Here is a 60,764-nt window from a genome sequence, read left to right on the forward strand (position 1 = left end):
TGGGACTGTGAGTCAAAAGGTGGGTTTACACGGTCGAACGGTTCGACATACAAATGTTTGAAGTGATGTTCGAATGTGTAAACGGGGTATTCGGTTTCGAACACGGTTCGACATACAAATGTTTGAAGTGATGTTCGAATGTGTGAATGGGGGTATTTGGTTTCGAACACGGTTCGACATACAAATGTTTGAAGTGATGTTTGAATGTGTGAACGGGGTATTCGGTTTCGAACACAGTTCGACATACAAATGTTTGAAGTGATGTTCGAATGTGTAAACGGGGTATTCGGTTGTCGAACACATTCGACAAAGGGTTGGAAGAAAGTCTGTTCCCGTCTAACATTCGTGGGCGGGGCTTCATTGTCCATAAACCTTATGCATTTGTGGCTGACTCCACCTTTTCGAACCGTTTGACAAGCAGGTTCGTCAACCGGGTTCGATCGTGTAAACCCCCCTTCAGCTGTTTACTAGGGAGGTTACTGCTGTGTCGGTTGCACTTGCCTGGCTGACGTTCTGGTGCTTGCCTCTTCAGATGGTATTGGAACTGAAACCAGACACCTTTAACCATTAGGCCGGGAGCACACTAGCGACTCTGTGGCACCACAAAGCCACAGCATCGTGTGGCGGGGATGTGGTCTCCCATAGGTTTCCATTGTTTTCAAGTTTTGCCGCGCAAACTAGCGACTGTGGCAAGTGATTGTGGCTCTCTGTCACACATCCCCGCCACAGGCGAGGTGTGGCTTTGAAAACAATGGAAACCTATGGGAGACCACATCCCCGCCCACGATGCTGTGGCTTTGAGGCGCCACAGAGTCGCTAGTGTGCTCCCGGCCTTAAGGTGGTTGTATTTTGACAGATGCTACCTCTGGGTTCTCCTTTATTTTTAATAAGAAAGAAAAATCTTAAGATATGTATAAGTGACAACAGAGGCCAATAAAACACATGAGTGGGTCATATCAGATTGTAGGCTGAACCCTGCTCTTGGAAATGCATGTTTATTATTATTATTATTATTATTATTATTATATTATTATTATTACTATCCAAGCTACAACCCTAGTTGGAAAAGCAAGATGCTATAAGCCCAGGGGCTCCAACAGGGAAAAGTAGCTCAGTGAGGAAAGGAAATAAGGAAATAAATAAATGAAGAGAACAAATTAACAATAAATCATTCTAAAAAAAGTAACAACGTCAAAACAGACATGTCATATATAAACTATTAACAACATCAAAAACAAATATGTCATAAATAAACTATAAAAAGACTCGTGTCGCCTGGTCAACAATAAAGCATTTGCTCCAACTTTGAACTTTTGAAGTTCTACTGATTCAACTACCCGATTAGGAAGATCATTCCACAACTTGGTAACAGCTGGGCATAAGAAATATTATGAGGAAAAGGGAAAAAAAATCAGTTCTTATCTAGATAGTTCTGCTTCCAGTGCACTTAATATATGAAGAAACCTGTTGAAGAACTGAACACAAAAATTAGTAAGAAAAGTTTGAAACCACTGTGTCAGACTCGAGGCGTTGAACGACATGACTGTTTTTGTTTTATGATCTTGTGTAGAAACTTCAAATGAAGTGCAAGAATCAACTTCACCTATAAAGATAACATCACTTACAAGTTGTTACCTGGATGGAATATGCGACTTTGAAAAACTGAACACAGAAATTAATAAGAAAAATTTGAAACCACAGCGTCAGACTCGAGGCGTTGAACGACACGACTGTTATTGTTTTATGATCAGATCTTATGTAGAAACTTCAAATGAAGTGCAAGAATCAACTTCATCTATAAAGATAACATCACTTACAAGTTGTTACCTGGATGGAATATGCGACTTTGAAAAACTGAACACAGAAATTAATAAGAAAAGTTTGAAACCACTGTGTCAGACTCGAGGCGTTGAACGACATAACTGTTATTGTTTTATGATCAGATCTTATGTAGAAACTTCAAATGAAGTGCAAGAATCAACTTCATCTATAAAGATAACATCACTTACAAGTTGTTACCTGGATGGAATATGCGACTTTGAAAAACTGAACACAGAAATTAATAAGAAAAGTTTGAAACCACTGTGTCAGACTCGAGGCGTTGAACGACATAACTGTTATTGTTTTATGATCAGATCTTATGTAGAAACTTCAAATGAAGTGCAAGAATCAACTTCATCTATAAAGATAACATCACTTACAAGTTGTTACCTGGATGGAATATGCGACTTTGAAAAACTGAACACAGAAATTAATAAGAAAAGTTTGAAACCACTGTGTCAGACTCGAGGCGAACGACATAACTGTTATTGTTTTATGATCAGATCTTATGTAGAAACTTCAAATGGAGTGCAAGAATCAACTTCATCTATAAAGATAACATCACTTACAAGTTGTTACTTGGATGGAGTATGCGACTTTCAATTTGTTTTTACACTATCTGTATTTAGGATTACAAGACCAATTTTTCTCCAACTTCAGAGTCCATCAGTGGGCATTGCAAATGCATTGATTGATTAATTGATTTAAAGTTTTCAGGCATCCTGACATCTAAGGTCATTGACGCCGGTAACATTTAATTTATGTATACAAAAATAAAAGATAAAATAAAATAAAAAATAAAAGTATTCAATTAAAATCATAAAAGTTGAATGTCTTAAAAGTTAAATGGTTTTCAGAAGACCTGCTTCTGAAATAAATCTAAAAATGCCACTTGCATAGGACTCATCATTTCCAAGAATCTTGGCAAGGATGAACCTGCCACCTGCATTGAAGTTGGTAAATAGTCTATATGTACACAGTCACTTGCTGCCTGCAGAGACAATTTAGTAATTTCAATGATAAGAATAATTTTAATAATTCCGCTGAAGAAGTTGTTATTATTCTAGATCTTGCGATGGAAGTGCCACGCATACCAACTAAGCAGCGACATTATTATTATTATGATTATTACTTGCTAAGCTACAACCCTAGTTGGAAAAGCAGGATACTATAAGCCCAAGGGCTCCAACAGTTAAAATAGCCCAGTGAGGAAAGGGAACGAGGAAAAACAGAATATTTTAAGAACAGTAACAACATTTAAATAACTATTTCCGATATAAACTATAACAACTTTAACAAAACAATATGACGAGAAATAAGATAGAATAGTGTGCCCGAGTGTACATTCAAGCAAGAAAACTCTAATCCAAGACAGTGGAAGACTATGGTACAGAGGCTATGGCCCTACATAAGACAAGAGAACAATAGTTTGATTTTGGAGTGTTCTCCTAGAAGAGCTGCTTACCATAGCTAAAGAATGTCAGAACTTCACAGTCAACGGTTTTTTTTTTTTTCTTTTTTTTTTTTTTAACTATGTTCTACCAGAAATTAAAAACAAGGCTTTCAAAGGATCATTCCTTTCTCCAACATCAGTTAATTCCAAAGTTCAAAGTTGGAGCAAATGTTTTTATGTTGACCAGGTTGACATGAGTCTTTTTATAGTTTATATATGACATATCTGTTTTAGACGTTGTTACTGTTTTTAGAATGATATATTGTTAATTTATTCTCATCATTTATTCATTTCCTTATTTCCTTTCCTCACTGGGCTATTTTTCCCTGTTGGAGCCCTTGGGCTTATAGTATCTTGCTTTTCCAACTAGGGTTGTAGCTTGGCTAGTAATAATAATAATAATAATAATAATAATAATAATAATGTGATTGAAAATCTAGGTAGAAAACCTGTTGTTTATTCAGCCAGCATTTATATTCAAGATCTTATAAGGCCAACATCCCTTCACAGTGAATTAATAATGTGGGAAGCGAGGTGGAAAAGCTCCCTTTAAATGTAAACACTTACCTATAGTCAATTCTTTTTAGTGAGGCAGATTTGCACAGACTCGCAGTGGTGCCCTTTTCGCTCGGAAAAGTTTCCTGATCGCTGATTGGTTGGACAAGATAATTCTAACCAATCAGATAGCAGGAAATTTTTCCGAGCTAAAAGGGCAGCTTCTGCAGTAGCTAACTACTAACCTGTGACGTCACGATAAATGTGGGCAATGAGATAGACGAATTTGCGTGGCATAAGAATCGTCATCTTGTGAATTAAGTGATGCAAGTTCAAACTTGCAGCAAATGTTTTTATATTGAACAGGCTGACGTACGTCTTTTTATATGAAAGTTTATAGTTTATATATGAAATATCCGTTTTGATGTTGTTACTGTTGTTACTAAATTATCTTATTTTAATTGTCCATTATTTCTCATATTGTTTATTTAATTCCTTATTTCCTTTCCTCACTGGGCTACTTTTTTCCTGTTGGAAAAGCAGGATGCTATAAGCGCAAGGGCTTATAGCATCCTGCTTTTTCTTCTAGGGTTGTAGCTTAACTAGTAATAATAATAATGCGTCTTCGTTGTTTTATTATCAGTATTTTGTATCCAGAAAATCAAATTTTACTACTGTCAGCTCCTTTTTATACTCTCGTATTTGTTATGATTAGATACGGCGATATTTGCATAATAAGAGCGCAGAATACATACATACATATATATATATATATATATATATATATATATATATATATATATATATATATATATATATATATTTATTTATATATATATATATATATATATATACATATATATATATATATATATATATATATATATATATATATATATATATATATATATATTGGCCAAAAATGCATGGATAGCCTATTACGTGTTTGTATATTGAATTGTGGAAGTGATATGTAAGGAGATACTAGCTTTGATATAAAGTGAAACTACCAAAAAACTATCATCATCTTTTCACAATAGTGAATTCCTGGCTACGCCCCTGCTGTCACGAATAAATTTCCGGTTAGATTATGGCCCCAGAAATCCTAAAACTTCTGTTAAAATTATACAAGTGAATTTAAAAAAAAAAGAAAAATAGGCAAAATAACACGATATCTCAGTAGCCTACAACATTATGAAAGTAAGAAATCCACACCATATAGAAAAGAAACAGAGTAAATGAAATATTTTACAAAATGCACCAAACGATGGAAATCTGAATGTTAGATACTGCACTGCAGTTTAAATAGAAAAAGAAATCCACGTACAGTGATTAAAATGAAAAATTTTTGACCGTATAAATAGATAGCTTAGAAAGACGCAACTGAAACAATACAGTAAAGAAAAAATAAAGCACATATCTTTCACTTACTTTTACTTTTACGGGTTTATTTCTCGCCCTCCATCAGACACTAAAAGTCTGTTCAGGCGGGCCTTGGTGTGTGAAAATAATTTCTTTCCAGTTAATATTTTGCTCTGTATCTTATCAGTTATTTCGCTAGCATTTGTATTCGGGCTTAATAGTTTTTAGGTCACTATTATAACACTTTCTAAAAAGATAAGTCTTCAGGTTTTTCTTGAAAGCTGCCACATTTTTGCTATTCTTAACATCAAGTGGAAGGTCGTTGAAGAGTCTCGGTGCAGCTGAAAAAAAAAAACAACTATATATTAAATCCAGTTCAATCAACGAAATTGATTATCTCCTCGTGATTATAATTCTGCTCTAAAATAAATAAAGAGAAACGATAATCAAAACTGGCACTGTGGTCTACAAGACAAATGTTTAGGATACCATAAATCGGAGAGGCAAGTTTGATTTCAAACAAAGCTGAAAAGTAGGAGACTACATTGAACAGATCATAGGATATGTTCACAGTGGACTTGAGTAATAGTCCCGGTGGAAAATTACAAAATGGTCGGAAAATACCTTTTACTTGTTTTACTTGTTTTGGGTTTAAATCCAACCCTCCACTGAAGTCGAGTGAACTACTTCTCGGGCGGGTCCATATTAATCATCTAACGAAACATTTTCATTATAACTTATACAATTCTTTGATTGTAGCATCTTCCAAATCATATGATCTTGTGAAAAGTAATGTCTTTAGTTTCTTCTTAAATTCAATTGCTCCCTTTAGGTTCTTCATTTCAGTTGGCAATTTATTATAATGTCTAGGCGCACAGTAGCTAAAAGCCCTTTCACCAAATTTACTATTTAGTCCTTTTAGATGTAGCATCATAAAGATTGGCTTCGATATAGTCCATGAAATTACACTGCATATTGGTAATGGCTATTCATCATGATAAAAAGAAGGTATAGCATTAAGATTTATAAAATTCTCAAGGTTCGGGGAAATTCGAGGCCATATAAACTCCACTTTTTACTATTTATATGAATTTTGTTGTACTTCTTATCGAATATACATGTAATTGAGTAAGTGCGACTTATGGGATTAGTTTGTCTTTGCAAAGGCGATGCAGATGGCATATTAAGATTGCACGAACACAGATCAGTGTCAGGATAGTGACTAGTCACACGTCAAACTATCAAGAAGTTACAAAAACGTAGCTCTATTATGAAACTTGTTCTTTATATCCATACTATGAAAAAGATTATAATGTTTTTTATTCACATATAAAAATAAAAATAAGTAACGTTATTAAGCTTATTTATAAATAAAAATATAAAAAAATATAAAAAAAATAAAAATAAAAGTTTCTATAGGCTAAAATAAGGTTATTATCTATAACAGGACCGTAATTCAACCCTGATTTAATAAAGTGTGTCGTCTTACATTCCACCTATGCTAATACGCACAGCTGTACTGGAAGTTCGGTGTGAAAGTCTCTTCCTGGATCAGGAAATTAATCTATTCTTCATATTTATAATTTTATTGTCCTCAAAGGTAATTATGTGTTCAAATTCTAAGCTTAGTGTCTTGTGTGTCCAGGTTTCGAGGCTGTAAGGCTACTGTCGTAATGATGATGGTGCTCGGATACCGAGACCCTTGCGGTAAACCTACTTATTCTGGCTTATACCACTGTTATATTGAGCTGTCAACCGGCGCAATATACATAATCATACTCTAGAATTTATTGTGGTAATAAGCCAACAAAGCAGACAGTTATAAATAAATTTACACATGCATACCGTCACCAGTAACTAAGAAGGTAATACAGTAAAATAATACCCTAAGAAGTACCCCTAACCTAACGTAGGATGCAGTCCCTACGCGAGGTAGTTGTTGCACCTCTAAGGTTTGAGAGACCTGGATCCCTTTGGGCATCCTAGGATCCGTTGGTCTGAATGACTTGACCTTCGGAACAGTCATTCAGTCTTGGCTATCTCTGTAATGAGAGACTGCTTCCAATGGAGACAGGCGACTGAAGGAGCCCATGATAATTTTTTTTTATAAAACCATAGAAAGGTACAATAAAGGGTGTGTAGAAAATGAGACTGGTTTATAATTTATTTTGTAGCTTTCTGAATGTTTTCGATAATGACTTCTGGCGGAAATCCATAGTTTTTGAGTTTTGGTGGGTCGACCATCATAACTGAAAAGTTATGGCTTTACGCTGGGTACTGTTTTCAATTATGTAGGAAACACCTTAAAATACAGTTAACTTGTTTGATTGTATTGATATTTAAATTAACTTTTTTTAAACTTTGTTTCTGCCAGTCATCATCATAAAAATCAATCAAAGTAATAATAAAGGCATTGTAATCAAAACCAATTAACAGTAATCAAACAATGTTAAATCACATCAGCTGTTGTTTGCCAAGACTTCCTGACGTATAGGAAATAGGTTTTTCCATCCCATTTTTATGGATTTGTTCGTAGCCATAGATATTCATAGCAGTGTATTGTTCATTGTATTACAAATACAGTACTGTACCTCGTTACTCAATTATTATTATTATTATTACTAGCCAAGCTACAACCCTAGTTGGAAAAGCAAGATGCTAAAAGCCCAAGGGCTCCAATAGGGAAAAATAGCCCAGTGAGGAAAGGATATAAGGAAATAAATAAATGATGAGAATAAATTAACAATAAATCATTCTAAAATCAGTAACAACGTTAAAACAGATATGTCCTTTATAAACTATAAAAAGACTCGTGTCAGCCTGGTCAACATAAAAATATTTGCTCCAACTTTGAACTTTTGAAGTTCTACTGATTCAACTACCCGATTAGGAAGATCGTTCCACAACTTGGTAACAGCTGGAATAAAACTTCTAGAATACTGTGTAGTATTGAGCCTCATGATGGAGAAGGCCTGGCTATTAGAATTAACTAACTAATTAACTAATTGAGCTAATGGTTTGATATTTGCTCTGCCGTATGCTCGATTTTCTCGCGAATAAATATTTTTCCAATATTAAACTTACCCGGTGATCATATAGCTGTCAGCTCTGCTGCCCGACAGAAAAACCTAAGGACGAAATACGCCAGCGATCGCTATACAGGTGGGGGTGTACATCAACAGCGCCATCTGTCGAGCAGGTACTCAAGTACTCCATGTCAACACAGAACCAATTTTCTCTCTGTCGTGCCACCGGCAAGACCTACTAAATACGCTGTTGTTTTCTGGATTGATTTTCACGTTATTTGGTGAAGTATTCATTTCTGGTTATTAGCTATCGCTGTGCAGAAGTTATCTTCAATACTTCCTTGCATTCTTTTTTGAATTTTGGATTATTTTTTGACGACTTGGATAGATTTTGAATTCCCCCCTTTGACTAATTCAAGATGTCTGACCCTTCTCAAGTCCCCAAGTACAGGAAGTGTAGCGCTAGGGACTGTTCAAGGCGTCTTCCGAAGGCCTCTATCGATCCGCACACCATTTGTTCCAATTGTAGGGGTAAAGCCTGTCAATTGGAAGATCGATGTGAGGAATTCGTTGGGCTTTCGGAATTCGATTTTCAAGAATTCCTGAAATATGCACGTAGGCTAGAGAAGGATAGAATCAGGAGGAGTTCGTCTCGCTCAGTAGATTTTTCCTCTCCCCATGCCCCACAACCTATTCCTTCCCCTGTAGTGGTTGCACCCGACCCCCCTGCTAGCTCTCATCAACCTTCGATGGCAGATATGATGCGTGCCATCCAGGCTCTGGGTGAGAGAGTCGAGTCATTGGCGAATGACCGCAATCAACTCATGGCTGACGTCAGGGAGTTGAAAGGTAAGAGTGCAGTGGGAAGTGAAGTAAGTGTTTGTGCAGTGAAAAGTGTCAGTGTTACGCATGAGGGTGCGTCTGTTCGTGCCTGTCGTCCTCCCAGTCCGGGACCTCTTGCAAGCTCCCAAGCCCAGGGGAGAAGCAATGTCGTACGACCAAAGGGTTCGACAGGCTTTAATCAGCGGACAGACGTTCCCTCCGTGGTTTCGGACGTATCTTGCCTAGATCGTCCCACCCACAAGAAGACGAGTGAGCCCGTTCATTCCTCGTCTGCGGAAGAGGTTTCACGCCAGAAACTTTGGACCAAGGTCTCACGGCCTCTTAAACGCAAGGTCCCTTCCGAGCAAGTCCAACGGCCCAGGTGTAGCCACTGGGTCAGTTCGGACTCGCTGCAGTCCTCCGACGACTGCACACCTCCTAAGAGAGGCAAAGTGGTACCGCAACAGGCAGTAACTCCGTCTGTTGCCGCACCAGCTGCTGTAGACCCTAAGTGGTCTTTGCTACAGTCTATGCAGACTCAGTTAGCTTCCTTTATGCAGGAGTATCGTGCGGAGAAGGTTGACGCTGCACCCGTTAGCCTACAACCTACCACGGTTGTGCGCCCAGCAGACGCTGAGGCTGCCTGCTCCCTCACTCCAGCTGTGAGAGCTCCTCCACCCATGCGCAGTCGACCCTGCCAGACGCATGTTGACGTTCACCGACGCACGGAACCCTCCGTTGACGTTCGTGTGCTACCACAACAACAGGAGGGTGGAGTTAAGTTGCCGTGTTTTGACGCGGTGCGTCAGCCTCCGCAACCCACGGTGGTCTCTGCTATCCGACCGCAGTCAGGAGTAGACGCTTTGCGTCCCCACTCAACTATGGTTGTTGCCAGTTCTCAGACTGACCAACAGTTGCATGACGTTGGGTCCAGTGCAGTCACGCATGCACCCGTGCTGCCGGACTCAGCCGTCCAGCTTTTACCTACTCCTTTGCCGCTTCCTCCTCAACATTCAGACGATGGACTCTCTGATGATGACGAAGCTGCACATCTTGACGACCAACACTCGGACATCGACGAACCCAAGACCACGCCTCCCTCCTTAGACTTTAGGAAAGTGCTTGCGCTGTTCAAGGATTTATATCCGGATCAGTTTGTGTCTGCAGCACCACGCTCGCCTCCCTCTGAGTTCGCTTTAGGCATGCAGTCAGCAGCACCTGCCTTTACGAAGCTCGTACTCGCGCGCTCGTCCAAGAGAGCTTTAAGGGTACTGGGAGAGTGGTTGCAGTCCAAAAAGCAACTTGGGAAGACAACCTTCATGTTTCCCCCGGCCAAGCTTGCTTCCAGATCTAGCGTCTGGTATGCCACGGGAGAAGTTCTCGGCTTGGGAGTTCCTGCCTCTGCCCAGGGCGACTTCTCAAGTCTGGTAGACTCTCCCCGCAGGCTGGCTATGAGACGCTCCAAGATTTGCTGGACTCCTTCGGATATGGACCATCTTATGAAAGGAGTTTTCCGTGCATTCGAAGTCTTTAACTTCTTGGACTGGTGTTTGGGAGCGTTGAGCAGGAAGACCTCCCCTTCTGATAAGGAAACTTCCATGCTCATTATGTCCTGCATGGACAAAGCCATACGGGATGGTTCTAGTGAGCTTGCGGCTTCTTTCGTGTCCGGGGTCCTCAAGAAGCGGGATCACCTTTGCTCCTTCTTGTCTGCTGGAGTCACCCCATGTCAAAAGTCGGAACTTATGTTTGCTCCGCTCTCGAAGTGTCTCTTCCCTGAAGAGTTGATCAAGGAGATTGCCGCCTCCTTGATCCAGAAAGACACTCATGACCTGGTGGCGTCATCCGCACGCAAAGCCACCCCTTTGCCATCCGTGCCTAGACCCAGGATGGACACTCCAGCGTCAAGGTTCATTCCGCCCTTTCGTGGCAGAGCCTCCAGCAGAGGAGGTGCTCGTGCCGAAAGTCAACGTGGGAGCAAGAAGAAGGGTTCCAAGTCCTCTAGAAGCAGAGTCTGACTGCCACCTTCTTCAGACAGCAGTGGGAGCCAGGCTCAAGAACTACTGGCAGGCCTGGGAGAACAGGGGCGCAGACGCACAGTCTGTGAAGTTACTCAGAGAGGGGTACAGGATTCCATTCTTGCGCAAGCCCCCTCTAGCAACAACTCCCATCGACCTCTCTCCCAGGTACAGAGAGGAGGACAAGAGGCTAGCTTTACAGCAAGAGGTGTCTCTCTTACTTCAAAAGGGAGCGGTAGTCATAGTCCGGGACCATCAATCCCCGGGCTTCTACAACCGTCTCTTCTTAGTGGCGAAGAAGACAGGAGGGTGGAGACCGGTGCTAGACGTCAGTGCTCTGAATGTCTTTGTCACAAAGCAGACGTTCACCATGGAGACGACAAAGTCGGTTCTAGCATCGGTCAGGAAGGAAGACTGGATGGTCTCGTTAGACCTAAAGGACGCTTACTTTCACGTCCCCATCCACCCAGATTCCCAACCTTTTCTAAGGTTCGTTTTCGGGAAGGTTGTACCTGTATACCAGTTCCAAGCCCTGTGCTTTGGCCTAAGCACGGCACCTCTAGTTTTTACCAAACTGATGAGGAATATTGCCAAATTCCTGCATTTAGCAGACATCAGAGCCTCCCTCTATTTGGACGACTGGCTTTTAAGAGCTGCGTCAAGTCGTCGCTGTCTGGAGAATCTAAAGTGGACTCTGGATCTGACCGAGGAATTGGGTCTCCTGGTCAATATGGAAAAGTCCCAACTCGTCCCATCCCAAACTATAGTATACCTAGGAATGGAGATTCAGAGTCAAGCTTTTCGGGCTTTTCCGTCGGCCCCCAGAATCAGTCAAGCCCAAGAATGCATCCAGAACATGCTGAAGAAGGACCGATGTTCAGTCAGACAGTGGATGAGTCTGATAGGGACGCTTTCATCACTGGACCAGTTCATCGCGTTAGGGAGACTCCACCTCCGACCCCTTCAATTTCACCTAGCTGTTCACTGGAGAAAGGACAAGACGCTAGAAGCGGTCTCGGTTCCTATTTCCGAGAAGATGAAGTCTTCACTGACTTGGTGGAAGAACAACATTCTCCTCAGGGAGGGTCTGCCACTGGCTGTTCAGACCCCCGACCACCTTCTCTTCTCGGACGCATCGGACACGGGCTGGGGTGCGACATTGGACGGTCGGGAATGCTCGGGCACGTGGAATACGGATCAAAGAACGTTGCACATCAACTGCAAGGAGCTACTGGCAGTTCATCTGGCCTTGAGAAGCTTCAAGTCCCTCCTTCTAGGCAAGGTGGTGGAGGTGAACTCCGACAACACCACAGCCTGGGCGTACATCTCCAAGCAAGGAGGGACTCATTCGATGACGTTGTACGAGATCGCAAGGGACCTCCTCACCTGGTCAAGAGATCGAAACATATCCCTAGTAACGAGGTTCATTCAAGGCGACATGAATGTCATGGCAGACCGCCTCAGCCGGAAGGGTCAAATCATCCCAACAGAGTGGACCCTTCACAAGAATGTATGCAACAGACTATGGGCCTTGTGGGGTCAGCCTACCATAGATCTGTTCGCAACCTCGATGACTAAGAGGCTCCCAATTTATTGCTCACCGATTCCGGACCCAGCAGCAGTTCACATAGATGCCTTTCTTCTGGATTGGTCCCATCTAGACCTTTATGCGTTCCCCCCGTTCAAGATTGTCAACAGAGTACTGCAGAAGTTCGCCTCTCACGAAGGGACAAGGTTGACGTTGGTTGCTCCCCTCTGGCCCGCGAGAGAATGGTTCACCGAGGTACTGCAATGGCTAGTAGACGTTCCCAGAACACTTCCTCTAAGAGTGGACCTTCTGCGTCAGCCGCATGTAAAGAAGGTACACCCAAGCCTCCACGCTCTTCGTCTGACTGCCTTCAGACTATCGAAAGACTCTCGAGAGCTAGAGGCTTTTCGAAGGAGGCAGCCAGAGCGATTGCTAGAGCAAGGAGGACATCCACTCTCAAAGTCTACCAGTCGAAGTGGGAAGTCTTCCGAAGCTGGTGCAAGTCGAAATCAGTATCCTCAACCAGTACCTCTGTAACTCAGATAGCTGACTTCCTTTTATACCTAAGGAAGGAAAGATATCTTTCAGCTCCCACGATCAAGGGTTACAGAAGCATGTTGGCAGCAGTCTTCCGTCACAGAGGCTTAGATCTTTCCAACAACAAAGATCTACAGGACCTCCTTAAGTCTTTTGAGACCTCGAAGGAGCGTTGGTTGGCCACACCAGGTTGGAACTTAGACGTGGTACTAAGATTCCTTATGTCAGCAAGGTTCGAACCACTTCAATCAGCCTCTTTTAAAGATCTCACTTTGAAAACTCTTTTCCTCGTCTGCTTAGCAACAGCTAAAAGAGTCAGTGAGATACACGCCTTCAGCAGGAACATTGGATTTACATCTGAAACGGCTACATGTTCCTTACAGCTTGGTTTTTTAGCCAAAAACGAACTTCCTTCTCGTCCTTGGCCCAAATCGTTCGATATTCCAAGCCTTGCTAATTTGGTTGGAAATGAACAAGAAAGAGTACTATGCCCTGTAAGAGCTCTTAAGTACTATTTGAGACGTACTAAACCATTACGTGGACAGTCAGAAGCTTTATTGTGCGCCATTAAGAAACCTTCTTTACCTATGTCGAAGAATGCAGTTTCTTATTATATCAGACTTTTGATTCGAGAAGCTCATTCCCATCTGAATGAGGAGGACCATGCTTTGCTGAAGGTAAGGACACATGAAGTTAGAGCTGTCGCAACTTCAGTGGCCTTCAAACACAACAGATCTCTGCAGAGTGTAATGGATGCAACCTATTGGAGAAGCAAGTCAGTGTTCGCATCATTTTACCTTAAAGATGTCCAGTCTCTTTACGAGAACTGCTACACCCTGGGACCATTCGTAGCAGCGAGTGCAGTAGTGGGTGAGGGCTCAACCACTACATTCCCCTAATCCCATAACCTTTTTAATCTTTCTCTTGAAATATTGGAAAATGTTATTTTCATTAGTAAAATAAATTTTTGAATATACTTACCCGGTGATCATAAATTAAAGGACCCACCCTTCCTCCCCAATAGAGACCCAGTGGGCCGAGGAGAAAATTGGTTTTGTGTTGACATGGAGTACTTGAGTACCTGCTCGACAGATGGCGCTGTTGATGTACACCCCCACCTGTATAGCGATCGCTGGCGTATTTCGTCCTTAGGTTTTTCTGTCGAGCAGCAGAGCTGACAGCTATATGATCACCGGGTAAGTATATTCAAAAATTTATTTTACGAATGAAAATAACATATTTCACAGTCCTATGTTCTGGCAAACAAACTACAGTATGTTTCCCCACTTATGTTAGTCCCATGGGCTAGTATTTTGGTGTTACTAATTATATAAACTTAACAAATTAGTGAATTGTTGACTTGTAGCTTTGCGCTCCAGCATTTTCAGTGATCAGACTAAATATATCTAACACATGTTCCTACCCAAATCTTTTATTTATAACATGATCAATAAAATAAGAGCTATGATTATATTGTATATTCCTATACTGAAAATGAATAACAGGTTTAGAATAGAAAATGTTGGGCCTTTATTTAGTTTGAACATGTAACTTACAACAGGAGCACCCCCTATCAGTGTTTTTCGGAACTACCGGGTGGAGGGAGGCTCCTATAATATGTACTAAATGGGAGCAAAACGGGTATTTTTTTTTCATTAATGTCAGTAATTTCGTTAACAGAGGTTTCTGCCAGTAGTAAATGGTATCAAACTAGGGTAAATAAATGATACTTTAATTACTAGTGAAACTGAAGTTCGCTATGAGAAATGGACGAGTGCTGGCTGGTTTGGTATTTTTCTCACCTTCGTTGCCCTTTTCACAGATACACCCAAAATTGCTTAAAAGTCCTTCTCGGAACAAAAAGATGAACAAATTTTTGGTGTACACGGGTAAAGTCCCCTAAGACTAAGAACTCAATCATTTTCAAAATGTTAAATTGTTCAGTATTCCACATAAACTGGTCCACATTGTCAAACGAAAAACTAAAATCGTAAGTCAGAGCGACATTCCATGGCCGCGGTTCATGGAAGAAAGAATAACCTCAGGTCAGGTGTGGATCGCATGAGGTTAACAGTTTTAAAATCACGTTGCCAAAATAGGTAGGTCTATAAGCGCATGATCACAATGATAGTTCAAATGACTATGTTGGGCAATGTTTCTTCATTTTATTTATGATAACGTCGTACTGTAACTTATGTAGGATTTGGAATAAAACAAGCTAGAATTAAAAACATATAAATTATTAAACATGAAATGTATTTTGCAAAGTCATTTATGTCTTGAATCTTTTGCAGCTGTTGTTTTCATGATCATCCGTAGATGCCAGAAACAATGGAAGAGGCAACATGCGAAAGGATTATGAAGAAATTGGATTTGGTGATAAGCCAAGATCCTTTGCTGTAAGTTAGACCATTGTCAAATTAGTTCCATGGCTTCAATTGTTATTAAGTGTAATTTGTTCCTATACAGTTACAAACCTTCATCCTTTAATAGGAGTATGATTTCAGCCCGGCTGGAAACTCTGCTTTTAAAATTTATTTGTTCCGTAACCGAAATACAAACCACGCTATTTACAAAGGGTATTACTTTTAGCGTAGCTGAAATGGCGAGCCATTAGAATTTAACGAGGGTGTATTACCCCCGCGCTAGTTAGCAGGGGGGTAGGGGAGTGGTAGCTAGCTACCCCTCCTCCCCCTCACACACAGGTGAATACCCACTTTCACTTTTGGCTCGGACTGTGACAGACGTCTCTGTCTTGGTCCTCGCTTGGCAGCCATTGTCTGTTTTGTCTTTACTTAATCGCTTACTTTTCATTTACTCAATATATATGTAAACATGTTTTCATGTTTGTATATATATATTTGAGTATAGAAATAAGTAAGTTTCCTTTTCAGATGTGTGTGTGTAGTGTACGATATCTACGTGGAGGCCTCGGCAGTTAGGCCACCACGGCGTATTTTTATGGGTGGCGATCGAGTTTGACTTATGTCTTTCTCTCTATCTCTCTCTTGAGGTCGTTCACCCTTTTACTACGTGTTACTACGCCCTTGTAGCCTAGCTTCCTTTCCGTGTGGGGGTTGCTACGCCGTACGTTTGTCTCAATTAGTTATGAATCTAATTGTAGTTGTTTTTTGTTTTTCAGCTTGTAGAACGATTCCTTTCGGGGTTTTCGTTCTTTCTTTAGTGTTCATTCATTTTTAAATTACATAATTACATAGTTACATAATTATAATTGTTATAATTCTGTTTTGGTTACAGCTCTCCTTCCGCGAGTGTAAGTGGTTGTGAGGGCACGTGCCTGTTGTGTAATTCTTGTTCCTTTCCCTCGGGATTCCTCTTCGGAGCCTTCCCGGGGGAATGAATGTGTACTAATATTATTTGTTTTATTTTTTTACAGTTACCGATCTAGTTCGTTTCTGTAATATAGCAACGGTGTGAGCTGTCTGGTTGAGTCCTGGGGATTCGGCTGTTGCTGCCTCCCCCCTTGTATTTTCGTCAGGGGCGTGTCTCCTTCTACTGGTAGTACTCCCGTGACGACGGACAGCTCTCCAGTTCATTTTAGAACACTCAGGAGGCTTGCCTCCTTGGGCGGATAACTTTCCTTCCGAGGGAAGTTTTTCCTGTCCAGGCTTGAGTTTTTCTCCTTCTGGGGGTTCTTCTCTTGCCTTTTTTTCGTGCGACTATGCTCTTGGTGCTGAGCGGTCGCACCTGCAGTTTCGCTCAAGGGGCTGGGCAACTGCAGGAGCTCCTCTTCGGAGGATTGCTCCTTTTAGGTCACTGGCTGACCAGTCTCTTCCACGAAGTGTTTCTCTTTCGTTCGCGAGAGAGTACACTCATAGAGACTCCTCTTCGGAGGTTTCTTCTGTTGCTGTTGCTGTTGCTGTTGGCCTCCCTCGCCGTAAGGCCCACCGTCCGCCTCGTCGTAAGGGCCTCTCATCTCCCTATAAGGGTGCTTGAGGCGCCTTTTTGGATCTCCGTTTGCAGCCTACAACTCCTTTTTCTCGATCTTCCGCCTTGGTGCAGATGGACAGCAGTCTGATCTCGTCTTCCGACGGGCAACGGTCTTCCCGACGGACAACGGTCTTCCCGACGGACAGCGGTCTTCCGACGGACATCAGTCTCCCGGCGGACAACGATCCCTTCGGGGCAAAGGGTTGCCCCCACGGGGGTTCTTCCCTTGCGTGTCAGGGTTTCCCTGCGCGCCCTTCTGCTCATCAGCGCTCTCCTGTTCGTCAGCGCTTTCAAGATGATCTTCCCTGCGGTTCCTGTTGGTTCCTGTTACACGCCCACGTTCGCCCTCGCGATCTAGAACTTCGGTTCAGGTCGGGGTCAAGGACTCTTCTTCTTTGCGCAGGCTTCCACGCGTAGCCTTCTGCTCGTCAGTGATCATCAGCTCGTCAGCGATCATCAGCTCGCCAGCGATCATCAGCTCGCCAGCGATCATCAGCTCGCCAGCGATCATCAGCTCGCCAGCGATCATCAGCTCGCCAGCGATCATCAGCTCGCCAGCGATCATCAGCTCGTCAGCGATCATCAGCTCGCCAGCGATCTCTGGATCGCCCACGTGTGTTACAGCCGGCACGCCAACGTTCTCCAACACTTCTGAAGGAACATGGTTCGCCAGGTACTAGCTCACCTGCGCATGCTGATCGCCATCGCGCGACCCTCAACTGCGGATGCTGATCTCCATCGCGCGACCCTCAACTGCGGATGCTGATCGCCATCGCGCGACCCTCAACTGCGGATGCTGATCGCCATCGCGCGACCCTCAACTGCGGATGCTGATCGCCATCGCGCGACCCTCAACTGCGGATGCTGATCGCCATCGCGCGACCCTCACCTGCGGATGCTGATCACCATCGCGCGACCCTCAACTGCGGATGCTGATCGCCATCGCACGACCCTCAACTGCGGATGCTGATCGCCATCGTGCGACCGCACACCTGCGGATGCTGATCACCATCGCTCAACCCTGCGCATGCTGATTACCATCGCGCGACCCTCAACTGCGTATGCTGTTCGCCATCACGCGATCGCCCACCTGCAGATGCTGTTCGCCATCGCGCGACCGCCAACCTGCGCATGCTGATCGCCATCGCGCGACCCTGGCATGCTGATCACCATCCAGCGACCCTGCGCATACTGATCACCATCGCGCGACCCGGCGCATGCTGATCACTGCTCGCGATCGCTCACCTTCGCATACTGCTCGCCAACGCACGATCGCTCACCTGCGCATACTGCTCGACCATCGCGTCGGCATAACACAACGCGCCATCGCCAACCTGCGCGTTAGCGCTCACCAGCTCACCACCGATCGCTTGTTGATCCATATCGCCAGCGGTCCTCCTCGCCCACGCGACAGCGCGTTTCCTCGCCATCGCGCTAACGCTTGCGTTCGCCGCCTTGGACTCGCTCTCATCCACCTGCCCACCCTCACGACCGCTCGCCTGCGCGCCCGCTCGCCTGCGCGCCCGCTCGCCTGCGCGCCCGCTCGCCTGCGCGCCCGCTCGCCTGCGCGCCCGCTCGCCTGCGCGCCCGCTCGCCTGCGCGCCCGCTCGCCTGCGCGCCCGCTCGCCTGCGCGCCCGCTCGCCTGCGCGCCCGCTCGCCTGCGCGCCCGCTCGCCTGCGCGCCCGCGCGCCCGCTCGCCCGCGCGCCCGCTCGCCTGCGCGACCGCTCGCCCGTGCAACCGCGCGACCGCTCGCCTGCGCGCCCACACGCCCACGTGCCTGCACGTCTACGCTCATGCTCTCCAATGTTCGCCCACGCGCGAACCAACGGTTTTTTCCATCGCGCAGACGGATGGTGTTCCGTCGCGCGAACCTACAGTGTTTCTTCGCACAAATGTCGGCTTATTTCTTGCAGTATCCATTGCTCGTCTATGGGTTATCGCTCACCGACCACCAGGAATTCCCGTCGCGCGAGCTCCAGGGCAATTGCGACCACGATTCCCAATGGGGTTTTCGCAGCATGACCAGCCTGGCGAGTTCTTCTGGAGCGTATTTCCAGAACACTGCCTCACCCCGTAAACACAGAGCATGGCACTTGCAAGAATAGGAGAAACTTAAGGGAGATCTGAGCAACACTCCTCTATTCCTGAACCTGGGTTAGCCCTTCCCCGTCATTCCCTGGAAGGATTTTTGGCGGGGGGGCTTTCCGTTCGAGATTTCTCCATCGGACAAGGGGTGACTGCTTACCTCTTCCTCTGGGAGCTTACCAGGTTCTTTCCCTCCTCGGTTACGGCCCGAGGTTTGGTTCAAGGAAGTTACAGGAAGATCAAGGGTACTTTCCTCCTCTCGAGCTCAGGCACCTTGGCCTTTCGTCGTTAAGTATCTAACTTGCGGACAAGCTCGATGTTGTACCATCTGGACGCGCTGACTGAGGGCTTCCTTCGGGTGTCTCATCTGTGGAGGTCGACGACCTCAGACACCCTTCCATCCTTGAGAAGAGTTTGTTTGTGCCCAAGGACAGAGACTTAGACAGCTGCTGTGCGGAGTAAATCGACTTCCGGTTTCACTCCTCCAAGGCGCTTTCTTCCAGACTCTGCAGGGCTCCAGCGCCCTTTTCTTTCAACCACGTCGGCCTAAGTTATCGGCTACGACAACTGGGACAAGGTGTCCAATTGCAGTTTCCTCCTGTCAGGAACAGATGGCACGGGAGACTCCCCCGGGGGGGCATAGTCCTAAAAGGAGTTCACGAACTCTAGGATTGCAGGTTTTTCGCTGGGAGGAGGCTTAAGGTTACTCATCCGAATGACAGCTTCCCGATGCCCATTCCCGCACAATCTCTGTGAGTAGCCAAGGATATCGCGCCTGCCGTCTCTGTCAGCGAATTCAGTGTCTCTGAACCTCTATGCCATAGCGTCAGCAGAGTTGCCCGGTTGGGCAGAATGATCCATACCTTAGGCGAAGGTCTTCCTTAGGATCATCGACGGCTTCACCCCCGGCCCCCTCAGTCGATCCTTTCTTGTAAGGAAGGATCTGAGAGGGGATGTCCATAGTCGACCTCTCAGCCCTGATCAAGTTTGTCGAACAAACTTCGGCCAGCGTAGACCAGCAGAATCGATCAGACTGGTAACGAGGCGACAGGACTCCTTAAACCCTGGATCGGAAGGACGGGTACTTTCAGTTTCCATTCCATCCATCTTCCAGGGTGCTCGTCGAATTCAGCCTAGACTGCAAGTATTCCTGCTTATGATGCAGTGTGGCTATCCCGCCGTGGCATAGCAGGTTTGTTTCCCCAGAGAACTCTCCTTACCTTCCTCTTGGCCACTCAGGTGCAGGCTTCCGCCTCCTCTGCTGTTTGGAGGGCTGGTCAACTCCGGTAGGCTCGGGTTTCGACCTTCTTCAGCGCCGGGACAAGCTTCCGGATGCTTACCATGAGTGTGGGCTCATGGTATTTTGCTTGGAGCCTTCTCTTCCTCTGCCTCAACATCTGGAGTATCTGGCCATGATATTGAGTCAACCGCCTTACCACATTGGAAACCCCGCTTCTCGTCCGTCCAGCGAGGTTAAGCAACGTCGGTACTTGGATGGGTGACCACCTGGGGACGCCAGATTCTGTTACCACATCCTCCGAGCCTTCCTTTCGGTTGACTGTGGCAAGACTGAGAAGAGTCGCAGTACCTGTTCTCAGTCAAGCAGAGCTTTCAGCCCTACCTTGGAACGTTTCCTAGTTCTTCTTTCCTCATTGACCCGTCTATAGTCCGAACGGTCGCCTCAGGATAAGTTCCAAGTGGGGCGATCCAAGTTACGGTGGCTTCAGGCAATGTTTAACCGCACTCCCTGGCCCTATTGGACCAGCGGAACTATTAGATCTGCAATGGGTGTTGACCTATGGAGCCTCTTGATGGTAGTGGATATTCTCGTCCTTTCCCCACATTCTTGATGCGGTTCTCGGACTCGTCAAAGGAAAGGGGGGGGGGGGCATGTTCCGGTCCAGGCCTATGGTCAAGACCTGAAGGATACCTCTCCATCATTCAGGCAGGCTTAGGGGCCTTAGTCTGGCCCTCTTCAGATCCTACAGCTCCTGCCGAGTCGCCCCGTTGCGCGTCGACTTCATTCTAACCAGCAGGGGACGCATTTTCACACCTTCACATCTTGCAGTAGAGATACTGGGATGATTGAGATTCTCTCAATACCACCATCGGCTCTCTAATTCCAGGCAGGGGAATGTTTCTCTCAGACTATCCGAGCAGAGCCTCATAGAGAGAGTGTACCTAGGGGTCTTTGACCTTGAGTAACCAGCAAGTGCTGGTCTGGGGGACCTGATCGCGACAGCTTGGAACCTCAAGCTTCCGCTAGTCTTCCCCCCAGTCTCAGACCCCGAGACTCTGGCAAGATGCATTCCGGTGATGGTGGGACAACTTCGACGCCTGCGTCTTCCCTCCTTTTTGTCTGCGGACAATGGGTCTCAACAAGACCAGGTTGTCTGTCAACCTTTTAATGGGAGAGCTCCACTGGGACTATGCGCAGAACGGTTTCTGGACCCTCTGCTTCACCTGACGGAACTCCCGGGAGAGCTTCTCCCACGGCGCAGACTACTCAAGCAACCACACTGCGACATCTCTCCCGAACCGGGGCGTCGCATCGGCTTCATGCCTGGAGACACTACGCTTCCTCCTCTAGAAGAGACAACCCGCTACAGTCGCGGTACGGAGGTCGCGTCATCTGCGATAGTCATCCACAGGGGTCTCCCAGGCAAAGTGAAGAGTCTAAGGTGGTTGGTGCCGTGGGAGATATACCTCTTCCCTTGAGGCCTCTTCTCCAGCAATAACGGTCTTATTGCCTTTCGGTGGGAGGAAACTCCTTTCTGCTCTCGGCAATGAAGCCTGTCGCTCAGCCTTTCCCTGACCTTCAGGCTTAAAGGAATAACTTTTTCCTGCCCGCTGGATCTATCCTGGCTCATGCGAAGCTACGATCGTCCCTGCCCTAGTCGGAGGAAGACCTCCAACTTGGAGCATGGCTCGGACTTTTAGTCCTTTAAGAGATCTTCTCAAGACCCTTTTACGACAGGCCTCGGATTGTATTCCGCCTTGGGTCTTCTGCTCACTCTGGCCACGGCCAGTGTGTAAGCAATCTTCTTGGTCTCTTACTACTCCCCCCTTTCTAAGGAAGAGGGGAAGGCAACATTCAGGCTCGCTCCTGAGTTGTTGGCTAGACTCAGAATCTGAGGGTCCCGGCCCTTCGGTCCGATTCATTCAAGATTTCGAGTCTCCATTCTGTGTCTGATGTCCTAAGACCTTCTCTTTCTTGCCAGTAAGGAATCAAGAGGTTAGCGCTGGGAACAGCTGCAGTTTGTCCTCAGTTGCAGCCGATTTGGGAACACAAGGAGGACATGGGGGGAGAGTCACCAGTATACCTCTTCAGCCCGGACTCAAGGACATTCATCTCGACCTGTCTTCAGATCCTCCCCCGTCACGTCGCCCTACAGCACGATGTTGGATACATCGCAACGTCCCTCGCCTTCGAGTAATACTACTCTGTGACGCAGGTGCTACAAGCTGGAGTCTGGAAGCGTCTGATGACCTTCGCAGCCCGCTTCCTGCAGGGCGTGACCCACAGGAGTCTCGATACGTTTTCTATCGCTCTGTGGTGGCTACACAACAGCTGGTCTAACCTCAGGCTCCTTTTTGGACAGGTAGCAGAAGGTTGAGGGCATTGTTATCAGGTTTTAGTCTGCATGAACGAAAGAAGTATGTCTGGCCCTTACTTCTTTCTTCATCATCCCCTCTACGGGGAAGCAGCATCCTAGTCTCTGCATAGCTGACCTCGAACCTCTGCAGGTAAACCATGCTTCCTTGTGTTCCGAGTATTGAGTCAATACTGTCGCGTCCCCCATACCCTGACGAGGTGGTATTGGGAATGTCCTAACCCAGAGTTCCTTCTGGAACTCCAGGTCAACTGCCTAGGACGGGTCACACTTCTTCCTTCACACACAAGCTTACGTAGGCCACATGGTTCCTTGCGGAGCAAGGATCTTGTGAGGTGCAGGGACTCCTTTTCTCGAGTGCGACTCACTCGGATTCTGAATCCCCGGGTAAAGCCAAAGCCAGTATGGCTGGGGACTTTCCACCCTTCCTAAGGGATAAGTCACCCTTTGTAAATAGCGTGGTTTGTATTTCGGTTACGGAACAAATGACAAATTCGAAGATAATTTGTATTTTTCCTAACCATACAAACCTTAGCTATTTACACATATTTGCCCGCCAGCCCTGTCCCCCAAGACAAGTCCTACCTCTAAGTGAAAGTGAGTATTCACCTGTGTGTGAGGGGGAGGAGGGGTAGCTAGCTACCACTCCCCTACCCCCCCGCTAACTAGCGCGGGGGTAATACACCCTCGTTAAATTCTAATGGCTCGCCATTTCAGCTACGCTAAAAGTAATACCCTTTGTAAATAGCTAAGGTTTGTATGGTTAGGAAAAATACAAATTATCTTCGAATTTGTCATAACGAGGTGTCACGAGTTGCTGATGGGTAGTGAGGAAAGCCCCGGCCCCCACTGAGAAGCCACTTTGAATTCAGCTGCCAAGATGTACAGACATACTTTGGGTTTAAAAACTTGGCTTATTAATCCTTTTTCTTGCTTTGCAGTTTAATTGTGTGTGCCTGTTATGGAGATAGAGCATGTGGAATTCCAGGTAAACGTTGCAGGACTTTCATGAGTAAGCCGAATGTGGATCCTGCTCTCAAGGAGTATGCCTGTACACTGTCCTCCCCATGTTAGCAGTGTAGGTCCTCCCAGTGGCAGAAGTTTGGCAAGAAGAGGTAAAAGAAAACCAAGCTAGATTCTTTTCCTTCTGGTTAGACCATTAAGGCTAAGAACTCTTCGAACTCAGGTTTTTTATCCTTCTCCATCACCCTCCTCAAGGGGGAATACAAGGAATGAAGAAGGCAATAATCTAACCCTTGGGCAAGCTAAGAATGAGATGGCAATACCTGATTCCCGTAGAGGAACAGATATCTCTTCTGCTCTTGGCAAATCTGATAAAACGTTTTAGATGACACTATGAGCCAGGATGCCCTAAAGACATTATGGCCATCTTTAGGACTAAGACAAAACCCTTTTAGATAGAGATTCCTCAGCTCTATCCAAGGCAAAGTCTCCGTCGCTGGAGCCTGCTTCGTCTGCTGCACCTGCATTAAGCCCTTGACTCCCTTAACCCAGGATTGACTTATCAGGCAGGAATAGATAAACAGATATCTTCGTCTTCATCGGGGAAACCCATAATTCAGTCTATACTTAGAGAAACTTGGAATTATTATTGGGAGTTTGAAAATCAGGAAATGAGTGAAATTGTTACCCTAAGTCATCTCACCCAAGGGTATATTTTGACATGCAAAGGTTAAGAGAAGTGGTGCTGTGCCGAATGAGAATTGGTCACACCAGATTGACGAACAGCTTTTTGATGAGTGGAGAACATCAACCATTCTGTGAAGATTGCTTGGTGCCATTGACTGTGAAGCATATATTAACCGAGTGTCCAAGTTACTTGGCCAAGAGATTGCGCCATTTTCATACTTGCAAAGATAGTAGTGGCTTTTACATTCTATCTAAAATTTTGGGACTTGAATGCAATTTAGATTATATTTTTAAGTTTCTTATGGATGTATATTTTTTCAATAAGATTTAATCATGATTTGAAATAAGAATCATATAATACTCGTTAACTAAATTTTTTGGCATCAATGACTATTGCTGTTACGATGCCAGATAATCCAGATAATATCTAATAATTAATCAATCATCGGGGAAAGTCTCCTACCTTTGCTTGCCGTTACAAGCCGAAAAGGAGACTTTCTCTCCAAAAAGACATTATTTTCTCTCCAAAAGATCTCACTTCCCCTAAGACCTGGAGACTATGCTTCAGGAGCAGGGAGAACAAGGATCTACATCAGGGAGTTTTATCAGGTTTTGTGGAGTGTGAGGTTATTACTACAATCCAACATGTGCTTGAAACTCGTCCTTGCAGACCACCAACTATAAGTGACCTAAGAAAGGCTTGTCCCCACAAGTCCATAACCTGGGTTCCCCAGGCCACAAAGTAGCCAGGTGAGACAGATATATTGCTGTACTGTATCTCATGTTGAGAAGAGGGCACCCAATCTTGGTGGAGCAATAAGTGTTGTTTCTGTCCTTAGGAGAGCTTCATTATCTTCGGTTATCTAGACCTTGACCCTTATGCTTGTAGAGCTGAGAAGAAAGTTGGTAAGCAGAAGAAGGTACTGTATTCGTTCCCCTTCCTCTTTTTACTTTGATGCATTGGACTGGGCCACAGCCCCTTGTGGCTGTGGCTTGAGTTCCCCTGTCTACTCAGCAGCCAGTGAATGGCCTCGGGTTCGCTCATGTACAGTCCTGTGCTGGAAGACCCTTCACCTCCCCTACCTTAGATGGTGTACTACTGCTCCTTCTTTGTATGGGGGTACTGCTGTATCCTGTGTTGAGGAGATGGCATTCTTGAGGTCATGTTTGCGAGCAGCTAACATCTACAGGCCGCTGGTAAAGGGGCCTCAGCCTGTCTCAGGAACATCAAGTTCATGCTTTTTATTGGCTTCTGGCACCTTTAGGTGTTAAGGTCTCAAAATTCTGTCCCTCAATTGTTAATGGAATATGGATGTTATTTATTTATGCACCTTTTTAGAGATCCTCTTAAACACTTGTTTGTTATTAGCCTGTCTTAAAATCAATCCCCAAATTATTATGTTCTTCATTAGTCCTGTGATTACTGCAGGCCAAATTTCATCAACTCTTTGAGAGGTGGAAACCTTTTATTCTTTTCCTCCTATTTCTCCGAACCATTATTCCGTTCCTTTAACATTGTAGCTCTGGGTCACCAAAGCTTACACCTAGTTGATGACTCAGGTGTTATGTAATTTTGTTTTGGTCAGCCATAATAGCAGACACCCTAACCCTACTGCTTAGGTTAAGTTGTAATTCTTGACACTTTGTAATTACAAACTCGTTTTTCATACAATTATGCTCAGAAGGTCGCATACACAAATACCCTAGTTTACTTGTATTTTGATACAACATGCTGTCTCATTTAAATTACTATTGTGGCAATTATAAATTGCTAGGGTCTGTCTAAAACAAATGAGATTTTATTTAAACTATTTGTTTTAGCCCCCTGTGGCCGCGGGGGCATATAAAAATTAGAATAGCGCCAACGTTATCCCTGCGTGTCGTAAGAGGCGACTAAAAGGGACGGGACGAGGGGGCTGGGAACCCCCTCTCCTGTAAAAGTATCCTGTGAGACAGCAACAAAGAGATGGAGCTGGGGGGAGAGTGACTGCTCCCCGCACTCTAGTTTTGGGGTGTTTGAATGTGCGTGGATGTAGTACGATAGAGAGTAAAAGATGTGAGATTGGAAGTATGTTTAGAAGTAGAAGGATGGATGTATTGGCCTTGTGTGAGACAAAGATGAAAGGAAAGGGTGAAGTGATGTTTGGTGAAATGTCTGGGATTGAAAGGGGAAGAGCGAGAGAGGGTGTGGCTTTATTGTTGAGTGAATGGATGACAGGTAAAGTAGTGGAATGGAAGGAGATATCATCTAGGTTAATGTGGGTAAGGGTTAGGTTGGGTAGGGAATGTTGGGCGTTTGTCAGTGCGTATGGGCCAGGTAGTGAGAAAAGTGAAGAAGAGCGGAATGAGTTCTGGAGTGAATTAACTAGGTGTATAGAAGGACTGGGTAGAAGGAATTATGTGGTTGTTATGGGTGACTTAAATGCTAGAGTGGGTGCTGGAGAGGTAGAAGGTGTCATTGGGAAATATGGCGTGACAGGTGAAAATGAGAGTGGTGAGAGACTGGTAGATATGTGTGTTGAACAAGAGATGGTAATAAGTGCTAGCTTTTTTAAAAAGAAAGATAAGAATAAGTATACATGGGTAAGAGTGGCAAATGGAAGAGTAGTAGAAAGGGCATTAATGGATTATGTGTTGATAACAAAAAGAATGTTTGGAAGATTGAAAGACGTGCACGTGTTTAGGGGTATGGCTAACGGTATGTCTGATCACTTTTTGGTGGAAGGAAAATTGGTTGTAGCAAAAGAGTGGGGGAATAGAGTAGGTGGATGTAAAAGGGAGCTAGTGAGGGTTGAAGAGCTAATAAAACCGGGGGTAAAAAGTAAATATCAGGAAAGGTTGAAAATGGCATATGACGAGGTGAGAGTAAGAGAAACTGGTAATTTAGAGGAGGAGTGGAAGTTAGCAAAAGAAAATTTTGTTGGGATTGCAAGTGATGTATGTGGCAAGAAGGTTGTTGGAGGCAGCATGAGGAAGGGCAGTGAATGGTGGAATGAAGGAGTGAAGGTAAAAGTGGAAGAGAAAAAGAGGGCTTTTGAAGAATGGCTGCAGAGTAATAGTATAGAGAAGTATGAAAAATATAGAGAGAAAAAGGTGGAAGTAAAGCGCAAGGTACGTGAGACAAAGAGGGCAGCTGACCTGAGGTGGGGTCAGGGACTGGGTCAGTCATATGAAGAGAATAAGAAGAAGTTTTGGAAAGAAGTGAAGAGAGTAAGGAAGGCCGGCGCAAGAATTGAAGAGACAGTGAAAGATGGAAATGGAAGGTTGTTAAAAGGAGAGGAGGTAAGGAAAAGGTGGGCGGAATATTTTGAAAGTTTGCTGAATGTTGAGGATGATAGGGAGGCAGATATAATTGCGGTTCCAGGTGTTGAGGTGCCAGTGATGGGAGATGAGAATGAGAGAGAGATTACAATAGAGGAAGTGAGGAGAGCACTAGATGAAACGAGAGTAGGAAAAGCATCGGGTATGGATGGTGTGAAAGCTGAGATGTTGAAGGAAGGGGGTGTGACTGTACTTGAATGGTTGGTGAGATTGTTTAATGTGTGTTTTGTGTTGTCAATGGTACCAGTAGACTGGGTCTGTGCATGTATTGTACCACTATATAAGGGTAAGGGAGATGTGCATGAGTGTTGTAATTCAAGAGGTATTAGTTTGTTGAGTGTAGTTGGAAAAGTGTATGGTAGAATACTGATTAATAGGATTAAGGATAAAACAGAGAATGCAATCTTGGAAGTACAGGGTGGTTTTAGAAGAGGTAGGGGTTGTATGAATCAGATTTTTACAGTTAGGCAGATATGCGAGAAATATTTAGCAAAAGGTAAGGAGGTGTATGTTGCGTTTATGGATCTGGAGAAAGCATATGATAGAGTTGATAGGGAAGCAATGTGGAATGTGATGAGGTTATATGGAGTTGGTGGAAGGTTGTTGCAAGCAGTGAAAAGTTTCTACACAGGTAGTAAAGCATGTGTTAGAATAGGAAATGAGGTGAGCGATTGGTTTCCGGTGAGAGTGGGGCTGAGACAGGGATGTGTGATGTCGCCGTGGTTGTTTAACTTGTATGTTGATGGAGTGGTGAGAGAGGTGAATGCTAGAGTGCTTGGACGAGGATTAAAACTGGTAGGCGAGAATGATCATGAATGGGAGGTAAATCAGTTGTTGTTTGCGGATGATACTGTACTGGTAGCAGACACAGAAGAGAAGCTTGACCGACTAGTGACAGAATTTGGAAGGGTGTGTGAGAGAAGGAAGTTGAGAGTTAATGTGGGTAAAAGTAAGGTTATGAGATGTACGAGAAGGGAAGGTGGTGCAAGGTTGAATGTCATGTTGAATGGAGAGTTACTTGAGGAGGTGGATCAGTTTAAGTACTTGGGGTCTGTTGTTGCAGCAAATGGTGGAGTGGAAGCAGATGTACGTCAGAGAGTGAATGAAGGTTGCAAAGTGTTGGGGGCAGTTAAGGGAGTAGTAAAAAATAGAGGATTGGGCATGAATGTAAAGAGAGTTCTATATGAGAAAGTGATTGTACCAACTGTGATGTATGGATCGGAGTTGTGGGGAATGAAAGTGATGGAGAGACAGAAATTGAATGTGTTTGAGATGAAGTGTCTGAGGAGTATGGCTGGTGTATCTCGAGTAGATAGGGTTAGGAACGAAGTGGTGAGGGTGAGAACGGGTGTAAGAAATGAGTTAGCGGCTAGAGTGGATATGAATGTGTTGAGGTGGTTTGGCCATGTTGAGAGAATGGAAAATAGCTGTCTGCTAAAGAAGGTGATGAATGCAAGAGTTGATGGGAGAAGTACAAGAGGAAGGCCAAGGTTTGGGTGGATGGATGGTGTGAAGAAAGCTCTGGGTGATAGGAGGATAGATGTGAGAGAGGCAAGAGAGCGTGCTAGAAATAGGAATGAATGGCGAGCGATTGTGACGCAGTTCCGGTAGGCCCTGCTGCTTCCTCCGGTGCCTTAGATGACCGCGGAGGTAGCAGCAGTAGGGGACTCAGCAGTATGAAGCTTCATCTGTGGTGGAAATGTGGGAGGTTGGGCTGTGGCACCCTAGCAGTACCAGCTGAACTCGGCTGAGTCCCTGGTTAGGCTGGAGGAACGTAGAGAGTAGAGGTCCCCTTTTTGTTTTGTTTCTTGTTGTTGTCGGCTACCCCCCAAAATTGGGGGAAGTGCCTTTGGTATATGTATGTATGTATTTTTAATACAGCACATACATTTAAATAGAGCTTGCCTCCCATCCCCTCATTTCTTTTCTTTTAGTAAATCTAAACAACGTAGGGCTTGAATTTTGAACTACTGTATTACTGGAGTTACTGGTAGTCCAGGCTGCTTCACATGAAAATGTTCTTTATAGGTAAGTAAAAAGATGCTGACAACTATATAGTATAGGTGCTTGTAAATTCATTAGTTTTTACTGTATTAAGCCTATGATTTTTTTAAATATTTAACTTAGCCGGTGAATATATAGCTGCAACTCTGTTGCTCGACAGACAAAAAACTGTACAAAAAAACTCGCTAGCGATCGCTATACAGGTTGCGGGTGTGCTCATCAGCGCCAACTGTCGGCCAGATACCAAGCTCTATGTAAACAAAGACTCAATTTTCTCTCTGTCGACAAGACGTACTTTACTCGCTGTTGAAACCTGGAGTTTTTCCCATCATCTTTGGTGAAGTACTATATTCTGGTTTGAGCTTTCGCAGTGCAGGTGTTTTATCTTCATCTTAAATCTTGAACTCGTTTTGGATAGATTTAATTTTTGGTGACAAAGAGAGTATGGACTTTCTTTGACTTTTAAATGGCCGACCCTTCCCTTAGACGGAAGTGTGTTTAGGCTTTTAGTAATTATCTTATCACGTTATAAATTAATTATAGATTTTCCTCTTCGATTAACTTTCCATTTTATAAACATAAAAAATAAATTTTAATGTTTTGTTTATATGCGACCTTTCCTGAGAGTGGGCGGTCCTAACTTGGAAACCGAAGTTAATCAACGTTGAGCCCTTTAAATCGTAAATAGCTTTTAAAGAGCTAAGGATTTAAAACTTTTTAAATGAAATATTTTATGAAAGATTTTCTTTGAATAGTCTTCGTACTGTTTTCAAAGATGAACTAACGTTTAGTTTATTTATACTTCCCAGTTTGCGCTCTATCGTTACGATAGAGAGAGAGAGTATCACGGTTTCACTTTGCAGAAAGAGTAAATCGATTCTGACGTTTTGTTCATTCTTCTTTCAAAGCTTAAATGTTTTAAATTCTATTTTAAAGGAACTTTTTAATTGAAAAACCTTTCAGTTTTTTCCTTTGGTCAAATAACATGTTTTTTTGACGAAATGTAATTGGGCTCTTCTCTTAGGTGCGATATCAAGAGAGAAAGAGAGAGAGAGAAATAGAGACGGAGGGAGAGAGAGGAGAGAAAACGTTCCGTTCAAGCGGGTAACGTTGTTCTCGAGTTACTCTCGTCCCTAGTCTCTGTACGGGGAGAAAGGATAAAACGTTTTTAGTTTGTTATTCTCGTCCCCAGGCTATGTGCGGTGAGAGATTGAAAACGTAGTTTTGAATGAACTAGCGTTTAGTCTCTTCCCCAGCCACTGTATTTTTTATCTTAAAATATGTTTTCTGTTTTTTGCTGGTATTAATGAGCTTGCATTATACGACTGATTTCGCAATTACTACCTTTTGATGAGGGTAGAATTGCGTGCTTCAGGTAGAAATCAGTAAAAGTTTCGATTTCAGTGAAATAAGTGCAAAACAGAAAATCGAAGTGATAAAGTGATATTGCGCAAAGTGTTACAGTGTTGCCTCCGAGGGTTCGTCTGTTCGTGCCTGTCGTTCACCTAGTCCGGGACCTCTTGCAAGCTCCCAAACCCAGGGGAGAAGTAATGTCGAACGACTTATGGGTTCGAGAGGCCTTGATCAACGAACAGACGTTTCCCTCTATGGTATCGGGTGTATCTTACCAAGATCTCCCCTACCATAAGGCGAGAGAGACGTTTTTTCTCCTCGTCATCCGAAGGCTTTTCGCATAAGAAACCTGTAGCAAGGTTTCGAAGCCCTTAAGCGAAAGTCAGTCCTTTCAGGACAGGTCCAGCGTACTGGTTGCAACCATTAGGACAGCTCTGACCCTATGCAGTCATCGGAAAACTGCTCGCCGCCTAACAAAAGCGTAACACAGACTCCGAGAGTCTTTTTTGTTGGCAAAGTGTTGCGGTCACAGACGTTACCCTCGTCTCTTACCACAACCATTTCCGTTGATCCTTATTGGGTTGTACGGCAAGACATGCAGAATATGCTTGCCTCCCTTATGGAAGACTATTCTGCCGATTAGTCCGTTGAGTCTAGCCGTTTATCTCATCGATATCCTGGCTTTCAGCCAACCTAACGTTCCTTTGTGCTTCCTGTTGACGTTGGCGTAGCTAAGTCACGTCAGTCAGGTTGTTTAGAACCACACTCGATGCAGTCTCGTGTGGATTTTCAGCCACATTTGGACGTTAGGCCACTTGCTGATGCTCCTGTTGACGTTCAGGACATTCGCTAACAATCGGAGTTGACTTGTTTTGACGCTGTGCGTCAACCTCCGCATTCTAGAGTTGTTTTGACTGCTCAGTCTAGGCAGTCTAAGCAGTCTCGAGTGGACGCTGTGCGTCCTCACGCACCTGTTGTTGTTGACAGTTCAGTTGTTGACAGTTCACAGACTGTCAAGCAGTTACATGACGTTGCGTCCTGGTCCGCTACTAATGCACCAGTGCGTGTGGACTCTGCTTGTAAAGCATTGCCACCACGGTAGGTCTCTCCCTTGCTTGAGACTCAGCTTTTATCGGACAAGGTTCCTGTAGATGAGGAAGTTGCTGTTCCCCCTCCTACTGATATTCCCTTGAGGACTCTGTCAGACGGAGAGGAGCCTAAAGCTGCTTAGCCCTCTATGGACTTTAATTAAATCATGAGGATTTTTTTAAGGATCTTTGTCCGGATCTTTTTGTCTCTGCTGCTCCTCGTTCGCCTAAACGTCAGAGCTTACACTAGGCCTAGCTACTTCGAAGCCGTTGTTTATAAGCTAGTGCTCTCTCGCTCTCCTAGAGAGCTTTACGTTTGCTAGGCGACTGGTTTATCACCAGGAGGGGTTTGGGGAATACAGCCTTTGCTTTCCCTTCTTTTAAACTGGCTTATAGAGCGAGAGTCTGATATGACACGAGAGAAGTTCTCGGCTTGGGAGTTCAGGCCTCTGCCCAGATAGACTTCTCAAATCTCGTAGACTCTCCCTGGCGCCTGGCCAGGAGACGCTCCAAGTTTTTTACAGGTCAACTTCACAGCTGTTTTCGAGCCTTTGAAGTTTTGCTGTACAATTATGTCATGCATAAACAAGGCTTTCAGGGATGGAAAGCGGTACCGCATCAGTCGCTAACCCCGTCTGTTGCCGCACCTGCTCCCGTAGACCCTAAATGGGCTTTGCTGCAAGACATGCAGTCCAAGCTTGCGTCCTTGATAGAGGACTTTAATGCGGAGAAGGTTGCTGCTGAACCTTCTGGCCAACAACCTTCCAACCGGTCGGTTGTGCGTCCTGTTGACGCTGAGGTAACCTTCTCGCGTCTACCAGTTGAGGTGGTTCCTCCACCGATGCGACCCAGTGTGGGTTGCCAGCCGCACGTTGACGTTAAGCGACGCTCGGAGGTGGTTGTTGACATTCAGGACGTTCAACAACCATCAGAGGTGACTTGTTTTGACGCGGTGCGTCAACCTCAGCAACCCGGTATGGTGTTGACTGCACAACCCAGACGGTCTAGACAGTCTCGGGTGGACGCTGTGCTTCCTCGCGCACCCATGGTTGTTGACAGTTCACAGACTGTGCAGCAATTCCATGACGTTGCGTCCGGCTCCGTCACGCATGCACCAGTGCGACCGGACTCAGCGAGCCAGACGTTACCCACTCCGTTGCCGTTTCCTCATCAGTTTTCGGATGAGGAACTATCTGATGAGGACGTTGCTGAAAAACAAGACGATCAGCCCCCAGAATAGATCAAGCCCTGCTATCCATCCAGAAGATGCTGAAGAAGGAACGCTGCTCAGTCAGGCTGTGGATGAGTCTGGTGGGGACGCTGTCATCCCTGGAACAGTTTGTATTACTAGGAAGACTACACCTCCGTCCTCTTCAATACCATCTGGCTTTTCACTGGAAAAAGGACAAGACGCTAGAAGCGGTCTCGATCCCGATTTCCGGAAAGATAAAGTCTTGTCTGACTTGGTGGAAGGACAATATCAACCTAAGAGAGGGTCTTCCCCTGGCTGTTCAGACTCCCCACCACGTTCTCTTCTCGGACGCATCGGACTTGGGCTGGGGCGCGTCACTGGACGGTCGGGAATGCTCAGGTCTGTGGAACTCGAGTCAGAGGAGCATGCATATCTACTGCAAGGAGCTGTTGGCAGTTCATCTGGCCTTGAAAAGCTTCGAGTATCTCCTTCGAGGCAAAGTGGTGGAAGTAAACTCGGACAACACCACGGCCTTGGCGTACATCTCCAAACAAGGAGGTACCCACTCACTGACGTTGTACGAGATCGCAAGGGACCTGCTCATCTGGTCAAAAGGTCAAGACATCTCCCTAGTAACGAGGTTCATCCAAGGCGACTTGAACGTCATAGCAGATTGTCTCAGTCGGAAAGGGCAAGTAATTCCAACCGAATGGACCCTCCACAAGGATGTGTGCAAGAGACTTTGGGCCACTTGGGGTAAACCATCTATAGATCTCTTTGCAACCTCGCTGACCAAGAGGCTTCCAATCTATTGCTCTCCAGTCCCGGACCCAGCAGCAATACATATACAGTGAACCCTCGCTACTTCGCGGTTCGACAATCGCGGATTCACCACTTCGCGGGGTTTTCCCATAACCCATATATATATACATATCGCGGATTTTCCGGAAAATTCGAAAATACCGCGAAATCTGAAGACAACCAAATACGATATTTTGTTACCTGTAATTCCATTAATACTGTAATTAGTAATATCTGCTCTTACTGATTGTTCATTGCATTACATATGATATATAATTCAGCACAGAAAGAAATAAAACACGAAAAGAGAATGTGATCATACGATAATTCAGTACGTAGTAAAATTAAATCGAACATGAAACGCAAATCAGATGCAGTCATACCATATTAGAATGGTGTGTACTGTAATGGATGTGCTTCTTTTCCATGAATCTTTTGTATGTATACGTACGTAGTACAGTACTGCATCCAATAATATTCTTTGTTGCAAAAATCACATTTCGAATAAGCGTACGAGAGAGAGAGAGAGAGAGAGAGAGAGAGAGAGAGGCGTAAAATAGCGTACGTAAATTTTTATTATTATTGTTATTATTATTATTATTGTTGTTGTTGTTAATAAAATTATTATTGTTATTATTATTATCATTATTATTATTATTATTACTGTACAGTATTATTATCATTATTTATTATTATTACGGTATTGTACTTAATCTACGTACGTTCAGTATGCGCGGGGCATCTTCTATGAGTAACCAACGCATCATAGTACTGTAAGACGGGTTGTGATTGGTTCAAGCGCTGATAGATGACGAATCAGAACTCAAGTTTTGTTATCTAGCCTGTGATTGGTGTTTTGCCCGCATCTTCTACCCGCAGCATCAAAGTTCTCGCGGGGCTGGATCGTTCACTTTCTCTTTCCGCGTATCGCTGAGTAGACGTTCTTAAGTTTGTGAAGTTTAATCTGTGCTGTGTGCGACTGTTTTAAGTTGAACTTTTTGTTGAACTTTCTGTTAAATCCTACTGTACAATGCCTCCCAAGCGTTCTGCTTCTAGTAAGGCTGGTAGTGAGCCTAAACGCCACCGAAGGATGATGACGATAGCTGAGAAGGTTACGCTTCTCGACATGTTAAAAGATGGTAGAAGTTACGCGGCCGCCGGCCGCCATTTTGGCATCAACGAATCCACTGTTCGCTATATCAAAAAGGACGAGGCGAACATTAGAAAGACGGCTGCAATCACCTTTAGCAGATCAGCGAAGCGAGTCGTTACAACGCGTAATAAAACGATCGTACGCATGGAAGGTGCTTTAGCTGTGTGGATTGCCGACTGCCGGAAGAAGAACATAGCCTTGGATACGAACACCATCCAAACAAAGGCTTTGAGTTTATATGAGAATTTTGCTGCAAAGGAACCTTAAGACGACGACGGCAACCATGCTGAAGATGATGATGATGCAGATGATCCTCAACCAGGGACATCCACTGATTCCCAGCCTCAGAAACGTTTTTCCGCAAGCAAAGGATGGTTCGCGAAGTTTCAGAAACGCTTCGCCCTGAAAAGCGTTTCCCTGCATGGGGAGTCTGCTTCCGCTGACACTGCCGCTGCTGAAACTTACGTGAACCAGACGTTCAAGAATATTATCGCCGAAGGTGGATACAAGCCGGAACAAGTCTTTAATATGGATGAGACTGGCTTGTTTTGGAAGAGAATGCCGTCGCGAACTTTCCTGTTCAAAGAGGAAGCCAAAGCCTCTGGCTTTAAGGCATTCAAGGATCGCGTTACCCTCGTGATGTGTGGCAATGCTGCTGGATTTTTGTTAAAGCCGGGGCTTATTTATAAGTCGAAAAATCCTCGCGCTTTGAAAAATAAAAATAAGAATCTCCTTCCCGTGTACTGGATGCATAATCAAAAAGCATGGATTACGAAGATGCTGACCTCCAACTGGTTCCACCAGTGTTTCATCCCGCAAGTCCATGAATATCTCTTAGAGAAGGGCTTGCCATTCAAGATCCTTCTCCTTATGGATAACGCTGGTGGACACGCAACTGACCTGTCGCGTGAGGGCGTTCAGGTTGAGTTCCTGCCACCCAACACCACGTCATTAATTCAACCGATGGACCAGGGGGTTATCAGGGCGTTCAAGGCCCTCTACACGAAGAATACCTTGGCGGACCTCGTTGCGTGTGTGGATGCTGCCCAAGATGACGAGGATGAAGATTTCAACTTGAAGGCGTACTGGCGGCAGTACACCATAGCCACGTGCCTGCAGAATATTCAGAAGGCACTTCAAGAGATGAAACCTGCAACCGTGAATGCGAGCTGGAAGAAGCTGTGGCCCGATATTGTTTACGACGACAAGGGATTTACTCCGTCGGAAATCCAACACTCTGCAATACGGAAATCTGTGCAGTTGGCTGCCATAATTGGAGGTGACGGGTTTGGCGACATGACGACTGAAGACGTCGACGAGTTGTTGGACTGCCATTCCCAGCCCCTAACTGACGCAGACCTCGAAGACCTGACGAAATCGGCAAGTGAGGAAGAGAGTGAGGGTACCCAGGAAGAGACCCAAGAAAATGTCGAAGAAACGGGCTTAACATTAGAACGGCTTGCCAAGTTCTGCAACCATATCAAGGAGGCGAAAGAAATGTTACAAGAGTGGGACGAGGATATGGTTCGCTCGATGCAATTCTCCAACAAGGTCGATGACATCATGACTCCCTACAGGATGCTCTTGGATCGAAAAAAGAAGCAGCGGCAACAACTTCCGATCACAATGTTCTTCCAGCCTCGCAAAAAAGAGCCAGTTCCTCCTGCTAGTACACCTTCGGAAGAAATTGAAGAAGTTTCCCAGGAAGAAGTTGAAGAGGTGTCCCAGGAAAAGACACCTCCGTCTGAAGAGACGTAAAATACTATCATTGACTGCACAGTAGAACACATCATCAGCTTCATCATCATCATTTCTACTGTGCAGCAAATTCATCGCCATCACCATTCAAGTTTTTCTTCAACTTCTTTCGTGGTGAGTACAGTAACAATCTTTATTTTTTACTTTAATATTCTTACTGCCTGTTTTATAGTTTAGTAATGTACGTACTGTATGCATTAAGTTAAAGGGAAGCTTTTAAAAGTCTACATGTTGTAACCTATCATATTTTTTTTGTTTAAAATTTACATTTACGTACGTAAAACAATCTCTCTCTCTCTCTCTCTCTCTCTCTCTCTCTCTCTCTCTCTCTCTCTCTCTCTCTCTCGCTCTCTCTCTCTCTCTCTCTCTCTCTCTCTCTCTCTCTCTCTCTCTCTCTCTCTCTCTCTCGTAAATTGTTTTCCTGCTTTGCTACGTACAAGTACTGTATAATTTATATTTGTAAGGTAACATATTTTGTAAATGCTTTTACTGTAAATACTGTATGTACTGTATCATTATTTATCACTATCATCATGCGCGTTAAATGCCTTGTTTGTTCTGAGCGTGGTTGTTTACTGAGCGTACACGCCGTCGTTTCAGGCGGCGTCATAAAGAAAAAGATTTCATTTGGAAGTCCTAAGAAAAATACGTAAACTAAAACATTGGTAATAAAAAAATCAACATACAGTACTGTATAATCAATATAATCGATGCAAAAACTAACCTATACATATATGTGTACACTAAATGAGTTTGTTTCTTCATTATGATCAGAGATGAACGTAAACAAAACATTGGTTGCCATTTTTTATCGTGCTTTTTAGGTGTTTAGGAAACGCATGATATAAAATCGCCTTTAATATTTGTGCCTGTTTTAGTTTAGGGTGCTGTAGTACATGCATTAAGTGTTCTGTACATTAAAGGGTGGTTTGTTAACAGTACTACGTACAAGGGAAGGTTTTAAAAGTCCGAATATACATGTTAAATAAATAGGTAAATATGATGTCACTACTTCGCGGATTTTCACCTATCGCGCCCGCGTCTGGAACCTATCTACCGCGATAAACGAGGGTTCACTGTAGATGCTTTCCTCCTAGATTGGTCACATCTGGATCTCTTCGCATTCCCACCGTTCAAGATTGTCAACAAGGTACTGCAGAAGTTCGCCTCTCACGAAGGGACAAGGTTGACGTTAGTTGCTTCCCTCTGGCCCGCGAGAGAATGGTTCACCGAGATACTTCGATGGTTAGTAGACGTTCCCAGAAGTCTTCCTCTAAGGGTAGACCTTCTACGTCAGCCACACGTAAAGAAGGTACTCCAAAGCCTCCACGCTCTTCGTCTGACTGCCTTCAGACTATCGAAAGACTCTCGAGAGCTAGAGGCTTTTCGAAGGAGGCAGCCAGTGCGATTGCTAGAGCAAGGAGAGCGTCTTCCATTAGAGTCTACCAATCGAAGTGGGAAGTCTTCCGAGACTGGTACAAGTCAGTTTCTGTATCCTCGACCAGTACCTCTGTAGCTCAAATAGCTGATTTTCTCTTATACCTGAGAAAAGGACGATCCCTTTCAGCTCCCACTATCAAGGGCTACAGAAGCATGTTGGCATCGGTCTTCCGGCATAGAGGCTTAGATCTTTCCAACATAAAGATCTGCAAGACCTCCTTAAGTCTTTTGAGACCACCAAGGAGCGTCGTTTGGCTACCCATGGATGGAATTTAGACGTGGTACTAAGATTCCTCATGTCAGACAGGTTGGAGCCATTACAATCAGCCTCCCTGAAAGATCTCACTCTTAAGACTCTTTTCCTGGTATGCTTAGCCTTGGCTAAAAGAGTCAGTGAGATTCATGCCTTCAGCAAGAACATCGGATTTTCGTCGGAAAAAGCCACTTGTTCGCTGCAACTTGGTTTTCTAGCCAAAAATGAGCTGCCTTCTCGGCCTTGGCCTAAATCTTTCGATATTCCCAGCTTATCGGAGATCGTAGGCAATGAACTAGAAAGAGTCTTATGCCCTGTTAGAGCTCTTAAGTTCTATTTAAAGCGTACTAAACCTTTACGAGGCCAATCTGAAGCTTTATGGTGTTCAGTTAAGAAACCATCCTTGCCTATGTCAAAGAATGCTTGGTCAGACTTTATCAGATTGTTAATACGAGAAGCTCATTCACATCTGAGTGAGGAAGACAGAACTTTGCTTAAGGTGAAGACGCACGAAGTTAGAGCTGTAACAACTTCCGTGGCCTTTAAGCAAAATATATCTCTGCAAAGTATAATGGACGCAACCTATTGGAGAAGCAAGTCAGAGTTCGCGTCATTTTACTTGAAAGATGTCCAGTCTCTTTACGAGAACTGCTACACACTGGGACCATTCGTAGCAGCGAGTGCAGTAGTGGGTGAGGGCTCAACCACTACAATTCCCTAATTCCATAACCTTTTTAATCTTTCTCTTGAAATGTTTTTATTGTTGTTTTTGGGTTGTCCGGAAGGCTAAGAAGCCTTTCGCATCCTGGTTGATTTGGCGGGTGGTCAAAGTCATTTCTTGAGAGCGCCCAGATTAGGGGTTTGAGGAGGTCCTGTTGTATGGGTTGCAGCCCTTGATACTTCAGCTCCTAGGGGTCTGTCACCATCCTAAGAGGATCGCGAGGCTCCGTAAGGAAGACGTACTTATAAGGCACAGTAATCATCTAAGTTGACTTCCTTACCAGGTACCTATTTATTTTGTTTTTGTTATTTTGATAACTTCTAAAATGAAATAAAAACTCTTAGCTCATAAGATGTAAACATATTTAACTGGTCTCTACCCACCACCCTGGGTGTGAATCAGCTATATATTCACCGGCTAAGTTAAATATTTAAAAATGATATTTTGATTATAAAATAAATTTTTGAATATACTTACCCGGTGAATATAAATTAAACGGCCCTCCCTTCCTCCCCAATAGAGACGCAGTGGGATGAGGAGAAAATTGAGTCTTTGTTTACATAGAGTTTGGTATCTGGCCGACAGTTGGCGCTGATGAGCACACCCGCAACCTGTATAGCGATCGCTAGCGAGTTTTTTTGTACAGTTTTTTGTCTGTCGAGCAACAGAGTTGCAGCTATATATTCACCGGGTAAGTATATTCAAAAATTTATTTTATAATTAAAATATCATTTTTTTAATGATGAATTTTTTTAGAGTTTATCATGTTTCTCGTTTTATGTTTTCAGGGATGAATTTGATGTGGTTTTTTCTCTTGGCGAAGTCAATAGATCACCTATTATCAATATTGAACACAAAGTAGGCCTCGAGTCATGGTGTGTGAAGCATGTTTATGCCTATGCTTATACAAAGATTTTGGATGCTAAACAGACCAAAAGACGGGAAGGTAAGATAACCAAGTTCATTATTATTGTACTTTTATGAAAATTTTTACTGTGCTGCCTCGGCAAAGGGTTTTATGACTTTGGTTTATTTTTGTATGGATTACACAAGAAGTTCTATGTTGATATTTTAAAAGATTTTATTTTATGGGGAGAAGGTACCTTTAATTTTGGTTGATTGTTCAACCTTGTTTTAAATGTTGGAGCTTTTATCAATCAAGGCCCTATGTACCAATTTTATAAGTTTTATAACAATATTTAATGTTTTACTACACACATCTGCTTAAGAGGTCAATTTTTTCTGGTCAGTTTTAAAGGAGTTCAAAGTGGTTGACCTGCACACAAGTAATAACTTTAGTCAGTTTGAAATATGGGGAATGTTGAAAAAAGTGGAGTTTCAACCACCCTGGACACTACCTTAAGAGTTGAAATGGTTATTGTTCTTGTTAGATGATTCTGAACCATGATGATAGAATTATTAGCTTGATTTTAGGCTAATTATTGGAATATTACCTGTAAAGTATTTTCTAATTCAAAGGATTTTTGTTGATCACTTCAAAGCACATTTAACAGTACTGTATGTGAAACAATGAAAGTAACACATCCCATAAATAAAGATATACCTGTGATAATGATTAGATAATGCTGGATTAAGCTGGAAATAATAAAAATGACAATTTTCCCCTTATCACTGCCACTAATACTGTAATACCATTGCCGCTACTGGATTGCATGGCATCTATGAAATGATGGGACAGAGAAAGGATGAGTTTTAATGTGTAAAAAAAAAAAGGGAATTTTAGTAAAGCTGCTTTTATTCCTACGTGGATACAGACTTCCGAGTCATTTATATGGGTTACTCCTAGTCTCATTTTCTACAACCAGACAATCAAAGAAAATTGATTGCCTCATACTTCATAGCCAAGCAACCACCGCACGCAGCCCAGGAAGTCAGCTCATAGTGCTTGGTTGCTTCCTCTTGACACTCCTAGTCATGAAGTTTAGGAAACGTACCTCAACTTTCTCTATATGATCGAGAGTTTCGCATTCAACTCGCTTACCCTTTTAGTGTTTAGTGCTTGTGACTTATGTATCTTTTTCTTTATTCACGGTCTTTTGTGTTATTAGTCATTATCTTTGGATTGAATTGAATTGAATATAGGATTTAGGCATTAAGCCAAGCACTGGGGCATCAAAGGCCATTCAGGGCTATATAACGAAAATTATTCAATCATATCTGTATACTCACACCATTTAGTATCATTTTAACCTTTAATACAAATCGCAACACTTTCATATAATAAAATCTAGATGTGAAATAAATAGGGATTAAAAGGGTAAAATAAATAAATTAATTAATAAAATCAATTATAGCTCGTAATATAACCCAATACTTTGTATAAATTTTCTAAAGTTCAGGGTATTACAGTTTTCCCCCTTTATATCTCTTAAAGGTTTGTCCTGGAATAAATGTGTCCTCCTCTGAAGATTAAAAACAGGACAGTCGACTAAAATATGTTTAACATCCATTGACAGGTATTACAATCATTATCTTTGGGTTAGCCTTGGAATTTGCGTTCTTGCTACGGCAGGGATAGCTACCCTTGTGGCATTCTCTTGAGTCGGGCAGACATAGATCCGAATCCCCTTTGTCCCTCTTGCTTAGATGAGATTTTCAATGGAATCGCCATGTAGGCACAGTAGGGAGAGATATTATAAACTGTCAAAACAAACTATGGTACTTAACATTGGTAAAGGTGAAGTAGCAGCGTCAGTCATGTTGAATTAACGACAATCACTTGCGAAAACACCGAGCAAAACAAATTACGACTTAGCGGGCAAGTCCAAAACAGAAGGATGACCTGGAGGGCGCGCGTGGTAGGTGTTGGTGGGGTAGTCCAACTGTGTTCTTTAGGGCCTGTCACGGCCCTCCCCTTTGATGAAGGGATTATCTAAATGGAATACAGCCTGTGAATAGTGGTTTTCACATGCCCCTGTTGTATACACGACACTCACAAGGTGATCGCGCGAGGGTAGTAACCTCTGCATTCCATGCTTTTATCTTTCTCTAGTATATTTGGAAGATTTATATTAGAAAAGTGTAAAGAAGGACTTCTTTCACCGGGCGTCACAGGTCTCTTCCCAGAAATAGATTTTTCCTTCGTCAAAATCCCTTATTCTTGTCACAGGAGACTAATTAAGATTTCTCTCCTACTTCGTCACTTCCCAACATGAGTAGGAGACAAAGGATCCTTTCTGCAACGTAAGCCTCCCACTATTATCTTGCATCGTGAGTCCTCTAAGACTTTAATCATAGAAGACGACGCCCATAGTAATCTTCATAGTGCTGATAAGACACGCCGACACTTGTAGAAAACACTCTGACTACAGTAGCCATGTCTCTCTCTCTCTCTCTCTCTCTCTCTCTCTCTCTCAAGATGAAGTTGAGAATAAAGCAGACCAAATCATAAAAACTAGATAAATCCAGTCTATTCAAGATCACAAGGTGTCTCCGCAGATGTAATAAGTCCTTGAGACAGTGCAATCCCTCAAGATTCTGTCTCTTTCTCTCATTTTATATATATATATATATATATATATATATATATATATATATATATATATACAGTATATATATATATATATATATATATATATATATATATATATATATATATATATATATATATACTGTATATATATATATATATATATATATATATATATATATATATATATATATATATACTGTATATATATACAGTGTGTATATATATATATATATATATATATATATATATATATATATATATATACTGTATATATATATACAGTATATATATATATATATATATATATATATATATATATATATATATATATATATATATAATGTCTATGTACAAATCTCTTTCTTATTTATTTTAGAACAGTGTACATAAGTCACAAAACCAACCATGTCTCCAATGTGGTAGTGGGGAAAAAGATTCTCTTCACATGGAAAGGTATCTCACTCAATTTTCTAACACATCTCTAACCTATACTGATCATCTAAACAATGAACTTGGTTGCTTGTCTATCGACATTTAGGAGATGGAATTGATGCAAAGAGAGTAGCCTCATCTGCTTATGTATTGAGCTTATTTTCTTGGCCAAAATACACCTTGTGTATATAGTATGAAAAGTAATGGGCCAAGAACACTACATCATGATTAATACAGTCAAAGGTGGCACTAGAATAAAGGCCAATCATACGAACTTCCTGACCACAATCAGAGGATTCTCTTACGGCATTGGAAGTTGTAGGAAGGGCATCACATACGCCAAGGCTTTTCTGAAAGCCACATTGCAAACAAAGGAACAGATGAACACCTTCAACATACCTATTTAGATGATCTGCCAAAAGATGTTCAAAAACTTTAGATGATATGGGAATTATAGAAATTGAGCAGTAATCAGATGGGCTAGAGCTACCACAAACACATTAATTAATGGAGTAACATTACCAATTCTTCAACAAGTGCTAAAAGAACCTCCTCTTGCTAACATATGGAAAATAACAGACAATTTAGGAGCTAAGAAATGAGCAGTCTTGATAAAAAACTAAGGAAAAATACCATACTGAAAGAAACACTAATTAACTCTAAGCTCAACTTAGGAAGTTAGGTTAGCTTGAATATACTGGACCTCTGAACTTCAACAAAGGAAGCTATCCAAGTCAAGAGCTTATGAAACTCATTATTATAATTATTATTATTATTATTATTATTATTATTACTAGCCAAGCTACAACCCTAGTTGGAAAAGCAAGATGCTATAAGCCCAAGGGCTTCAACAGGGATAAATAGCCCAGTGAGGAAAGGAAATAAGGAAATAAATAAATGATGAGAATAAATTAACAATATATCATTCTAAAAAAAGTAACAGCGTCAAAACAGATACAGTATGTCCTATATAAACTATTAACAACGTCAAAAACAGATATCACATATAAACAATAAAAAGACTCATGTAAACCTGGTCAAAGTAAAAACATTTGCTCCAACTTTGAACTTTTGAAGTTTTACTGATTCAACTACCCGATTAGGAAGATCATTCCACAACTTTGTAACAGCTGGAATAAAACTTCTAGAATACTGTGTAGTATTGAGCCTCATGATGGAGAAGGCCTGGCTATTAGAATTAACTGCCTACTGATAATGGCTGATTATGTGAATTGTCTAAAGGGGAGGCGTGACATTATCGTCATCCCTGCTAGAATCAACTAGCTTAGTCTTCCCTGGCTTTTCCCCTGAGCTAACAGCAAGTATTATCTAGCTCTTTAATCTGTTAACCCTTTTACCCCCAAAGGACGTACTGGTACATTTCACAAAAGCCATCCCTTTACCCCCATGGACGTATCGGTACGTCCTTGCAAAAAAATGCTATAGATTTTTTTTTTTTTCATATTTTTGATAATATTTTAAGAAAATTCAGGCATTTTCCAAGAGAAGGAGACCAACCTGACCTCTCTATGACAAAAATTAAGGCTGTTAGAGCAATTTTAAAAAAATATACTGCAAAATGTGCTGGGAAAAAAATAACCTCCTAGGGGTTAAGGGTTGGAAATTTCCAAATAGCCTGGGGGTAAAAGGGTTAATTTGGTTGGAAATCATTGAAACATACTTTCCCATGAGAGTTACCGGGAGGGAAACGCACTTTTCACAATGGTTATTTAAATCACAGTATTGCCCTAATGCAATACACAAAGGGAATGAGGATAATGAACTTCCAGAAATAATTCCCATTCACTCTCCACATAGTAATTGCTAACAAAACCAGGGGGAGACATCCTATGGGCAGTAATAATCCAAAAATGTAGAGAAGGCCTGATCACAACTGAAGAACTGAAGAAACAAAGAACTCGATGCATTAGTTACCACTTACCTCTAGATTGTTCTTTCCTATACTAAGGGCATGTGGTTATTGAAGGTAAAGAAAATGGGAAACTCTTAAAATCTTTAATATTTATTGGTAAAGGTCAATTAAACCAAGCTTCTAGAGAAGAAGCAATATGAACATCATGGGAGGTTCATGAAAATACTGCTTATCTGCATTGTTAGTATTTACAATAGTGTTTTGTATTTAATACAGTAGAATAATATGAATATGTTGTCTCTATGAAATCTTTTTCAGTTTACTAAACATTCCAGTACTTTAGCTATCATCATCATCTGTATATTTAATTTGTTTTGCATTAAACCTTGACTTATATATTACCTACATTTCTGGGCTCGAACCTGTGCCGCCCAGTGAATAAGCTCCATTTAGCACTTATTCTTAGGTAATTTACTGCTAAATATACCAGAGAAAAAATGTAAAGGAGTGCTAGGTTAACTAGCTCGCTCACCTATTGGTGTCGGTATAAAATTGGGCGTATAATCCAGAGGTCCCGCACTATTTAGATTCATCCACGACAGAAACCCCAATAGAGGAGACCCGTTCAACCTCACTCGGTACTACTAACAATGCATCCGCTCAGAACCCAACTCCTTTTAGCACGTCTTGTGTGTAACCCGCTTTTTTGTTGTGCTCTCGTTTTTTCGCTTATTTTCTTTGGATTATGGCTTCTTCGTCGGTTTCCCTGGAGACACCGTCTAAGTTAAGTACCAAGCTGTGTTTTGCTGTGTTTTGAGCAACCTAGATCGTCTAATATTTGAATTATAGGAGTGTATTCTCTTCGTTCATACCGATCTTGCTTGATTCCATTTACAGTTGGTACTCCTGTTTTGAGAGCTTTTAGTTTCACTCGCGGTGTTACTATATGTATTATTTTTATTATTAAATTTTATTTGTTATTATGGATATTCATTATTTAGCGTTTAGAACCCTTGTGGTTCAAATTTTGGGCCGATATCATTTACGTATCGTTATGGCTGCCGACCTTCGTGCTAGGCGGCAATGTTATTTAAGCCATCAGGTGTGTCTTTTGTGATTTAATTATTATGTTGCATGCCTTGCCCAAAAATTTTTATTTGTTTATTTTATATTATCAACGCTATTACTATTATAATGAATATTGTGCTATTACTCCGTTTGATCTGTCTGGTTGGGGATCGTCAGTTGGTAGCCCAGCTGCTCCGTATCACGTGATTCTCCCCCATGCTCCCCCTCTCGCTAGGTGGGTGGCTAGGCTTCTCTCCCCCTCTCCCCTAGGGGACCGTTGCCTTCCCTCCTTATAGAGGGGGTAGTTCAGTGTTTATGGACTTTGTCCTCCGGGTGTCCCGGCGGGTTCGGCTCTGTCTAGTCTGGTTGGCCACCGGTCAACAGAGTTGGATCCCGGTGCACCCTATTTTATATTCACTTATCACACTGGTTTATGTTATATGAAACCCTCTGGGTTCCGTTGGCAGTTCTTATCTACAGTTCCGCCCCCCTATTTAATTTATAACAGTTCCTATGATGATTATATGACAGATCACTACCCCGGAGTTCCTATACGAATTGGTTTTGGATACTTTTATTTCCCGGCCCGGGGCTTAGCCTCGCCCCGGGAAATCAGACACCCTGTGTCTTAAATTTTTGTTGTTGCATCCTTTTTTATACTCCCGGCTCGACCGGAATGGATGGCTATACTTTAGTCTTAAGCTAGACTTTTGTTTAGGCCGGGTCCTCCGGACCCGCCCCTACTTAAGAATATTACAGTTAAGCCCTAATCTTGTGTTAGGCTTATGTTAGGCCCGGGTCCTCCGGACCCGCCCCTACTTAAGAGAATTACAGTTTCTCATATACTATTTACTTTAGTCTTAAGCTAGACTTATGTTTAGGCCGGGTCCTCCGGACCCGCCCCTACTTAAGAGAATTACAGTTTCTCATATACTATTTACTTTAGTCTTAAGCTAGACTTATGTTTAGGCCGGGTCCTCCGGACCCGCCCCTACTTAAGAATATTAAAGTTAAGCCCTAATCTTGTGTTAGGCTTATGTTAGGCCCGGGTCCTCCGGACCCGCCCCTACTTAAGAGAATTACAGTTTCTCATATACTATTTACTTTAGTCTTAAGCTAGACTTAGGTTTAGGCTGGGTCCTCCGGACCCGCCCCTACTTAAGAGAATTACAGTTTCTCATATACTATTTACTTTAGTCTTAAGCTAGACTTAGGTTTAGGCCGGGTCCTCCGGACCCGCCCCTACTTAAGAGAATTACAGTTTCTCATATACTATTCTTTTTATAGATGGTGCATTGTCAGACGACAGCCTGTGCAGCTGTTCTACATCAGCCCTGCGGCCATACCGTCTGTCGGTCTCACGCCCTCTGCGGTGTGCAGCTGGAGGACGTCGTGGTATGGCACCCGGATAACTGTGTGGTCTGTTTTGACCTCGTTACCACCCTTGGATCTGACTCGGTGAGTCCCGTTGGCTATGTTGCCTTCCTATTTATCTTACCTTTTTTGGCATACATACACTATTTAGTAAGATATCTATGGTCTTGAAGGACCACTGGGAGTCTGCCCTTTTATAATTCCCATTATTATTTCAGGCATCCCCGGAGCAAAAGTCTGCGGCTCGGGCCACACTAAAAGTGTGGGTTGGTGGTTTTGCCCGGAACGTGAAGTCCAAGCGGCCGTACGTCCTCTCCGAGGACTACTGTTCCCTGATTTACCCCAACGCCAAGTCTTCAGCCGCTGTGGTTAGGCATGTTGCAGCTCCCATCATTGCCCACATTGATGCCACCATAGCGGGGTTTATTGATCCAGAGCAGGATCCGTCGGACGCCCCCGGAGATCTAGAAGACAATGTTGCCTCCATGAACCTTGACGTGGAACCCATGTTATTGGATGATCCAGATACAGGTAGGGTGGTAAGTGAGGCAGGTGTTTCTGGCGCTGAGATTCCTATCCTCAGCCCCTCTCTTTCTTCTTCTTCTGATCGCTCTTCCTTCCATGGTTTTTCTGGGGACCGTGATTCGTCCCAACGATCACACCCGGTTCCCCCCAAGAATAAGTCTAGAACCTTACCTAAAGTTCATAAGCCTCATAAGGCTTCTCATGGTTCTAAACAGAATACAAACCTGTCATCTAAGGCTTCTGGCTCCTCCTCTAAGTCTCGCGACCCGGGAGTTCATTCCGCCACACCTGCTGCTAGCCCGGGCCTTTCCGAATCAGCCATGCTTCGCATCGTGTCGGAGATGCAGGCTAAGTTGGTATCAGAGATACAGTCTAAGATGGACACGATGTTCTCTAACATCGGTCAGAGACTTGGGGCATTAGAGCAAGGTGCTCCGGAGCGGGTCCAAAGCTCTCTCATCCCGGATGCCTCTAAGCTCCCGCAGTTTGCCAAAAACAACCCTTGGCGTATGGCTCTTCATTCCCCGTTCTCAGACGGAATGTTAACTTTGGAGGGTCTTGGCACTCGTCCCCTAGAGGACTTTGAATTCTTTCCTCCTGGTCTGGCATTTCCATTTCATGGTTATGCCAGGCTTACCGAGGAAGCTTTGGTTCGGTTAGACAAGGTCCCCAAGGAGACAGTCATCTTCCCAAAAGAGCAGGCCCAATCTGTGTGGGCCAGATTCCTGAATGACATCGGCTGCACGAACACTATGTTGACGCCTTATAAGAGCTCTTTTACAATGTTCCTAATGGACAAAAACACCGTGACTCCATGTGTCAATAAGGTAGCAGAGCTTGCCTTCCAATATGCTCTGGAGGAGAAGCCCTTGCCTCCCATCCGAGAGGTGGATCCAATCTCCCTCCTTCTTCCTTCAGGCATTGAGTGTTGGGACAACGTCCATACCACATTTACCTCTGGAAAGCTAGCAGCAGACTGTGCTTCGGTAATGTTTAGTGAGCGGCTTCCCCGTCTCCCGGAATCCCTCATTAAACAGTAGTATGATTCTCGCCTACGCGTTGGCCGTACTCTGAACCTGGCCACTTCCACGGAGTCGATAGCCTTGACTTACGATACTGAGAGTATTTTTAAATCTCTCAACAAGGCTACGTTGCAGTCATTATACTACGACCTGTATGACTTCGCTACTGCTAAACGCAAGTGTCGCAAACATGTCCTGGCAGAGGCGACTATTAGGCATGAACCTAATAAGCTGATCCGGTCCTCCTGTTGGGGTTCAAACCTCTTCCCTGAGGACCTCGTAGAGGAAGTCTTGGCGGAGGCTCTATGCCTTCCGCAACAAATGGAGGTTCAGTCCCTGGGCGTTCAGTATCATCTCCCAGGGACTGGGGTGGAGTTGGATTCAAGGACCTCCTCCTCCGAACAAATTTCGTCAACATTCCACTCCGGACCTGGTCGAATTTGTCCAGGATCTTTTACAAAAGAACGCCGTACAAGAAACGAAACACCTGAAGTTTCAAGGTCGGCTGTTCAGTGTCCCGAAGAAGGATTCAGACAAGAGAAGAGTGATTCTAGACCTATCCTTTCTCAACTTGTCCATTCAATGCGACAAGTTTCGAATGCTTACCGTCTCGCAGGTGCGGACCTTACTTCCCCGTGGGGCCGTCACCACCTCTATCGATCTTACAGACGCCTATTATCACGTCCCGATAGCGAGACACTTCCGTCCGTACCTAGGCTTTCGCTTAGGGGACAAACGTTACTCCTTCAAGGTGAGGCCTTTCGGGCTCAACATCGCCCCAAGGATCTTCACAAAGTTAGCAGAAGTCGCTGTTCAGGAACTCAGGAATCAAGGGATTCAAGTAGTAGCCTATCTGGACGACTGGCTCATTTGGTCAGACACCTCCCAAAATTGCCTAAAAGCCACTCACAAAGTCATCCATTATCTTCAATCTCTAGGCTTCCAGATCAACTTCAAGAAGTCCCGTCTTCTTCCAAAATCGAAGTTCCAATGGCTTGGCCTGCAATGGGATCTTATATCTCATACTCTGTGTCTTCCCAGACCCAAGAGGTTAGAGATTGCAAGGAACACCAAACGTTTTCTCAAAGACAAAGTAAGTTCCAGACGACTCCAAGAGAGGATTCTGGGGTCCCTTCAGTTTGCCTCAGTTACGGATCTTCTTCTGAAGGCAAAATTGAAAGATATCAATCGTGTCTGGCGTTCGAGGGCGAACCGGAAGCTCCGGGACAGGAAAGTCCGCCTTCCTCCCATTCTACGGGAAAGACTTCTTCCTTGGACAAGAGCAAACAGTCTGTCAAAGTCAGTTCCCCTTCGATTTCCGCCTCCGAAATTAATCATTCACACGGACGCATCCTTGTCAGGTTGGGGCGGTTATTCTCAGCTCAAGAAAGTTCAAGGTCTTTGGACTCCCTTGTTCCGCCAATTTCACATCAAGGTGCTAGAGGCCATGGCAGTTCTTCTAACCCTGAAACGTCTTGCTCTTCCCAAGAAACAACACCTTCGTCTGGTCCTCGACAGCGAAGTGGTGGTCCGCTGCCTCAACAGAGGCGGGTCAAAGTCAGGGCCTCTGAACCATGTTCTAGTAGCCATATTCTCCCTAGCAGCCTTGAACCGTTGGCATCTTTCAGCTGTCCACCTGGCGGGAGTCCGGAATGTAGTGGCAGACGCCCTGTCCCAGACCTCCCCTCTAGAATCGGAATGGTCACTCGATCTAAAGTCATTTCGGTGGATTCTCTCTCAGGTTCCCGGTCTCCAAGTGGACCTCTTCGCCACGGAATCCAACCACAAATTGAGAGTATATGTGGCTCCCAATCTAGACCCTCAGGCTTACGCCACAGACGCCATATCACAGAATTGGGACACCTGGGAAAAGATTTATCTCTTTCCCCCGGTGAATCTTTTGCTGGAAGTTCTAGACAAGCTGAGATCCTTCAAGGGACAAGTAGCCTTGGTCGCACCCAACTGGCCCAAGAGCAACTGGTATCCTCTCCTGCGAGAGTTGAGACTATACTCTCACCCGATACCCAATCCGGTTCTGTCTCAGATAGTACAAACACGCGTTGGGTACGCTTTCTCAAACATTCAGAGCGCCCTAACTTTATGGACTTTATGAAGTTTGCGGCTATGCATGGTGCCAATATTGATCCTCAAAACACCTTGTTCCTAGAATCGGATAAACGGGATTCCACCATCCGCCAGTATGACTCTGCAGTTAAAAAGTTGGCAAAATTTTTAATAGACTCAGACGTGAACTGTATGAACTTGAACCTTACAGTCACTTTCTTTAGATCTTTATTAGAATCAGGTCTGGCAGCCAATACTATCACCACTATTAAATCGGCTCTGAAAAAGATCTTCCTAGTGGGTTTTAACATAGACTTAACCGACTCTTTGTTAGCTTCAATTCCGGAAGCTTGTGCCAGACTGAAACCGGTTACTCGTCCTACTCCGGTGACCTGGTTCCTTAATGACGTACTCAGATTGGCTTCTGATACCATTAACAGTTCTTGTGATTACATTCCCCTTCTCAGGAAAACACTTTTCCTGGTGAGCTTGGCTTCCGGGGCAAGAATTTCTGAATTGGCAGCCTTGTCGAGAGACCCGGGTCATATTGACTTCCTGCCTTCGGGAGAGGTCCTTCTTTCTCCTAACAAATTCTTTTTGGCTAAGAACGAAGACCCTCAAAACAGATGGTCTTCCTGGAAAATTGTTCCCCTCACGCAAGATCCGTCTCTGTGCCCTGTTACTACTCTTAGGTCTTATTTATCCCGGACCTCCTCTAACTCCTCGGGGCCTCTATTCGTTAGAGAACAAGGCGGTACCATTACTATTAAAGGGATCAGGCAACAAATCTTGTATTTTATTAAACAAGCTAACCCTGACTCTTTTCCTCTTGCACATGATATCAGGGCGGTTGCTACCTCGGTGAACTTCTTTCACCACATGAATTTTACAGACCTTTCCAGGTATACAGGGTGGAAATCACCGTCAGTGTTCAAGAAACACTATCTTAAACATTTGGAAGCCCTAAAATTTTCTACAGTAGCCGCAGGGAGCGTAGTTACTCCCAAGTAACTCACAGGTTAATGCCTTGACTCTTTATCTCTCCCTCTTACCTGCCTCATTTATACCCTATTGTATTCGTTGGTCTCGCACCTGAATACTGTTATTATATTTGTAAATTTTATGCTCCTGAGTATCTGTATATATTATCACTCACGGCATTATTATACCTACCTTATTGGATTTATGTTCATATTTAAGATACCCTTATAATTGTTTTTTGGTACTCATCTCTGATTAAAAGCATCCTGTATTTCCCTTACGCTTATGTTTTTTCCTTTATTTTGCAAGTTTGGTGACATTTTCTCTTGTATAGATTCACTGGGCGGCACAGGTTCGAGCACAGAAAAGGGATTTTGACGTAGGAAAAATCTATTTCTGGGCGAAGGACCTGTGCCGCCCAGTGAACCCTCCCAGCTCCTCTCCCTTGGAGTCCCCAAACTTTGGGTGCTAAGGAGTTGGGTTCTGAGCGGATGCATTGTTAGTAGTACCGAGTGAGGTTGAACGGCTCTCCTCTATTGGGGTTTCTGTTGTGGATGAATCTAAATAGTGCGGGACCTCTGGATTATACGCCCAATTTTATACCGACACCAATAGGTGAGCGAGCTAGTTAACCTAGCACTCCTTTACATTTTTTCTCTGGTATATTTAGCAGTAAATTACCTAAGAATAAGTGCTAAATGGAGCTTATTCACTGGGCGGCACAGGTCCTTCGCCCAGAAATAGATTTTTCCTACGTCAAAATCCCTTTTTTGGTCTTGAAATATCCCAGACACACCAGTCTTTAGTGTCATCTGGATCCTCTCACTCATCAAATATCTGCCTAATTTCCAAGTATCGGATGACCTGTAAAAATCCCATAAAAATTACCAAGTTATTTTCTTCATTGCAGAATTGTCGGAAATGTTTTATTGGACTAATTTTTTGTATACTGTAGTATTTTCCCTTTTATATTATTACACCTCCAATTTCTCTTGATATTTTGATTGTTTAGTATAGTGTTGTGGAAATTACTTTGTTTTTAATTCATATAAATCACAAATCTTCTGTTTAATTTTGAAAGGAACTTATTTTTACTAGATCCGGTCTTGCTGTTGCGATGGACCCAGTTTTGCCTACTTATTGCGCCAGAGGTAGCAACCTTTTGGAATGTACGGAAAATGCTGCTTCGTGAAGGCCGGCTTACAGCAGAATCTGATTTGCATCTCACCAGACTTATTCTGTCTAGAAAGCCAAAGTGTATGGAAGTGTTCCAGCATCGTAAGTGGATGTTTTCTAATATCATTGCTAGAACAGTCTACATACCAGCAAACAGAGGAAATGGTTTGAATGAAAATAATCAGAACGGTGTTATGGACATGGTTGATTCAAGTAGTATTAAGCAGTTTCTCTTTGCTGAATTAGATTTATGTACGGCTACTGCGAACAAACATCAAAACAATTACCACTCTTGGAACCATCGATTGTGGGTCATTGAGCAGTTCTGTAGATATGCTACTCTTAAAGATGTGTGTAGACTCGAGTATGATGCAACTCATAGTTGGGTTAGTGTTCATGTGAGTGAACATAGTGGACTTCATTTTCTTCAGTACCTTCTAGACTCTATTGTGTCTGTAGTTGAGGAAAAGAAAGTTGATAATATCCAGGAGATCATTCCTTATGTAGATTCAGTTAAGAAGCTTTATATCAGAGAACTAGATTTTAATAGAGATCTTATTGAGGAATACAGAGATCACGAAGCCCTCTTTTGCCATCGTCGTTTTTTATTGACACGAATACGTGATCTTCTTTGTTCTTCGCCCCAAAGAACTTGCTCTCCTCCTCCTCCAGCCTTGAAAAGATCTTGCGTTGAAACCGTGAATAGTGAATGGAGTGCTGTTCTTCTTGGTGAACGAGAACTAATCAACAGATGTCTCCTTACAAATTCATACCAAAAAATTCTCGGAGAAAAACATGGCCAGTGGTTAAACAATGTTGTTGGTATTTGAAGGTCACTGAAAAAATATAAAACATCTTAGCACAGGTATGTAGGTTTGTTCATTTGCCTTGTGAGAAATATGAAAATATTTAAGACTTTGTAAGGGATTTTATGCGAATCAGTCTTGTCCAGTAATCATCTAGACATGTGCTATGAAATTAAATTTTATTATAGCAACCATAGTATACAAGAGCTATGTAGTTCATGCTGCCTGAACACCACTTACCAGTACACCAACTCTTATATTACTTTAGAATTATTACTTTGATTGAAAAGATGCTGAGGAGGTATGTCCAAGGGAAAGTATCTTTGAAATAGATAATTAATTTTGAACATTCAAATTTTTGTGCAGCTACAGATAGGTATCCTGCCAATATGTGAGCCTCATTTTTTATTTGTGCTGTCTTGGTTAAAACGATGCAATGCCATTCAAGAATATTGATTAGCTGAAGAGTGGATTCATTATTCTTTATGCATTTGAAATTTGAAGTAACCCTGATTTGCAGCCATCCCCTGCTCACCATGTCACAATTGTTAAACTGCCTGAACTACTAACAATATAGGCCTATAAGTTCTGGCTTGGTGATACTTCTTATCTCTTAATTTAAATTATTTTTATAGTACTGTACTGTATTAATATTGCGTATTTATTATTGCAATGATATATCTTTAGCATATTAAGAATTTCATTTGGAAAAAAAGAGAGGCTTGTTTTATATTTTCTTTATTTATGGTCATGATGATATGTCAGCTTTAAAATTATTTAAGTATATCACCTATTTTACTAACCATGTTCATTGCATTTTGCTCTTACTGAATACAATGATAAACTAAAAAGTTGTGCATCTCGGTAATTTTTTGAGATCAATATTTTGTCCGATGTACGATTCAAGCATCAACTTTTCTTCATTGTAGTGCTAATTCACGAATATATTTTTACATTAACTAATCCTTGACATGTATACACGATTAAATTGCTTGAATATTTAGATAATTTAAAGAAGTTGGAATTCAAGATTAGAAATTTAGAATTTTTACCCTATCAGTAATACTTATTCTTTATTTTTGGAGAATGTTGCTATAATATTAATTGGAATTCATTCTTTGAGTTCAACAATAAAATGGACATGATCGGTTTTTTTTTTTTTTTTTTTCTTTTTTTTTTTGGCAAAGTATTAATTTGTTCATGGAAATTTTTGCTTTCTAATTTTAAGAGAAGTCAATAAAGAATATTGGTGTAATTTTTTTACAATATTGCTTGACCATTGTCATGAGTAAATATGGTACATGAAATTTAAAGATGCCATGTCAAGAATTGGGTATTTGTCATCATTAAAGAATTATGCTCTTGCTAAGTTACCAGTAAGCTCCCTTTTGTTCAGGATGTTATCTTTGTTTCTCGTGTGTTAGATTTCCCTTGCCATGATCTAGAATTTCCAATCAATTTCACTTCACCTACTTGCAAAGCTTTCACTGATTTTATTTTTAGTTTGGTGAAAATACAATTAATGAAGAAATAGAGCTAGCATGCACCTCTCTCACTTCTAGCACTTTGAATTACTCTTTGTGCAATGTACAGCTTTCAGTCCTCATAGCACCAGCTGTTTCATACAAGTATTACAGATTTCTTTGCCCATGGACAGTAAGGAGCATTCAGAGAACATCGAGGTTTCCAGCTCATATTATCAATTACATTGATACTAATCAATAAGAATACAGTACTTCAGACCTTAATATTACCTTACACCTCAATTGCAGCTTCCCATTAATAGAAAAAGAGATTTGTGCAACACATGAATACATAAGAACACTAGATTAATTTTTTATGTTCCCTAAGACAAACCTTATATTTCACTCAGTGCCTTCTTGAAATCCTTTTATTAGTTTCCATACCTGCAGCCCACTGAATAAATTAGTAATGTCAGTGATAAGGTGATGGTATCTATTTATGGTTACTAACCAGACAAGAAGTCATGGCTGTTCTTAGTTTATGACAATATTTGGCTAGTTTTATGCTATTTTTGGTGTATAACTTGACCTTTTGAGGGTTATTGGAAGAAATTTACGTTGGGTGTAAACTTTTCCCTTCGGTGCCATAAGACTAATTTGCATCCAGTAATTACTAGGTTTTTTTTCTCTTATTATTCACATACTGTACATGAAAATTTTACAAACTATGTAACCTTATATATCAATGGAAAGGACATTTATCCCTTTTACCCCCTTTTACCCCCACTGTAAGGTTAAATTTCGAGCACATTTTGCTATATATTTTTTTTAGATTGCTCTAACAGGCTTAATTTTTGTCCTAGAGAGGTCAGGTTGGTCTCATTCTTTTGGAAAATGCCTGAAGTTTCTCAAAAAAATTATCAAAAATATGTAAAAACATGTAATTAACAGTGTTTTGCAAGAACGTACCGGTACGTCCTTTGGGGGTGAAAGGGTTAATCAGTTAAATTAAAATTTAAAGCCCTATTTTGTTTAGTTTATATGCTAAAATTAATTAATTAAAATGTCCAAAAAAAAAAAAGGCCTGGGGCTTGAGGGCCAAATTATTTAGTGAGAGATTTGGGCTCAAAGAGTTAAATAAGGAAAATGTTTGTATCCGGGATCATAGACGTTATTTAAATTTATGAAGTTCTTCCTAATTTTTATCCGATTCTTAAAAGTGTTGTGAAAGGAACTTGTCCTAATATTACTTTTTTCATTTGTGAATGTTTGAAAACTTGTTTTACATATTTGTTCTATATGAGTCTTTCAGTCGAGAAACATGCCAAGCGCCATTTTTAAAAAGTGTCAGAAATCACGATTGAAAATTGTCAATTTTCAATCGCGAATTACTCTGTAAATATAATAGCTATGAGTTTCATATTTGTTATAAATAGTAGCAAATTTTATATTCATAACAAATATGAAACTCCTAGCTATTATATTTACCGAGTAATTCGCGATTGAAAATTGGCAATTTTCAATCGCGATTTCTGACTTTTTAAAAATGGCGCTTGGCATGTTTCTCGACTGAAAGACTCATATGTAGTTACCATGAATCATGTAACTTTGTTGGGGATGTTATTATAGATTTCAGAGTTATATCCACTAAAATAGTAAGAATTGCCACTCTCACACTATATTACCAGAATATGAAGACACTTTGTTTAAGATGACCCTTGTTTGGAAAATCACATAGTACAGTAGTATTATGTGCATTGCTGTAGAATGCTCTTGGTTAAACGAGGTAACCTCCTTAACAATCATTGTGCGATAAACTAAGTGACCTAAGAAATAAATGAGTGATCAGTTAGCAGTGGACAATATTGATGCCAGTTCATTTCAAAACTTCCATTGTAAACGACACCCACAAATTTTTAGGCCATTTAACCCTTTTACCCCTAGGCTATTTGGAAATTTCCAACCCTTATCCCCCAGGGGTTATTTTTTTTCAAGCACATTTTGCAGTATATTTTTTTTAAATTGCTTTAACAGCCTTAATTTTCGTCATAGAGAGGTCAGATTGGTCTCATTCTCTTGGAAAATGCCTGAAGTTTCTCAAAAAATTATCAAAAATATGCAAATTAATTTTAAATAGTAGTTTTTTGCAAGGACGTACCGATACGTCCATGGGGGTAAAGGGATGAGTTTTGTGAAACGTACCAGTACGTCCTTTTGGGGGTAAAAGGGTTAAGAAAAAAAAAAGTAATTTTTTCTGAATAGGACCCAAACATTCACCCATCATATTAGTGTCTTAATTTTTTTGGGAAATCTTATTTATTCTGTTGGTAAATTAAATTGAGGTGTGATCATTATTTAACTAAATGATACATAATTTCATTGTGTAATTCATATTACCCATAGTTGTGATCCTAGGGTTCTTGTTAATATTTAAATAGACATAAAAAATTCAATAAATTTTTTAAAATATGCATCAAAATTTTAAAGTTTACATTTTTAAAATTCTGGATCTTTGACTTGCGCACCACTCTCAAAACAAGATATTTGTAAGCTTTGTGTTTATTCAATTTTGTTAGTGATATCAGCATTCTAATTTACTGTAATTGATCAAGACTTTGCTGGGAGAAATAACATGAGCACTAAAAATATTTTGTGTTGTCTTAAGTAATTTTCCTCTTCTGATCCATTATTCAATCAGGATGTACAAAACTGAGATTCCTCACTTGATGATCCCATTTAGATATAATAGATTATTTCAAGCTTCATAACCATCTATTGGTAGCACTGTGTTAAATGTTTTATTTACCTTTTACAAATTTGCAAATTACTTTGAACATTTGCCATTCATGCCTGTTCAGACAAGGAAAAAGTACATAACTCATTCCAAGCCTTTTAATCTGTTATCATTTAAGTCTGTTTTAAGTATTTTACTTCAAGTTGCTGTAGATCCCACATAACTAAGTGGAATGTTTGATCCCCCCCCCAATAAGACTTCACAAATGCAACTTCCATTGTTCAAGTCTCATTACTATAATAATTCTTCTCTGTGCAATTCCAGGTGTGTGATTTGTATTGATTCTTCTCTGTAATCCTATTCTTCCCCTATATTTCTTTTCTTTTGAAGCCTAAAGATCCAGTACTACTTGGCTTATCGAAGTCCACAGCATATTTTGTTGGTTGTTTCGCTTACTCATCCGTATTTTAGGGACAATCTGAGTCTAATCTTGTCATAATTTTAGTCTTAATCCTGAACAGTACTACAATACCTACTTTACTGGCTTTCTTGTAAGCTTTGTGTGGTATTTCCGAATTATTTCAAGTGTGTTGTATTGCTCTTAACCCTTTTACCCCCAATGGACGTACTGGTACGTTTCACAAAACTCATCTCTTTACCCCCATGGACGTACTGGTACATCCTTGCAAAAATCTGCTATTTACATTTTTTTTGCATATTTTTGATAACTTTATGAGAAACTTCAGGCATTTTCCAAAAGAATGAGACCAACCTGACCTCTCTATGACCAAAATTAAGGCTGTTAGAGCAATTTAAAAAATATATATTGCAAAATGTGCTTGAAAAAAAAAAACGCCTGGGGGTTAAGGGTTGGAAAGTTCCAAGTAGCCTGGGGGTAAAAGGGTTAATTTATTAATACAAAATTTCACATTCATTAAGACTTCTCTGGTAAAATGCATGGAAAGTTAGAGATTTAGTTTTGGTGTAACTTTATAATCTTTACAAAGTTGTTTAAAGATTTACTTTGTCATTTTTAATATCACATATAGGGACTTCATCCTATGATTTTCTTTCCTAATGAAATTAAATCATATGTATTTCACAATCTGTGACTTGTAATCACTTTCTCACTTTCTTTAGAATCTGTTTCTCTTTACCATATGTTAGATATATTGCCCCTTTTTGTACTTTACTACTTTAGTGATTTCATACCATATTTTCAAGAGAATCAGTTTTCTAAGGCTGCTATGTGGCACATAATACACTACCTCTAGTTACAACTTTCTAGTGACATTAAGCATTCCACATTGTGTATTTTTTATGACTGTTTTCTTCCATATATTTCAAAACTATTCCTTCTTGCTATTGTTTACCAGGTGGTATAATTTCATGCTTCTGTGTTTCCTCATTAGTAATATTATTAAGTCGCTTAATCAAGTACCAAGTCTTAGGTATAGATTCATAGGTCTGGCCCACTTATTTTTCTTGTAAATGAGGTTCGTGAATTTTGAATTAGTGGGAAGAGACGAAAGGGAACCGAAAAAGATGTAAGACAGAATGCTGACACTGTAGAGGATAATGGCATTATATCCTTCTACTTACCTAGCAGTACCAGCCGAACTTGGTTGAGTCCCTCGTCAGGCTGGGAGGAACGTAGAGAGGAGAGGTCCCCTTTTTTGTTTCATTTGTTTGATGTTGGCTACCCCTCAAAATTGGGGGAATTGCCTTGGTATATGTATGATATTTGTACTTTACCTCCATTTTTGCTTCTTTTCTTCCACCTTTGTGTCCAACCTCTTATAACTTTTACTTCATATTTTAACTCTAGGGTAATGCTTGGTCACTGAATGGCCTCACAGGTCCCAGTTATATAGCCAAAATTCATAAACCCAATCCATAGCTATGCAGTAGCAGAGCAAAGTATAGCAAAGAGCCAAGAATGTTGTGCAGCACACTGGAGTCTGTACCTGTATCCAGCCTGCAGACCACAAGAGATGTATAATCCAATATTTTCAAGTTTAATGACCTTGCAAAAGAGGATTTTTTCTTTTTTATTTCTTTCGCTAGTTCATATAGAGTGCTGTTGCTATTTTGTTGAGGATTTGGAAAATTGAAAGCAGATAGATTTTAAGATAAAGTATCTATGGAGTTTGCAGAGAGATATACACACACAATGCTTTCCTGTTTTTATATTCTGATTTTACTGACGTACTTTTGCTCACCATTCATCATTGAGTACTGTATGATAAAAAATACATTGTAATTAATTATTTGCACAAGTATAAAGATACATAAATATCCCAGC

At 42.4% G+C, this 60,764-nt stretch overlaps 1 protein-coding gene across 1 annotated transcript; it reads left to right on the top strand.

Annotated features, from left to right (window-relative positions):
- The first annotated feature begins 6,623 nt into the window (after positions 1-6,623).
- On the top strand, positions 6,624-55,428 carry temp (protein prenyltransferase alpha subunit repeat-containing protein tempura). The gene is made up of 4 exons (XM_068346704.1): positions 6,624-6,731; positions 15,357-15,461; positions 40,237-40,394; positions 53,379-55,428. The coding sequence occupies exons 2-4, from the start codon at positions 15,382-15,384 to the stop codon at positions 54,284-54,286; spliced, it is 1,146 nt and encodes a 381-aa protein (XP_068202805.1). The 5' UTR covers positions 6,624-6,731; positions 15,357-15,381; the 3' UTR covers positions 54,287-55,428.
- The last annotated feature ends 5,336 nt before the right edge of the window (positions 55,429-60,764 follow it).

This window comes from Palaemon carinicauda, chromosome 22, assembly GCF_036898095.1.
Source record: "Palaemon carinicauda isolate YSFRI2023 chromosome 22, ASM3689809v2, whole genome shotgun sequence".
Lineage (NCBI taxonomy): Eukaryota > Metazoa > Arthropoda > Malacostraca > Decapoda > Palaemonidae > Palaemon > Palaemon carinicauda.

Coding starts and splice junctions, on each gene's coding strand:
- temp (XM_068346704.1), top strand. CDS start 15,382: ATGCCAGAAACAATGGAAGAGGCAACATGCGAAAGGATTATGAAGAAA. Junction 15,462..40,236: donor ATAAGCCAAGATCCTTTGCT/GTAAGTTAGACC, acceptor TTATGTTTTCAG/GGATGAATTTGATGTGGTTT. Junction 40,395..53,378: donor ACAGACCAAAAGACGGGAAG/GTAAGATAACCA, acceptor TATTTTTACTAG/ATCCGGTCTTGCTGTTGCGA.